Here is a 72,089-nt window from a genome sequence, read left to right as displayed (position 1 = left end):
TCATATTAAAAGCCAGCCTTGTCTTGCAGGCTGGTTTTAAAATAAATCAATGTCCAAAATGGACTTGGAATTAGAGGTACTTCCAAAGTCTTAACCTACCTTATTTTTACATATGCCACCCCTTATGTCTGCCCTATGTGGCCCAGGGGTAGGATGCCATGCTAAAATAAGCAGGGACATTATAAAATATGTTTTATATGCCGTAGTGAGGGAAAAACTGCTGTTTTAGTTTTCCCCATTGTAATACATTAGCTGCAAAGGCTATCATGGGAAGGTTTTATTAATCATCAATAAAGTATATCATTTGACAGGACTGACCTAAAAAAATAATTCAAAGTATTAAATTAATAGTTGCAACAAATCCGGAAAATTGCCATGGTTGGATTTATTATAGGTATTGCAGGAACAAGCTTATAGTACTGCATTCCTAAAATTGCCAAACTCTTCCCTGTCGTGCCCCTTTCTCATTGGCCAGCTGTTAACAGGCTGAGACAAGCTCCCTTTATGAGGTGTGAAGTGGCCTGGGTTAAGACAAAGGAAACATCTGGTTGGTTGGAGGAGATCTACTGCTGTAGAAGGCAGGACAGAAAGGGGGCTGAGTAGACAAACTGGTGTTCAAGGGAGAAAGGGAGTAGAACAGGAACCAGGCCCACACCCACTTCCTGCACCCCCAGCCAGATGGGAGCCCCTGTAATTGAATTAGGAGTGGGCCGGAAGGGGAGAGTAGTGGAAATTGAGCCACATCTATGGGTTGGGTTAGTCAAATCTGACGCTCCAGGAGAGATTTTCTCAATTTTGATTTTTGGTGAGAAGTGCTGCCTGGAACAAAAATATGTCCTACTTCTAAGAAAGTTGTCATCACAGAGGGTTGCACCCTGCACCCCATTTTTCAGGGGTGCCCTCCTCTTTACCAGCCCATAAACTGGAATAAATATGGAAAATCTGCCCAGAAACTCATATCCCTGCCTGGAAACATAAGTAAGAAGGACTGCCCTATGGAACCCTGGGTCCGCACTACAACAGGATTGCACTCATAAGGACTTCTAAGAAAGTTGTCATCACAGAGGGTTGCACCCTGCACCCCATTTTTTAGGGGTGCCCTACTCTTGCCAGCCAGAAATTGGAATAAATATGGGAAAGATGCCCAGAAACTCAGATCGCCGCCTGGAAACATAAGTAAGAAGGACTGCCCTATGGAACCCCGGGTCCGCACTACAAGAGGAGTGCACTCATAAGGTCTCCACCTGCTGCACACTTTGGCATTAAATAATAGAAGACTATGCCTGGCTTCTAACGGATTAGGGTGCAAAGGTCCTGAAAGCAACAGGTATAAAGGGAGCTTCAAGAAGTCACCTGCATCACCTCCATCAAGACAATCCCAGCTGACTAGCTTCACCTGGACTTTAAAGGATGTTAAAGGTGCATTGTGGGAATTGTAGTCCCAAACCTCAAGAAGGTAATTCAGAGCTTCTTGCCCCCTGGCTTGGGTTGTGAACCCTGAAAGACCCAAAAGAACATCTGGAGGAGAAGGCCTGCCCTGCTGGACCCTTGGACTGGAGAAGAGAGGACTGCACCCATAAGGACTGCACCTGCTGCACTCACAGGCCTTTACAACAAAAGGAATTTGCCTCTTTTAAAGGATAAGGAGTGGAATCCCTGATCAGCAAAAGGCAGAATAGTGCTGGACGGGCTACCTGCAACATCACCAACAAAGACAACTCTAGATGACAAGCTCACCTGGATTTTACTTGGATTGACCAGGTGCATTGTGGCAGTTGTAGTCCCAGACCCTAAGAGGCAAAACAGAGCTTCTGAACCCTTGGCTCTGGACTACTTTCCTTCATCAAGAAACACTTCTGGAAATAAATGTAAAAGTGTTACGCTGCATGCGGCCTGAACTATTGACTTTGTCCCAGTCCAGCGTGACCTTTTTTATTTCTTTGAGCGCTATTTGCTTCTAAGCGCTAGTATAACTTTTAATCTTTAAAAACTCATATTTCTGGTTCCCTACATTCTATTTTTGTCCTTTTGGTGTGTGCTGTGTCACACCTGTCTCCGAAGTCAAGCCTGTCTGCTCGCAGCCAAGCTACTAAGGGTAGAGCAAGAATTAATTCATTGAGAACTTGACTAGACCTTATTTATGAATGTGGTGTTATTACTAAGTGAGGTGCATACCTGTCCTTATTTATAAACCACCTTCCAACACCATTCATAACATATAGATATGTGCTGGTACCCACACCTGAGCAACAACCTTGTAAGTTTCTAATGAATCTTATTTAAATGACATCATCACCTTGCAACAACACATCAGACATCTAAATTAGGAGTTCTACACGGTTAGATACACATTTTTACTGGTTTTATCATAAATTTTGTTTGTGAATGAATACCACCATTCATAATGTAAAATACTGTGGAACTGATTCCACTAGGTCCCCAGATCTCGACAACTTCATATTTTGTACATTCTCTCCAATAGCCCATCCCTCTTTGCTACCCTGCCACAGATGGGACTCGATTAGCTCTCCAGTGGAGTGCACTGTTATGTTATGTTATGTTTGTTAAGGTAGGCTTCTAAAGCGCACTGTCACCGTGGGTTTCCTGGCGCTGATCTGATGCTGAGGGGGCAAAGGGATTTAGCTGGATTGTGGGAAAAGCCATGTTTTTAGAGATTTACGGAATTGAATGAGGGAATTAGAGGATTTGAGCAGGGGAGGGAGAGAGTTTCAGAGTTTACCTTTAGCTAAAATAGGACAATGGCTGTCATCAAACAGGTGCCTCAAGTGCCATCATTTATACCCAGTAGCACATTTTTCCCCCATAATGAGGGTTATATATGTCACTAATTCTAATGCTCTGTATATGATCTGTATATGCAAGTCCAATCCTGTATGATTTGGCATTCCCACACTACCTGAAAATATGTGCCTCCGGTGGTGTTACATCGTAAGCAGTTGAGATGTGAACTTATACCCTTCTTCAATTTTCTCTGGATTACACTATGCTATGTGAACATATCTGAACGGAATCAGGCGAAGTCTAGAGGAGATCCCTTGGTCTCTGGAAGCCATTTTGGTGTTCACCCATTAAGCCTCATCCAGTGTTCCTAGATCTCACTCCCACCAGGCTCTAAGCTTTCTAAAGTATTCACGCATAGCTACACAAGTGATCTGTATAGTTTTTAGATGCCTTTCTTCCTAACTTTCCCTATGTGTGTAGGTTCTAATGGGTTGAATGTGGGAATGGATCCCAGCGTTTCTCTGCAGGTTTCAAGCCTTGTAGGAGATGTAAATAACAGAAGAACTAGAATTCATGTAGTGAATACACCTGTGTGAGTTGTGAGGAATATTTAATATGACCCTCTTAACAGATGTCTCCCATCTGTGAAATTCTGTTCAAGTCCCATGGCCGGAAGCCATTGAGGCAGGAACACGACTTAGCCATGCACCATGCAGCGAGGAGTTGTGTCAATCAGGGACCTATCCACATGTCTGATACCAAAGATTTATCAGACGTCTGATGAATGGAAGCAATTTTTGCACACGATTTTTACTGTATAATTGATTAAGCAAACCATGCCTGTCGTGAGTATATTGCTCAACCTTCGTCATTGGGCCTGTCTATCTGTAAACAGCCAATTACTTAGAGGGAATTGAAGCTTTTTTATATTGCCAAACAGTGACACACGTTGTCCGATCTCTGGTACTCTTTTCGAATGCACCAGTACAGATAGAGAATGGGCAAGTCATCCACTGTGGCTAAAAGCATCAATGATTGCTCTGGATAAAATTGAGATAACCTTAAATGAAAATGTAGGATTGGTTAGAATCAAGACATCTTGAATAGGCTATAAATGTGGAGGAATTTGCATAAACATTGCCCTTAGTTTCACCAGTCTCTTAGCCTCAGGATTGAAGATTTGACTGATTCATCAAAAATGCCAGTAACTCTATTGGACTGCCTCTAATTCTCGGCAAATCGATGAGCGTTACTCCAAGTTCTCATGGATATATTCACTGCACCTGTAGAAAGTCTTCTATGGCACCCAACCACTGGCAATGGCATTTGTTAACAGGGTTGTTGGTGTTCGAGGGTTCAATTTGATCTTTTTTGGGGAAAAATATGTAGGTTGCACATCCTTCCACAATGACAATACAATGAATCTGAATTTTTACTGGCACAGACTGTGACATCCTCAAGTTTAATATAAAGCATTTTTGTTACTTTGTGACACTCATTTTCATGAAAACGCATTGTGAAATTTTGAGATCGAAGTGCAACACAGTGAGCTGATATTGTTTTTCACCTACAACAAATCACAGAAATAGTGGGGTCTACCGAAACATGGTGATAGCACTCTGATGGTCAACAGTCATTAAATATTTGGCTCTCTGTATTATTTAAGGAACAATCTGAAATGTTACCATCAAAAAATGCATGGGTGGGATCATTTTTTTGTCTCCCAGGTCCAGGACTTTTTGTGTAAAGTTCAAGAAGACGTCTAACTCGTGTAAATGATCAAATACATATGTGAGACATTCTGCGAAGAACTGGCACCATTACTCATGATTTCATCCACTCTAGAATTCCCTTGTCTTATGTTACTCTGCACCCAGGTTGGCCAGCCAGGAAGTACAACATTGTTGTTTCTTTTGGCTGCTTGTGCCTGCACTGGAAAATCAAGTTCATACAATCACTCCTCCCTCCTCCCCTACCAGCAAATGCATAACCTCAACCATGTGTGACATATGATTTTTTTCAAATGTGTGAAAAGACTTTCACAAGAATTTCATTTTTTTGGTTTCTTAGCATAGTCATTCCAGTTGCTGCAGGAAACCAGATGGGGGAGATGATGCTCGATAGCGGATTTTATTTGATTGTTTAACAGATTTGGCTGCATTAGAAGAGGAAACTGCGCCATGGAGCATCCAGACTTCTGTTTTATTAGGAAGAGAAATACCAGGAGTGCTCCTCCATTAGGGCGGAGGAGCTTCGCCCCACTGCTTTCTGGCAGTGCGAGAAGCATAAACATAAAATGGTAAAACTACCATTTTATGATTCTGCTTCTCAAACTGCCAGAAAGCAGAAGGGTTTGGTTGGGGGCTAATGGGTATCAGGTTTAAAATTACCATCCCTGCAACATACTCGTTTCATGCTATATTAGGTTAGCAGTGTACGGCTAAATAGATGCCTTTTGTATTCACATTATGCAACCCACTGAGTTATCCCCATAATGTTCAGGGTTCAGTTAGCGAGTGTGACTCCATTTTGCATTTCGTAATCCCTGATAGGCTGCTTAGACTGTGCCTGAACTAGGCTCTATTACTCTTATTGCTTGCCTCAGCAGAACACTGTATTTCGTTATTATTTTCTCTTCAGTTCAAGGCTGTTTCTTGACTTACTAATGAATGGGCCATTCTGCCCTTGCATACCTATCCTAGTGTGTAGTTTCTACTCCCACGTTAGGAGATGCTGAGCTCGGCACAGAAACCATGAGATGTCGATAACGTGCATCATCTGGCAAATGGTTGCTCATCCCTCTGTGCCCTCTTTGTTCATGTTCAGCCCAGGCCCGATACTTTCCATAGTGGGCGTGGTTGGAGGCTGTGGGAAAGATTCATTATGTGATGTAATCCATTGGGGGGCCAGTCCCTCGGCAGACATCTTAGGGTGCAGGTCAGGACAGACTCCTCTGCAGAGTATTGCTAATAAAATGTTTACTTGTATTCTCTACTGTCTGACCGACTCTTCATTACTTGGGAAGGCATAGCAGGTGGTTGTAAATAACCCAGGTGGCCCCTAAGGGCCACTTCCTTCAGTTGGTGCCCGAACAGAGACCCCACAAGGTGATTTGCAGGGTCGGGTGCATCTGGTTGGTCGGGCAGATCGGGGTACCCCACAAAATCGAGCTTGTTTCTCGCATCTGCCCCGCCCATCTGATCGGGCGACTCCTCGTCTAGTGGTCACCGGCTGGGGTCCTAAGAAGGCGAAACCTTGAAGTTGACTGTTTGGTCCGAAGAGATAGCAGTGGAGAATAATTTGACTCAACCTGAGTGCACCAGGTGAGTGATTTGATTCTTGGAAAAATGGTGTCTATACTAAACTCCTATATCTTACGAGGAGACACTGACTACGTTGTGTTATATTCAAAGAAATTTCCTCTTTACTCTCCTTACTTGGACTCTTTTCAAGTTGTCACATATATACTACCAGCACAAACCGCTAATCGCTCAGTATGTGCACAATCGCCACGATTACATGTGGGTGCACTCACTTGCCAATATAATGTTTGTTTCACTCCAGTGGAAGCTATGACATGTTCTCACACACCATGAGATGCTGTGATTAATATTACTGCACAACTACATCCAAGATGCTCCATTGCTACCTATTTGTTATTTCAGCCCTGAGGATTCGCATGGGCGATGAAACACATGTCTGCTGGCTGTCTAACATAATAAAGGATTCCATCGGACTACTCTCCCACAGGAGATCCCTACTACTTTGCTGCTTTGTTTATTTGTACACTGTTACATGACTGTTATATAATTTTTGACTGATATTTTGTGTGTGTGCATAGGGTACTCCTGTTGTTAAAAGGATTACATTTGACAATATTTTGTGCTCCCGATGGTGTACACATGACTACTGGACTACAGGTGGCCCGTGCAAAACAATGCTTTGCAAAAGATGCTCCTCTCTCTACAGAGTTCAAGAACGTGCCACGCACATTATGGGCTACATGGGACATGGATGTGGGGTTGCTCAAGATCCCACCAGTCTCCATCCAGATAAAGGACAATGCCATTGCCATGCATGCCGCAATACAAGATCTTGCTGGCAGGAGAAAAGGATTTATTACAAATAATTCAGGATTTGATTAAGTCTGGCGTGGTTGTGGAGACAGTGGTGAATGTGTGTAATATCACTATTCTTCCTATTCTTAAGAGGACACCCTTGGATTCTTCTGATGCGCACCCGGATGTTTACCATTTTGTGATCAACCTTAGCGAGGTAAATAAGACCGTGGTTCCCCAGTACCCTGTGGTCCCAGACATTACCACAATCCTGACAATGATTCCCCTATCTGCAAAATTATTTTCCGTAATTGACTTACCAGGATACCAATTCATACAGATAGCAGAGATCTGTTTAGATGTGCAATAGCTGGTCGGAGCATTCGATTCTGCCGTGCTCCACAGGATATACAGAGAGTACTAGTGTTTATAGCCAAGCTTTGAAAGCTCAATTGGATTCTTTGGAGCTTCCCCTTGGTAATGTGCTGTTGCAGTACATTGACGACCTCCTTGTGGCTTCGGACACTGAGGATGGTGGCAAGAAAGCAACAGTTAAATTATTGTTGCATTTGGCACCCGATTGAAACAAGGTGTCACTGTTGAAATTTCAATATTGTCGACAGAAGGTCACCTATTTAGGTCACCTACTGTCAAAGGAGGGTCACGGACTAACATCTGAACGTATAGCTGCTATCACTAATATGTCTGTTCCTAAGACCCAATGTGAGATACGCGTGTTTATTGGTATCACCTTGTATTGTCATCACTGGATCCCCAATTATCCTCTACTAATGAAACCCTTTCTTTACCTGACCACCAAAGATGTGCATGAACCCCTGCCTTGGACATCTGCATGCCAGCAAGCTTTAGAGCAATTAAAGGTTACCCTTTGCTTTGCTCCTGTGCTTGGTACTCCTGATTACCAGAAGCCTATTGTGCTCTACATACATGAGGCGGATGGTTGTGAGTTTTAAGTTCTAACCCAGGGTTTTGGTGGTAACCAGAGGCCCTGTGCTTATTTCTCTGCTATGCTTGTTAATGTCGCCAGACCTCTCCCGAGCTTTCTGAGAGCTGCCACTGGGGTTGCAGTTTCTATGAGACAATCGGCAGGGCTCGTCCTTGACACTGATCTCACAGTAATGGTACGTCATGCTGTGGATACGCTGTGGAATAAGACAAACTAGACCTAACTAGTGCGCATCTGACTGGACATGAATTAGCCTTGTTTGCTCCGCACATTACCATCAAACAATGTGCTACTCTAAACCCAGCCACGTTACTACTCCTCCCTTCAGAAGAAAAGGACAATGAAGTCCATGATTGTTTATTTCGGACTGAGGAAGAAACAAAAGGATCGGTAGACCTGACTGATGTTCCCCTATCCGACCCCCAAAGGGAACTATTTATTGGTGGCTCTTGTTTCAAACTACCAGATGGCGCCACCACTGCAGCCTTTGCAATTACAACATTACACACTGTAGTTGAGACATCCAGTATAACACACCAATCGGCCCGTGCTGCAGTTAGTTGCCCTCCTCAGTGCTTGTGAGTTGAGTGAGGGACTGGCTGTTAAAATCTACACCAACATACAGTACGCATTTGGCATGGCCCATACTTTTGGACGCATCTGGGCAGAGAGAGGGTTCTTGACTTTGCACAGACTGTGAATACAGAGCGGCCCATTGATACATAGATGCTGTGTGCATTGACACTTTCTGATAAGTTAGAAATATTGAAATGTAGCTCTCAAAAAGCCATTACAGATGATGTTGGGAGGGGAAATACGTTTACAGACCAGACAACTAAGGAGAGGGCTCGGTCAAAGATGAAAGATGTTTGTGGCAGGTCCCACTAGATGGGTCCAAGACAATGGAATGTTCGTGAACACATTGGAAAATGTCGGGGAAATTCAGGGTGAGGCAACTCTAGACGAATTGGCAATATGTGAGGAGACAACAGGTTGTTTGGACACGGATGGGTGTTGGACTGACTTGTCTGGGAAACAACGATGGTTGCTGCCCAATTTATATGTGCTCCCTTTTGTTACCATGGACCATGGCATATCAGGGCCAAAGGAATTTGCATGCTACTAGACCGAGTATAGCAGAATGATGATATCGCTAAAGTAGCAACACACCTGGTGAAGCATTGTATTATTTGTTTGAAGCATAACCCTTGTAAAGGTACTCCTACACCCGCTGGTAACTTTGCACTGCCTTCCTTTCCTTTCGAGGTTGTCCAGATGGATTCCATCGAAATGGAATGAGTTAACAATTTGAAGTATGTGCTAGTAGTGATTTGCACATTCAGTAAATGGATTGAGGCTTGCCCCACTAAAGAGAATACTGCTATGGCAACGGCAAAGGCACTTGACTTTTTAATAACAATCAGTGACATTTCTGTACAGTACGAAGAATTAGGCATGTATGCTGACAGAGAGAACAAACAGTGATCATCAATAAATACATCTACATAATGGAAGTCATGGGGTGGAGGCTGCATAACAATCAATTCCACGGGGTGGGCTACCGATATCCTCCCTATAGGTGTTCTAATGGTCCCAAATTTTGGACCATTTGCGGGGCAGCCGCGGGCGATATAGACTGATGTTTCTCTGAACATGCAACAATCGAGATATTTTTTCCAATCTTCTATCGTAGGTGTCTTTGCAGCTCCCCAGAGCTGTGCAATGTTCCTTTTGGCTATTGTAAGACCTAGGGTGGCGCACTGGGTTTGATAGCTATTCAAATCTGTAGGCTCCCAGATGTTAAGGAGGCAACGGCACACCTCCAGGTGGAGTGAAATTACCAGGACCTCACTAAGTACCTCGTGTAGTTTCCCCACTACAATTGGATCTTAGTGCAGTCCCAAATGATGTGGATGAATGCGCCTAATTGATTGCAACCACTTCTGCAATCTCCCCCTTCAGTGACTCCCATATGCAAGAGCTGGGGTCCCGTTACATAGACTCTATGTAGGATTTGTAGCTGTATTAGATGCAAGCGCGCTGGGAAAGCAACTATCTTAGGGGAGGATACCGCTTCCTGACAGTCTTCATCGTCCATTTCAATACCTTCCCTCACCCATTTTTTCCGCAGTGCTTGAAGGGAGCTGTCCATATTATTAATTAGCTTTTTGTAGATAAGGGATATGGTTTTATCCGGTAGATGTCCATCTGCTATTCTGTCCTCTAGGGGAGATGCGTCCGGAGGTGCATACACCTGTGTATATCAAAAGAGCTCCGATTCTACTAGCTCATGTTGACTCTGAAGTGCAGCGAACGACTTAACCTCCCCCTTTACCCAAAGGTCTCGAATCCGTGAGATCTCGATTAGGTCCCTACTGTCAAACCCCTTCGATTTCCAAAGGTCACCCAGTGCCTGGGAGTCCCACAACGGAGTTGCTAAAGTAAGTTTCTTTCCCCACCCCAAAGATCTATTGGCCGAGTGCCAAACCTTAGCTGAATGCTTTGTAGGGCCCATGGGAGGATGTCTACCTGGCTTTGAATAGAATATTCAGTTATAGTTCCCATCAGGGAGGAGCCATCTGTCCATGTTAGAGCCCGGGTCATCTGGTCTGCCATAGATACCATAATTGACCGCCTCCAGGTGCGATGCCCAATAATACTTTCAGATGTCTGGCAGGCTGATTCCTCCATCGTACCAATTGAGGGTTAATATTTTTAGCACAATTCGCGATTTTCGTGCCCATAAGAGATCTCACTGTAGCCCCTCAATTTCTTAAAAATAGGCATTAGGGACCGTGTCATGGGAGTTTTGCAACACATATCAAAACCGGGGTAACAACATCATTTTAAAAAGAGCTGCTTTACCTAATAGTTGTGCAAAAATAAAACGGTATGGAGGGATCAATCACTCATTTATTTTCAGTAAGGTACTATCAATTACCCTGACATTTTCAATATTTCAAAATTATGATTGTTAATGATTCAAATGAGAACATATATTATTCAGCAGGACATTGATACAAAAATCAATTACAGTTAGCAAAGACATCAGACATAATATACATGCAACATAAACACAAATATAAGACACAAATCATTATGACAACATTAATATAATACATATACACAATATAAACAGCCTATACAAGAACCTAACATATACAACTACTGATGCACACTCCTAAATCCGAGTGATACAGACTGAGGCAGTCCTCTTAGCACCAGCGGTATCACACCTCTCTTTTTAGGTCTCGCCTACGCAGCGTGCATTCGCTGCATTGGCAAAAAGACCTTTAGCAATGGCTAAGGCTTTTCAGCCAAAAATGTGCACGCGTTCCATTGTCTTCAATGGCAACGCGTGCACGTGTGGCGATTCACTTGCAGGAGCGAGCGCCGCCATATGGTAGCAATTATCGCTCCTGCAAGGGAATCGCGCTGGCCCCCCTCCTCCTCCCTGCTGCCGCACGAGGCGCGCCACCTCCCCCTGCTGCCGCGCAAGCTTGTTGCTGCGAAAGCATGGCCTGCTAGATAAACAACGCTACATCTGTTTCAATGGCAGTCAGCTCGTATGAGTATTTTGCCCGATGAGGTTTCCATTTGGCTGAGGCGGCAGGGTTTTCTCTGTACAGTGGGATAACGTGGGGGGATGGGCGCTTGGAATGAAACTGAGGGGGCAGGCATGGCTCGCAGGTGGCTCAGCTGTAAGATGACGGGTCAGGCGAGTCGAGGGAATGGAGGACACAAGGTGGTCCTGCTCCTCTGACCTGTGTGACCGGCATTTCAAGAGTTAACTAGGTCACTCGGTCTACACCAAGGGACAGTGTCCTCGTTCACCCGGCACGAGCACTTGGAGGAGACAGAGGTGGCCACAAATTCGGGGTCTTGGCGATGGGGTGAATTACCGGCTGAGATACTGTTTCGCACATCGAATACATGCTTTAAATCTCGGCTTCGCAATAGTTTACTAAACCTGTGATCCTGTGCAAATTACCTTAACTTTAAATACCCCTGCTACCTTACCAGTCAAAACATCAAGGGCACTTGAGCGTTCTTTCTCTTCTCAGTTGTATGTGGTTACAGAAAACTCTCTCAGCATGAGAACAATATTTCAGATGTATGGCGAGATTTGTATAGCGCTTTTTACCTGTAGGTGGGGTCTTTAGGGTTTGTCCACGTGGATAGCACAATGTGCTATGGGGTGTGTGATAGGAAGACTATTGTCCCCGCTTTGATACCATGCGGTAAATGTTATGGGCTGACGAGTTAGTGTGGGATTAAACGCAAATTGTTATTACCTTGAGGCTGGCAGCTCTGATTGGCCTAGAAGGACCCTTTTATTGTGCTGGTGGTGAACATTTGGTGTTGTCGGTGATGTTCTGTGTTTTCTGGAGCAGGGGGTCCACACACTGTAATCTCACCGGTCTGCCGAGGCCCCAGGAGTCATCAAAGAGTTCAGGGGTGTCAGACCTGTGCCAATATGGCATCATTCTTTTTGTCATTAGGGGAAATCAGTGCAGAGTATGTGATGTTTGGGACCTGCAGGGTGGACTATGTTAGAGTCTTCCGGTGACCTGCAGTTTGTGGCAGATATATGTGTTGTTAGCAGGCCTCCGGCTGAGACAGAGTTGGTATTTATCTCGGTTTGTGTGTAGCCTCTGTGTGTGTCATCAGTTGGCAGCAATGTTCCGAAGGTCCTTACATACCTCATTGCTCAAATGTCTGTCCATTTTTTTATGAGAGAGCAGGTAATAGGCAAGTTTGATGTCTAAAGGGCACCACTGTGTCTGAAGGGATGTTAGGTCTGGCTGTCAGTCAGTCAGATACCAGAGTTTCATGTCCTGATTAACTACACATCCCATCCCTACCGGCCATTCTGGGGCACAACCCTGTTTGACAGTCACCAGATGCCCTAGAGGATGTGGCTTAACGGCCAGAGTTGCCGACTGTGGAGCTGGTGAACCAGGTTTGGATCTCGGCGTCGGCTCTACATCCTGTGATTCTGGGCAAATCACAAAATCTCCCCGTGCCTCCCAAAACTGAATATGTCCTTGTGTAATGTAATTGTTGCTCGTGTACTGCGCTCCAGTACCCCCGGGTCAGGTTTGCGCTATATAAAATGGCAAAAAAAGAGGCACATCACATGGCGAGAAGTGGGTACCCCCTTAAAAGAGGGCCTCGTTAAAGCACATCCATATGGATTCTGAAATAATGCTGACGGCTTGCTTGCTAGTAGTGTCCATGGAACTTGAAAACAGACTTTCACATTTAGAAGACAGCGGGGCTTATTTACAAGCCCCTTGCGCCACTTTTCGTCACTGTTAACATGGGAAAAGGGATGCAAAAGTGTTGCAAGGGGCTTGTAAGTCTGCCCCATCGTGGGAAAACCGACCGCTGCTGTTTGATTGTAATTAGATGTACTTTTAGAAATTGGCCTTAAAATTGCTGCTCTCAAATGTAGTTACTGTAACCCCAGGGCCCACTTCAGAGCCTAAAAGAGGATTCATTTTAAAATAGCAGACTTATGAAGAATGTCTTTGAAAACTGCACCACTTGCCGCACAATCAGTTGTCTGGTAAAAGTTCAAATCAACTCCATTGTGTTTGGCTACGAGGCCTCAGGTACATTTTGTGTTTATCTGCACTCTGAAACTTGGGGCCCTAGGGCGGGCCCTCTCGTCTGCACTGGCCTTTGATGTGGCAGATTGACTCGTCATATTAAGAAATTAAAGCTGCTTTCATCAGAGCGCGTCCATCACTGTGAGAACTCCGGCGGGGATTACGATAATCGCCCTGAGTATGCGTGTAATTGGCTCCGAGAAACAAGCAGGAGAATGAAATGTTGCGCTCTCGCGTCTTCGCAATGCGGCAGTGTGGCCATTAATCAGCCAGGCAGGAAGGCAGCCGGGAAGGCAGGCAGTACCCCCGACGAATCCATGAATGAAGATGCGTGTAATTGGCTCGGACAAACAAACAGGAGAATGAAACTCTGCTCTCGTGTCTTCGCATCGCAGCAGCCCGACCAGTAATCAGCCAGGCAGGAAGGCAGGCAGTCCCCCCGATGAATCCATGAATGAAGAGGGGGGCACGATCTCCTACTCCCAACTGGTAGACTAATGCGCTCTTCATTTACTATACTTTGAAGCAAATTGCCCATGGAAGGGTTAAGTTAATTACGAGCTGAGGCAAACGGGTGAAAGGGAGAGCAGAATCCTGTCTGGTTAAAGTGTGCTGCAAAAATGACCCCCTCAAAAGACGCACGATACTGCAGGTCCCTGTCAGTGTGTGTTCAGCAAAATTAGCATTCCGATGTAAACATACAGGTTGCTGAAACCATCATGTCATCAGAGCTATCATCTGACTCCACGTCAGGTCGCAAACTTTCAGCCATTGGCATAAAAAATCTGACTTATACGTCTATATTAAGAAAGGTGAAACTGAAACTAAAAATATGAATTATGCTTGCAGTTGTTAGCTAAAAAAACAAGCATTGGCATGGCCAATAGGTCTCGGCTTTGGGACCTTATAAGTATTTAGTTATGCCGCACAATATCCTTGGTGCAACAACATCTACTGTTGCATTGCTAAACACTTATAAGGTGAGACCTATTGGATATGCCAATGCTTGTATTCACAAGTGTGCGCCTATTCTCTATATCCAAATTCATATTTTCTCAGACTCCTCTTATATCTGTTGACGTGGTCGCAGGCGAATTTCAGTCCACAATTTCTTTTGACCGCTTCAGGACAAGGGTATAACATATCTACAAAAGCAATTGGAATGTAAAGTACAAAATAGTGGTCGAAACCACCTACAGAACTTGATCCATCATTTGCCCATACAGTGTTCAGGAACCAAAAAGGTGAAACTACCAAAATGACGAAATCAAAAACTGTCAGAGGTAATGAGTAACCGTAGACCCTGTGACCGTAGATCACAGGGTCCCTCCGGATCCAAGCCACCAGAGGCTCCAGGGCCAAGGCAAATAATAAGGGGAAGGCATCCCTGACGGGTAACCTGACTAAGCTGAAAGGTAGCAGATTTTTGGTTATTGACTACAACCTGTGCCATGGTGCATTATACAGGAGACGTACCCATTGAATAAATTCTGGTCCAAACCCACACTTAACAAGCGTTGCAAAGAGATAAGGCCATTCTGTGGTATCAAACGCCATAGTGGCATCCAAGGAGACTATTGCAACCTGTTCTAGAATAGTGGACACTCTGTCTATGCCTATGACACCATGGACCCTTCTTAAAGTCAGTGATGTATTTCTGTGTGGCATAAAGCCGAATTGGTCTGGGTGTATTAGTTCACCTATAATTTTAACTAACCGATTAGCCAACAGTTTGGCTAGGATTTTGGGCTTAGCATTAAGGAGAGAAATTGGGTGATGTGAACTACACTCAGGTTTGGAGATGGTAATTATACAGGCTATTCTCTGATCTATTGGTAGCAGTTCCCGCTCTCGGCTCTCGTTGAACATCGCTTTTAGATAAGGAGCCAACTTGTCTGGTCTTAGTTTGCAGAGTTTGATAAGGATACTGTTAGGGCCTAACACCTTGCCTGAGTGCAATGAGCGTATTGCCAGAGATATTTCATCTACTGTCAGGGCACTGTCAAGGTATTGACGGTCCGCAACCGGGAGTATGGGGAGAGGATTATCTCTCAGGAGTGCAGCAGAATCGCTTTCATTGTATGAGGCTACTGAGGTGTAGACAGTGTGAAAGTAGTCAGCAAAATGATTACCAATGTCTTGTGGGTCAGTAATTTGGGACCCCTCGGAGTCACGAGGTTCAGGGACCAGTCTATTCGCTCACTCTTTCCTATCAAGCCACGCTATTAGCTTCCCTGCCTTGTCACCCAAATCATATAGTCTACCCTGCTTGTCCCTCCCTATGTTTTTAGCCTTTTCAGTCAACAATGCCCTATAGTCATCCTGTTTAAGACGGAGTGTGTGAATTGTCTCAGGAGTGGTGTTTGTTTCCATGTCTTGCGATAGGCGATAAATCTCTGCTTCGGAGTTTGAAATGTCTTTGCGTGCGTCTTTTTTATTCCCTGAGATAAGGGACAGGCCTTGGCCTCAGATTACTGTTTTAAAGGCCTCCTACAATATTTGAGGAGAGTCCACTGTGCCCTCATTTTCTTGGAAAAAGTTGTCAATGGATTTGACAAGTTCCTTACGGATTTTAGGGTCTCGGAGATACCATGGATTAAAAGGGACAATCCTCCCCACTTGCTTGTGGCTGAGGACTTAATGTACCCAAAGCGGGGAGTGATCCGAGATTCCCCTAGCTAAGTGTCATATTTCATGGATTTGGGCAATTTGTGGTCCAGGGACTATGATGTAGTTGATGCAGGAGAGACTAGCATGGGCGCCAGATTAGAATGTGCATTGAATTTTGTCCGGGTTATACGTTCTCATTCCATCAACCAGACCCATGGCATCGAGGAAATATGATAACTAATTGGATGACTGACCCTGCACCCAGGGGGGTGACGATCGAGGGTGGATGAGACTACAGAGTTGAAGTCCCCTCCGAGCAGTAGCAAACCCTCAGGTATGGCCAGCATTATAGCGAATAGGTATTCGAATGTAGTGGCCTGCAGTCCCAGTGGAACATAAATTGACATGAGTGTGATAGAGTAGCCCTCCCATGTCCTGGTGACTCTAATGTATCTGACCCAATCGTCAACCCAAGTAGAGGTTATGGTGAGAGAGAGCGACTTCTTGATTATGATCCCAACTTCTCGTGAACTGTAGGTGAAGCCAGCATGTAAATCCAGTACTTATATAGCGCACAAATGACCCCCGAAGGGGTATCCCAGCGCTGGGGGCCGCTGGGAAGATTAAGCAAGATATTGCCCAGAGTCGCATAGTGCTGGGCAGACCCATGCCGCCGGAGTCAGTGATCGAACCGTTATGCCCAGCGTCCAGCGTCAGTCGCACTGGCTGTGGCACCACACCACACCATGGTGTACCCATATCTATGCACTGCTTTGCATGAGTTCCCAACCAAGTGCGTTTCTTGAAGCATTACTACATCAGGAGCAAGTCGTTTAATGTGAAGAAGAACCACACTACGCTTTATCTTGTCTCCAAGCCCATTAACATTTCCACTTAATATTTTAACATCTTTGTCCCACTGTGCACACATTATAGCCTATAACAAGTTTTATATCTGCAACAGTAATTTCGGCCTGCATTGTCAATGAATAAAACCACTTCTTAAACACCCATAACCCCCAACCCCATGCAACCCTGTTACCCAACTACCTCCCACCCTGCCTCCCTGCACTTTGGACGCTGAACTGCCCATTTTAAACTTGCGGAGCGCCTGTCGCCCAACTGTTGAACTAAAAAAAGAAGAAGTTGGGGTGTGATACGCACCCTCATTACCCTCCCTCTCCCAAATACAGTTGTATAGAACCCAAATAAATCACTTCCTACTTGTATGATGATCAATTATTCGGAAAAGGTCCCCAACTCCAGAGATGAACCACCTAATATCATAAATATGCATTACACTGACAGTGTCCCAGTCCTCGCGAAGGCATGACAATCGGTATCCGAAGCCCATGTCAGTCTTCATGCCATACTCCCTAGTCTTGATCTATCTGGTTGTCGAGCCACTCTGACGCCGCCTCTGGTTGTTCAAAGAACCAAGTTTGACCCCCTGCCTCTACTCTTAATTTCGCTACGTATAGCATTGCATATTTGAATCCCCGATCTCTGAGCCGCATCTTCATCGTCACAAAAGACCTTCTCTGCCTTTGCACCCTCTGAGCAAAGTCGGAAAATGGTAATTTTAGCATTGCCATAGTGGAGAAGGGAGGTCATGCTGGCATTTTGTCGGATTACATCTCTGTCTCTAAAGTTTAAACCCTAGCAAGCATGGGACGTGGAGGAGCTCCTGGTTTCGGACGCCCTCCGGGCACCCTGTGTGCTCTTTCCACAAAGAAGAATTTGCTGAGTTCTTTTGGCTGAAGCTGTTGCAGTATGAGGTCTTCCACGAAGTGGTCAGGAGTTTGCCCCTCTGCTTTTTCAGGTACTCCCAGAGTTCGAATGTTGTTTCTCCTGAGGCGGCCTTCGTAATCATCCAGATTATTCTCTGTGAATTTACGAAAAGCCTGAATGTCACGCACATTCCCATGAAAGTGTGTTACATCCTCCACAAGGCTCGCCGTAGTGAGCTCGACCTGCTTGATCTTCTCAGTTGCCTTAGTAAGATCAGCCCGGATGAGATTTACTTCAATTGAAAGGGTGCCCTTCTTATGATTCCTGCAATGGCCTCCATGGCATCTTTAAGCGTAAGTTCCTGGCTCTCTTCTTCAGCGTCGCCCATCGTCCGACTCTTCAAGTGAGAGTCCTTCGGCAAGTCCGTGGGGACTGTGTAGCAGCAAAGTTTGTTTGATTGGACCATCTTGTGGCCCTTGGTGCCGTTAACCCTTGGCCTCTCTGAGGTCGCCATTTGGTAAGCCACGGGCCACTCTAAGCCTCCAAGGGGTGCGTCGTATGCCAACTGGACGGTGTCAGATTCCAGCCCACTCATCTGGTGGTCTAGGGATGCACGCAAGCATGACATCTCTGTGCCAGATACCACTGATTACAGGCAGACCTGCAGAAGTCCGGAGAGGGGGTACTACTAGGGCCCAACGAAGGGGGGTTCAGCTCTCGGCGAGAGGCTCAGAGCCTCAAGGCTTTCAGCCTCATAAGGGAGCTTTGCGCAATCGATCCAGGTTGTTCCCCTGCTGAAGAGGAGGTGTGAGGGAAGTGGAGGCCACTGCTCCTCCAGTTGTTAAGTTATGATATGCAGGGAGGGGGGAGATATGCCGGCGAGATCATAATCCAGGGCACTATTCCCCAACCCCAAGCCGGCTCCAGGAAGATCTCCTGCCCCGTGACAAAGTGAAAGAGTGGCCACGTGCCTTCTCCATAGTTTCCAGGCACCCCGAGGCTTGCTTGTTGGCCGTCCCCTAGGGCAGCTTCCTCCACCACCTGCATACACTCCAGTATGCGGGAGGGATCCACCGAGAGGCGTCACATTGCAGGGAGCCTTTACTGGGTGCACCTTTGGAGACCCCAGTCTGACGTCAGGACACGGCCGCCCCTCCTCACCTCCAACGCGGCGTCTTCCAGTACTCTAGGTCCTGACTTCGGCGGAAGCGTAGGCCTCTTCTTGACTGTAGTCTTATCTTTGGATCCCGGCCTCTGTTCAGCATGGGAATGATTGGAGTCTGGACTGTTCACCTCCGGTTTACGGAAATGTATTTGGATCCCGGATATGTGCGGCGGATAGATGCGGGGGAGAAAAATCAGGACAGAGCTCGCCGATCAAGCTGCCATTACGCTGTGCCGCCTGGCCACTCCCACAGTGAAGGCACTTTAAAAATAGGTCTTCCCACGCTATGGATTGTCATGCGTAATTTGGAGTTCATTTTAACCTGTATGTTTGTTTGTATATTGTGCTTTTATGACTCATCTGTCGAATAAAGCTATTTAAAATGTAAAAGGTAGTCACTTCAAGTCAAAAGTCATTGAATTGGTGTGCACAGGTTTGCATATTAAGCAGAAGTTTCATCCAGCAGATCACCCACAGTCAGCAGGCTTGGTTGAGAAGTACAATTATACTCTAAAATTGAACATTCAAGAAAGCACAGGACTGCGATGGCCAGATGTGTTACTCTTGGATTTACTTTTACCGGAGCAAGAGAGCATTCTAGGACAGGGTTGTCCCCATATGGGGTGGTCTTTGGATGCCCTGCTAATGTCATTGGTCCCTTGGCGATTGCAAGTTGATACCGTGTATTGTACCTATTTCCAAAACCTTGCTGGAAGAACTGTGTTTTAATCGTATGATTCATTACTGCTAGCAATGCTTGTTGGGTATAGTTGCAATACACTCATCTTGATTCTTGTTGGTACCAATGGTTGTTTGCAGAGGTTCTTGGGCATGTTACTCTTTGAAGGAACCTTCTCGTTCTCACTTTTAAACTGCCGATTTTCTGCACGTGAGTAAGAGAGCATACGCCCAGACCCAGGCTATAAATATCAGGGTTGCAATCTCAGAAACGCTTCGCTTTGTTGATTGCATCACCACAAGCGTTCCTGAGCCAAGCTGTCGTCAAGAGACTTCGCTTCATTCTGCCTTGATCCCGCTTGACTTGCCTGTTTTCCCGCAGCCCAGAAACCCTCCCGATTCCCTCTCCTTACCTGAGCCTTCTTGTGACTCCGTCTTGTTCCTCGTTCCCAGGTCAGCCTCGGCATCATCGACATTCCCTCAGCGGTTCCGGTGAAGTCCAGCAGTCAAGTTCTTCCCCGCGATTCCGGTGGTGTCCCCGAGCGTCGTTCCGACTTCCAGAAACAAACAAGTAAGAGATATCTGGTAACCAGGCAACAAAAGGACAATAAAAGCACTGGTAAATACAATTTGCAATCCTACTGTTTCCAAGAAAATACTAGAGAAAAGACAGTCGCGCGCTGTTACCTTTTAAACCTTCGCGGAAACAGAACCCAGGAGTAGTTAATTCATTGCTCAACAAAAGCATTGGCAAAGACAATTAATCGGACAGACTAAAAGGAGTTTGAGAACTGTACAATATAACTGTTTGTATTTATGTTACCAATAGTACTGATAGTTAATTGTTATTTCAAATACTGAATCCACGCCCTCTTCTCTGAGTGGGTTTTAGTCATCCAAAAGATGGCAAGAGAATCTTGGTGTTTTCTTTTCTATTTCATTGTTTTGCAGAATCCCTTTTAAGTGAACCAACAAGTATTTGCCAGGTAGGAAAAGTTTGATGCGTGACTTAACACCACTCACTAACCTCGTTAACTAATCTAATTGAGTGTTTGCCTTTACATTGTAATGTTCTAGCATGGATAATTTGAGTTCCAGAAAGATAATTCTATGTATTACATTTTAAGGTTTGAATCCAGATCAGGTCAAGCCAGGCAAAAAGGAGTGTAGGAAAGGACTTCTATTATATTGGCATGTACTAAAAGAAGGACACGATTCAAGAACTTCACAGAAGGTTGTTAATTTGATATCTAAAAGGTTATGGTTATTGTTCTTGGTAAAGGTGCTACGAAAGAAGTCCTGAACACTCCAAGAGAAGCAGACGTTGACACAGACATTGAAGGAAGATACCCAGTGTTTCTTTTTCTTGCCTTGTTTCTCAATCCACTTCTCCTTTCCCTTGTGGTTTAATCAGCCACGCAAGAGTTTCTTTCCTTGCTGACTGGTTAATTCATAGGGGAGTTGGGAGCGTGCATCGCCAGGAAGGAAGCATCAGGAGCATCGTGTGTGAACGCTGACAGAAAGCGAAGCCACACTCCCTTGTTTCCTTCTTGGTAGTGCACCAAGGGGTTCTTCCATTCATCATGGATGTCCAACAATAACAGAGGTAGTTCAAAAGTTAAGTGATGAGATGGAGGAGTTACGCCTAGAAAACCAGTCCTTTAGACAGGAATTAGACCAAACAAGGGCAGGAAACCAGTCCCTTAGACAGGAACTTGATCAAACTAGATCAGGCTTTACTATGTGGCGAGATTCTACTGGACTTAAGAAACCAGTTTTAATGCCACCTAAGTTCGGAGTAGGTGCTTATTCATCCCAAAGCCCACAGAGTGATGTTTTAGATCAACCAGTACAAGTTACAGTAGTGACACCTACTCCCATCCCGTTTGCTAACCCTGAAAGATTTACCGGTGGTATTAATAGATTTAATACATTTATGAGTCAATGCCAGTTGCATTTTTTATGTAAACCACAGATTTTTAAAACAGATACCTCAAAAGTTACTTTCATCATCTCCTATTTAGGAGGAGTAGCGGCTAATTGGGCCATGCCCTTGGTAGATAAAAACGACCCTTTATTACATAATTTAAACACTTTTAAAGCAGCCATGTCAAATCTTTTTGCCAAACACGTATTTCTTCAAGCATCAGATAATGAACTGCTCAGGTGGAACCTATGCAAATAGGAGGAATTAAAGGGCCTCTATCTCAAGATGAAAAAGATCGAAGACAAAAAAGTAATTTGTGTCTTTATTGTGAAAAATCAGGTCATTTCGCTAGAGACTCTCCAATCAAACCTGTAAAAAAGAAGGCTTTAGTGGGAGAGAAGGAGTCCCTACAGAGTTCGGAAAACTAAGTTCCTCGAGGAATGAAGAGATCGATTCCTCGGGTGAACAGTGTCAGAAGATCTCACGATACGCACCTAGTGTTTACAATCACATACCTACACACTTCACAGTAAGAGTAGTCCTGATCTTAACTAATCAACAAAGACACAGTATACCTGTGCTTATTGAATCTGGGGCCACTGGCAACTTCTTTGACCTAGAATTAGCTCGAAGGTTAAATCGGACCCAAGTACCTAAGAAAGAACCAGAACCAGTCCGTGATGTTGATGGTCGGCACTTTCTTCTGGTTTGATACGTTTTCATACAACACCTTTAGTTCCAGTCACTGACAATGGTCATACTGAATGTACAACTTCCGATCTCATTGATACACCAACTTTTGGGGTTATTCTAGGAATTCCTTGGCTGGAATTACATAACCCAAGGATTGACTGGGTTAAACGTACAGTCACCTTAGATTCGTCCTTTTGTAAACTTCATTGCTATCAGGAAACTAAGGATCAGTAATGCCCCTATTTTGTGCAGCATCACATGTAGATCATTCTGATATTCCCAGAGATTATCAGGACTTTGCTCATGTATTTGACCCAGTCAAAGCTACCAAGTTACCACCTCATCGTATCTACGATTGTAGAATTGATTTGATTCCACGAGCAGTATTGCCCTGCAGTCGTTTTTATGCTTTGACTGAGCCTGAAAATCAGTATTTACGATCTTATCTTGATGAATTATTAGACTTAGGATTCATACGTCATTCCACATCTCCAGTTTCATCTCCTCTTTTCTTCGTAGCAAAGAAGTCCGGAGATTTGAGGCCTTGCATCGACTATCGTGCGGTAAACAAGGCAACAATAAAAAAACAGTACCCGTTGCCGTTGATCCCTGTACTTTTGAATCAAGTCAAAGGATCCACCATCTATACCAAACTAGATCTATGTGGTGCTTATCACCTGATCCGCGTAAAAGAAGGAGATGAGTGGAAAACTGCATTCTGCACTAAATTTGGTCTTTTTGAGTATACAGTGATGCCATTTGGTCTTTGTAATGCTCCAGCAGCTTTTCAATACTTCACAAATGAAGTATTGCATGACCTATTAGACATTTGCGTCATTGTATATATTGATGACATTTTGATTTACTCGAAGACTCCTGAGGAACATGTAGTTCATGTGAGGCCAGTTCTCCAAAAACTTAGAGATAACTCTCTATTTGTGAAGCTGGAAAAATGCGTTTTTAATTCCTCCAAAGTAGAATTCCTAGGCTATTGGTTATCTCCAGAAGGAATTACTATGGACCCAAAAAAGGTAGATGCAATTTTAAATTGGCAGCTCCTACCTCTGTAAAAGAAATACAGCAAATTTTGGGATTCGCGAATTTCTACAGACGATTCATTTCAAAATTTTCGGAAATAATTGTACCTATTACACAACTTCTGAAAAAAGGAAAGAAATTTCATTGGAGCAGTGAGGCAGAAACAGCTTTTACTCAATTGAAAAAAGCCTTTACTTCAGCACCTATTTTGATACACCCTGATCCTGACAGACCGTTTTTTGTAGAAGCGGATGCTTCACAAAATGCGATTGGTGGTGTTTTAATGCAAAAAGAAATCAATACAGGTCATTTACATCCAATTGCCTTTTTCTCCCGAAAACTTTTACCAGCGGAACAGAATTACACAATAGCCGAGCGCGAGCTTTTAGCAATAAAAGCTGTATTTCAAGAGTGGAGACACCATCTTCTAGGGGCAAAGCACATGGTCACCATTTTTTCCGACCACAAAAATCTACAGTTTTATTCAACAGTAATGGCATTTACCCCAAGACAAGTGCGCTGGTTGCAGTTTTTTAGTGAATTTGATTTTTTAATTACCTATCGGCCAGGCGAAAAACAATTGTTGTCAGACACACTTTCACGCTTAGTTTGTGACAAAGATAAAGATCAAAAGACCGCTGTTACAAAGTATCATTCCTACTGAAAAAGTTTGTGCAGAAATTTCCACAGACACATTTTTGTCTTTGTTGAAGGAACAAACTGAGAAGTTAAATCAACAACAATGACTTTCATTAAAACACAAGTCAATTCAGGATGTTTTTTTCTTTCATAAGAATAAACTATATATTCCAGATCAAGAGCTTAACCCCTTCGATGCTCATGACGAGCTCAGCTCATCATGAGGCACGGTTGAGCTGTGCTCATGACGAGCTGAGCTCGTCATGAACAATGGAATAACTCGGGACCCAGCACAGGAGGGGAAAACCATAAGCAGCGATGGTGTTAAAGAGCAGATCATGAAATGGAATCATGATTTAGCAACAGCTGCTCATCCTGGAGTTAATAAAACGCTTGATTTATGTCAAAAACATTTCTGGTGGAAGAAAATGAGTGAAGACGTGCATGACTATGTTCGGTCTTGCCCCGTGTGTGCACAACAGAAATCTCTACACTCTCTTCCTATGGGCCTGTTGCAACCATTGGCGATTCCACCCTTCCCCTGGCATACAATTAGTTTAGACTTTGTTACTGATTTACCAGAGTCCCATGGTTTTACCACGATCTTAGTAGTAGTAGATTTGCTATCTAAAATTAGTCATTTTATTCCCTTGTCTAAATTACCATCCGCTATGGAGTTTAGCACCATTTTTCTGGCCAATGTGGTAAAACTTCATGGACTTCCGCACAAAATTGTTTCTGACATGGGTCCCCAATTCCTTTCAAAGTTTTGGAGACAACTTTGTAACCAATTAGACATTGAGATAGCCTTGTCATCTGCCTTTCACCCTCAAACTGATGGCCAAACTGAAAAAGTGAATCAATATTTAGAACAAAGCCTGCGTTGTTTATCAACCACTTTGTTTTCAAACTGGGATGACGCCTTGCCTCTAGCGGAATTCACCTATAATAACACAGTACATTCAGCTTTGGGATGTTCACCTTTTTATTTTCTCACCGGTCAACATCCCAGAATGCTTCCGATAGTTTTTCCCGGAAAAACTCAAAATATGCCAGCTGTCACTGAAAGGATTAAAAGTCTCTTAATTTATCAAAATCAAGTTAGAAAAAGTCTAGAGAAAAATAAAAGCAAAATGAAAGAAGCAGCAGATGCACACAGGATCCCATCCCCACAGTGCAAACCAGGAGACTTAATTTGGCTATCAACTAAAAACATCCAGATCACAGGACCTAAAAAACTAAAACCTAGATTAATTGTGCCATTTTCTATTGACAAAATTGTAAATCCTGTTTCTGTGAAAATTATTCTTCCCCAGGACTATGCTATTCACCCAGTTTTCCACGTCTCACTGTTGAAACCTTATGATCCTAAAACTCGGCCAGATAATCCCCCACCTCCAGTAGTAGTAGGAGAGCACATTGAATATGAGGTTAAAAAGATACTGGATGCCAAAAGAGTAAGAGGTCGTTTGTATTATCTGATCGATTGGAAGGGTTATGATTCATCAGAAAAGATCTTGGGAGCCTGAAGTTAATGTACATGCACCACGACTTGTCAAATCCTTTTATGCACTTAACCCAAACAAAACACGACCTGTAAGACAGCCTTTAGGGGGGGGAACTGTCATGGGTCCCTTGGCGATTGCAAGTTGATCCCCTCTATTGTACCTATTTCCAAAACCTTGCTGGAAGAACTGTGTTTTAATCATATGATTCATTACTGCTAGCAATGCTTGTTGATACCAATGGTTGTTTGCAGCAGTTCTTGGGCGTGTTTCTCTTTGAAGGAACCTTCTCGTTCTCACGTTTAAACTGCCGATTTTCTGCACGTGAGTAAGAGAGCATACACCCAGACCCAGGCTATAAATATCGGGGTTGCAATCTCAGAAACGCTTTGCTTCGTTGATTGCATCACCAGGAGCGTTCCTGAGCCAAGCTGTCGTTGAGAGACTTCGCTTCATTCTGCCTTGATCCCGCTTGACTTCCCTGTTTTCCCGCAGCCCAGAAACCCTCCCGATTCCCTCTCCTTACCTGAGCCTTCTTGTGACTCCGTCTTGTTCCTCGTTCCCCAGACAGCCTCGGCATCATCGGCATTCCCTCAGCGGTTCCGGTGAAGTTCAGCAGCCAAGTTCTTCCCCGCGCTTCCGGTGGTGTCCCCGAGCATCGTTCCTACTTCCTGAAACAAACAAGTAAGAGATATCTGGTAACCAGGCAACAAAAGGGCAATAAAAGCACTGGTAAATACAATTTGCAATCCTACTGTTTCCAAGAAAAGACTAGAGAAAAGACAATCGCGCGCTGTTACCTTTTAAATCTTCGAGGAAACAGAACCCAGGAGTAGTTAATTCATTGCTCAACAAAAGCATTGGCAAAGACAATTAATCGGACAGACTAAAAGGAGTTTGAGAACTGTATAATATAACCGTTTGTATTTATGTTACCAATAGTACTGATAGTTAATTGTTATTTCAAATACTGAATCCACGCCCTCTTCTCTGAGTGGATTTTAGTAATCCAAAAGATTGCAAGAGAATCTTGGTGTTTTCTTTTCTATTTCATTGTTTTGTAGAATCCCTTTTAAGGAAACCAACAAGTATTTGCCAGGTAGGAAAAGTTTGACGCATGACTTAACACCACTCACTAACCTCGTTAACTAATGTAATTGAGTGTTTGCCTTTACATTGTAAAGTTCTAGCATTGATAATTTGAGTTCCAGAAAGATAATTCTATGTATTACATTTTAAGGTTTGAATCCAGATCAGGTCAAGCCAGGCAAAAAGGAGTGTAGGAAAGGACTTCTATTATATTGGTATGTACTGAAAGAAGGACACGATTCAAGAACTTCACAGAAGGTTGTTAATTTGATATCTAAAAGGTTATGGTTATTGTTCTTGGTAAAGGTGCTACGAAAGAAGTCCTGAACACTCCAAGAGAAGCAGACGTTGACACAGACACTGAAGGAAGATACCCAGTGTTTCTTTTTCTTGTCTTGTTTCTCAATCCACTTCCCCTTTCCCTTGTGGTTTAATCAGCGACGCAAGAGTTTCTTTCCTTGCTGACTGGTTAATTCATAGGGGAGTTGGGAGCGTGCATCGCCAGGAAGGAAACATCAGGAGCCTCGTGTGTGAACGCTGACAGCTAATGTCTGGGCTGTCCCAAGACCCAATCGCTTTTCGAGATAGAGTACCCCCTGCTTGTAGACTATCTGTATGAGTTGTCTAAAGATCTTTGTTCTCTTCACCAACAGATACATGCCATGCTGCAACCAGTACCAAAGGGGCCCGGGCATTAAATACAGCCCAGAGACTTTGTGCTTATCAAAATTTTTCAATGGAAAAGCTGTTTGGAGCTCAGGTGGAAGGGGCCTCTCCTCGTCCTTCTCACCACCCGCATAGCAGTGAAAGTAGACTGCAAAAAATACTGAATCCATGATTCACATGTTAAGCGGGTGCCTCTCCCGCTCTCGTTTGACCACTGGGTCAATGAAGGCATCGCTGATAAGGAAGGAGAGAGGGTGCCACGCTTAGTTCCCTTCTAGGTTGCCCAATTGAGGTGGGCGCAGATGGATGAAGAAAGTGGCGCAGCCCTATTATGGGCGATCCCACCAGAGATAAGGACTACCCCGGATAACTCTGTTTCTAATACACCAGAATCTGAGTCTCGACGCCCACCTGACCCTGAATTTCTGGGTTTTTTGTTGATGAAATAGTGCTTGGAATACTAAAATGATAATTTATGGCCCAAAAGAAGGACGTTGCACCAGCGGAACAGTCTAGGAGTTAGGGAAGGACTTGAGCTTAGGGCGCAGGTGCTGTGCCTAAGTTGCCAGTATTAGACTAGAGTGATCTATACTGGTGCACTGCCCTAGACAATGGACAGGATAGTTGAGGGTACTTGCCCAGGAGGGAGGCTGTCCTATTCTGAAAGAAGAGGATGTGTTTTTCAGCAAGGGCTGCGATTGTGCAGCTCCCCTGTGGAAGTGCTTCATAGCATCATCGTTGATGGACAATAGGCCCCTGCCAGCATGGCTCTAAATAGATGCTGGGTGATTTGTACCCCTCTGGTTGGTTGTATTTTTGTGGCTCCAATTCCTAAGGTTTGTTTCCTATGTACCCATTTGGCCGTGCAGTCATGAGGGAGGAACAGCCCCTAGTGGCCCCTCCATTACAGCAGACTGGTCCTGTGTGGTCTAGTTGGTCTACTAGAAGTAGGGTAGTGCTGGTAGTAGTCATCCTCATAGTCACGCTAGCACTATTTGGGGTGGTGTGGTATTTAGAAGAACAGCATCCTGAGCACACTCTGGTAGGGACTACAACGATTTGCCCTGAGAACCTATTTGTTACATTGGCCCCGCATAAAGAGAGACATAGGCAAACTTACACCAAGAATGCATTTCTTCAGATGCTTCATTGGGTGCACAGTACCACTAATGCCACGACATCTTGGGTATGTGGGTTACTCCCCTCCGTTATGCACAAAGACGATTTGCTGGTGTCATTTCCCATGTCATATCTGGGTAGCTGTGAGGCATGGTTTCAATTACTTTCTATGGCTTACATGCACTATCATGCTGACGCTATGAAAATGGTGCAGTCTGACTACGAAGCAGTATTGGAGTATATAGTAGTACACCAGGGATATACACCTGGGGCAGATGGCAAGGAGGGTACCTTACATCCAGAAATGTCATGAATATCTTTGAGGCTAATGAAAATGTCAGTTGGTTACAAAATGAAATGCTAGACTTTCAAGGATGTAATGTTACCGAATATTTCAAATGCTTCCTGGAATGAAATGTCACCGAAGACAAAGCCATGCCCATCCCTGTGATCAATGCAACATCTAGTTTCTGTTTTAAAGGCTCAGGGAACATTCCTGTAGGACAGAGCAGGTGTAACTACATATACCAATTGAACACTACTGACAGCCCACCTTTGCTTACACCCCCCAAATGTAGGGAACAGGCTTATACATGGCTTACCAGGGCAAAAAAGAAAACATGGATTCCTCACACATCAGTTATGTAAGCACTCAGAGTCAGTTAGACACAGATTGTTCGCGATGATCTGAAGAATATGCCATGTCCTTATGTTCTTATTTCCTTAATTCTTTATTCTCTGCCTTTGCCTCAACTTTCAGTTGTTTTGTTATATATGGCTTTCCAGGGGATGGTCTGGACGGTTTTATGTCTCTTTTCTCTTACCTCCCATTTACATTGCACCGTCCAATTGTCACAAAGATCATAGACTACAGCGTAGGGATCTCCATTTACATCGACTTAAGAGAGTAGTCAATGCAGACTATATTGATCAGACAGATAATTCCTTACAGCAATTTACTGACATAATGAGGGGTCCTATGTTCAATAGCCGTAATATTCGTCCACTTGCCAAAGTAGTTGAGGGAGCTATTAATACTACTGGAGGTATACTGACCAATATTACAGATGAGCTTCAGGCTACAAGGTTTGTTGCTCTTCATGGTTCGAGATGTAATTCTGGCTGATAGGGGTAGAGCCTGTCGCGTCATTGGCAGCAGCTGCTGCGTATACATTCCTGACAGCGCCCCTACTTTATACTCTGCAATACAGAAATTACACAGACTTGCTTCAGACCTCCACCAGGATAATAATTCATGGTCCCTCAGAGGGTGGCTCTGGGGTCTATTGATATCATGGGGTTGGAAGATACTACTTGTCCTAATAGCTGTTGAAGGTGGTATCTTTACATGTTGCTTATGTATAATTCCCTTCCGGTATGTTGCACCTATTGTGTGAGCAAGCTCATCCCTTCCCCTAATTTCTCAGAACATGATAATAAAGTCTCTACTATGATGATGCAGGATGTCCAAGATATGATGCTCATAGTTGAGGGCATTTTTGAGTATCAGTTGGATTTTTATATTAAGTGTGTTGATTTCTACTCCATTGTCACATGATTGTCATATGAGTGCCCATGCATTTTCCCCTCTCCGCTTATAGAATTGTAAAGACCCTACTGGATAGCCAATAAAGCATAAGCCACTCCTGCTAAAAGGAGGTTCTGTTAGGTTTGAAATTCCCATCCCTGCAACACACTTGTTTCAAGCTATACTAGGTTAGCAGTGTGTGGCTAAATAGATACCATTTGTTTTCATGATATGGAACCCACTGAGTTATCCCCTTAATGTGCATGCTTCAGTTACCGAGTGTGACTCCATTTTGCATTTCGTAATCCCTAATAGGCTGCTTAGACTGTGCCTGAACTAGGCCCTATTACTCGTATTGCTTGCTTCAGCAGAACACTGTATTTCGTTATTATTTTCTCTTCTGTTCAAGGCTGTTTCTCGATTACTAATGAATAGGTCATTCTGCCCTTGCATACCTATCCGAGTGTGTAGTTTCTGCTCCCACGTTAGGAAACGCTGAAGCTCGGCACAGTAACCTTGAATTGTTGATAACGTGTACCCATCTGGCAGGTGGTAGCTCATCACTCTGTGCTCTCTTTGATCATGTTCAGCCCAGGCCGGTAACTTTTCATGGTGAGCGTGGTTGGAGGCTGTGGGGAAGATTCATTATGTGTTGTAATCCGTTGGGGGGGCCAGTCCCTCAACAGACATCTTAGGGTGCAGGTCAGGACAGACTCCTCTGCAGAGTATTTATAATAAAATGTATACTTGTATTCTCTACTGTGTGACCGACTCTTCATTACTTGGAAAGGCATAGCAGGTGGTTGTAAATAACCCGGGTGGCCCCTAAGGGCCACTTTCTTCACGGGTGGGTGGGTCTGCTCTAAGGCAGGGGAGGTGTGGCTTGCCAAATGCTGCGGGCCCTGACTGTTTGGTCGGCCCTCTGGGGCCGACCAAACCAGTCATGCACACTATCCCTTTCTCCATGAGACTGCATGCAGCCTACATGGAAAAATGGCCACCCCATAGGTGCCTGGCTGGGCACCATCCTGACCAATCACAGTGCTGCCTTTGTAGTATCGTGGTTGGCTTAGGGGAGGGGAGGGAGACTGCCTGCTTCCTGTTCCAGGAAAACACGGGACCCAGCCAGGAGCTGAGACGGCACGGAACCCAGGAAGGTACGTTTTTTTATGAACACCCCCGTGCACGAACCCCTGTGTGCACCCCCACCTGCCCCTCCACCCGAGAGTCATGCCGGCCACGACTGAGAAATAAATATTTCTTGGTATTAAATGTATTTTTTTCATGTATTCATATCAAGTGCCAAATAGCACATTTATTTTGAATGGTATTCAAAAGTGCTTTCTCCCCATGTTTTCCTCATGTTAGCCCATGATTCATACATTTCTTCTTGTTTACTTTAAATGCTGCAACCCTGATTGTAACAAATGCCACTCTTGAAGCCAGCTTATCCTGCTGTTTCAACTGTGATAGCAGAGCAGTACATGTAAATCCATTCAGCATCACACTGTGCAAGGACTGGAAGTCCTATCTCAAAGAATGCAGAGCAGAAGTTAGTTCCTAATGCCGCAGGTAAGCGACTGCACCGAGACCATTCAAATCCCAATCAACAGAGACATAACCCCTGCTTACCAAAAAGGTTATTCTGCAAAAATTACCCAATAATCGCTTGTCAATCTTGAGTTAGAGAATATAAACCATTCTCCAGCCAAATTTATTACACATCATAAACAAGTCATATCAATAAATAACAGATTTTACATTATTTTACAATATATGCAATTGTGTGCATATTGGTTCGGACACAACTAATACGTGACAATCTCCCACCATATTCTCAATTTTTTTTAAGTGATGTCAGAGTCATAGTTGACCATCCCTCAGGTCCCTTGTGGCATCATCTATTTAAATTGACTGGAGCCCAAGGAAAACCCTACAGGTCCCTCCATAAGTTGTCCTTTACAGGGAAAATCCACGTGCCCCCTCAAGATAGAGGAAGCTTGGGCCAGCATGAAAGATGGGCCCTCAAAACAACCATGCTAGAGCCAACTCAATAGAGGGATCCCCCTAGCCCACAATGGGAGTTGGGCCTGGGCAACTGGACCATAACTTGATCCACTGGTGCCGCCACCATCTCCCCAGGACCCCAGGGATGTGTACTGGAGTACCCTGTAAATCTATGGACAATCACTAAAGCGGAAATTACCAGCCTATCTCTAGAGTACGAAGTACCCATGCCCCTGGTTGACCCAACAGCTTAAAAACAATTCCAACTTGAATTTGCCTGCACTTATCTTGTTGATGCTAAGGTTGTCCATCTGTTTTCTTCTCAACAACTCCTCTGTTACAGGCCTGGGTAGTTCCCCCACCGACTATGACTCCCCTGTGCTCCATTGCTTAGAGAGCACGTTGATGGTCGTCAGGTGTAGCAAGGTTGCTATAAAGTGAGATTGCCCTTTTTTTAACCTGCCCAGCTACCCCTGCTACCATGCAGGCAACTTTTTTGTCCCCACAGGCAACAATGATTGCAAGCCCATGAAATTCAAACAAGAGAGCCACAGTTGGCCGCCTCCCTGGATCGATCCAATCTGGCCCAAGAACTTTTGCTGGAGCCCATCAGCTTTGAAACGGGCACCTAGAGCAGATACACCATTTTGTCCATCTTCCTTGGGTCATGCGCTCTTTGCTCACAGGATGTTTTTCTGAATCTCACTCAATCAATCAATCAATCAATCAATCATTACATTTGTATAGCGCGCTACTCACCATTAGGGGTCTCAAGGCGCTGAGGGGAGGGGGGGGGGTTGGTACTGCTCGAACAGCCAGGTCTTGAGTTGTTTTATGAAGGAGAGATGGTCCAGGGTCAGCCGTAGGTGAGTGGGGAGGGAGTTCCATGTCTTGGCTGCCAGGTAGGAGAAGGATCTTCCTCCGATGGTGGATTTCCAAATTCGTGGGACGGAGGCGAGGGCGAGGCTGGCGGAACAGAGCTGGTGGGTGGGTGTGTAGATTGTGAGGCGGCTGTGGAGGTACTTCTGACCTGTGTCGTGGAGAGCCTTGTGTGCGTGGGTGAGGAGCCACCAGGAGTCATCCCAGGCGGAGGGGGATGGTCCGAGGATGAGGACTTCCATCTTGTCTGAGTTCAGTTTCAGACTGCTGGTCTTCATCCATTCTGCGACGTCTTTCATTCCTTCCTGGAGGTTGGCTTTGGCGGTGGCGGTTATGTTATGTTATGTTATTATTGGCTTGTAAAGCGCTATATCACCCCGAGGTATCTAAGCGCTATCAGCGGACACACAACATTGGTGGGCATGACTGCCACATCACAGGGCCCCCACCGCTCCTCAAAAAGCACAGTCTTCAGTTTCTTCCTGAACACTAGCAGGTTAACTTCCTTCCTACGTTCTGCTGGGAGGTGGTTCCATGCCGAGGGGGACAGTGCTGGAGAAGGCTCTGCCACCCTTGGATGAAAGATAACACCGAGGGCATGGCCAAGGCGGTGGCGGTGGCGGGGTCGTTGGTGAGGGAGAGGATCAGCTGGGTGTCGTCAGCGTAGGAGATGATGTTGAGGTTGTGTTGGCGAGCGATGGCTGCGAGAGGGCTCATAGAAACGTTGAAGAGTGTGGGGCTGAGAGAGGATCCTTGCGGAACGCCGCTGGTGACTTCGGTGGCCGCGGATCAGAACGGTGGGAGGCAGACTCTCTGGGTCCTTCCGGCAAGGAATGAGATGATCCATTCCAGTGCTGCTCCTTGGATTCCGGTGTTGCTGAGGCGCTGTATTAGGGTGCGGTGGCATACGGTTTTGAAGGCTGCTGAGAGTTCCAGGAGGATGAGGGCAGCCGTTTCCCAGTTGTCGAGCAGGGACCTGATGCCATCGGTGGCTGCGATGAGGGCGGTCTCGGTGCTGTGGTTAGCTCGGAAGCCGGACTGTGAGGGGTCAAGGGATCCGTTGGTCTCGAGGAAGGCGGAGAGTTGTCTGTTGACGGTCTTCTCGATGACTTAGGCTGGAAAGGGGAGTAGCGAGATGGGGCGGAAGTTCTTGAGGTCCGTGGAGTCCGCAGTGGGTTTCTTCAGGAGGGCGCTCAGCTCGGCATGTTTCCAGCTCTCCGGGAAGGTGGTGGGTGCGAAGGAACTGTTGATGATGTTCCTGAGTTGGGGTGCGATGATCGAGTCAGCTTTGCTGAAGATGTGGTGTGGGCAGGGGAGCCGGAGTGGATGGTTTTCATCAGGCGGGTGGTGTCTTCGGTGCTAACGGGGGTCCAGAATGAGATGTGCTTGCTGGGGAAGATGGGGTCAAGCGTGTGGCCGGCGTAGTGGGTGGGGTTGTTCACCAGTTGCTTGAGTCCGAGGTTGGCGAGGTTGTCCAGCACGGCGGTGGTGTTGCAGTCCTTGTTGTTCTCCAGGTGGAAGTTGAGGTCCCCTAGGAGGATGTAGTCTGTGGATGTGGGGGCGTGACTGACGAAGTCTGCAATGGCTTCGCTGTACTGTGTTCGTGGTCCCGGGGGTCTGTAGAAGAGAGTGCCTCTGAGGGTGGTCTTGGGGTCGGTGTGAATCTGGAAGTAAAGGTGCTCGGCGGCGGTGAGGGTGTCGTCGGAGTTGGTTGTGATGCCGATGGTGTTTCTGTGGACGATGGCGATGCCTCCTCCGGTTTGGTTGACTCTGTCCTTCCGGGTGATCTTGTAGCCATCTGGGATGGCTATGGTGATGTTGGGGGCTGAGGAGGCGTTCATCCAGGTTTCTGTAAGGAAGGCGACGTCTGGTGATGCTGTGTCGAGGAGGTTTCAGAGTTCGACGGCGTGCCTGTGGACAGAGCGGGTGTTGAGCAGGATGCACTTGAGGTGGTTGTTGTTGGTGCTCTGCTTGGTGGGTGCGGTGCAGGCTCTGAGGCTGGTGAATTGGCAGGTTTGGCAGGAGAAGGGTCTCTGGGTGCGTTTCGGGGAGGTTCAGTAGCAGGCGGTGTTTCGGCCGGCGTTGAGTGCGTGGAAGCTGGCTGCGTCGTAAGTTCGTCGGGGGAGCTGGCATCGTCCAGGACCAGGGGTCCTGGCGCTGGGCACGGTCCAGGCGCGGAGGGGCGCAGACGAGCTTGCGTTTGGCGTGCCTTCGGCGCACAATCGGTGCTCTCGCTGCGCGTGAACGCTGCACGTAGGCGCAGGCTCCATATGAGGCGAAGTGGGAGGGAGGAGCAGCTGGGAGGTGGGAGTTGGCGGCCAATGGGTACAGAAAGAACAAGGGGGCGGTACCGCGAGGGAGCAGCGGCAGGAAGCAGGGGAGCTGGGAGGGGGCACAACCGGGGTACAATACAGACGAATAACAATATTTACTATAGCAGGTAAAAGAAAGTACAAATTACTAGGAAAACAGCACGAAAAATGAGGGCAACATCGGTCAAGACAGACGAGCAGCAGCGAGGGGGCACCGAGGCTAGGAGCGAACCTGTGGCCTCAGCTGGCGAGCCGTGCGGCGTGGGGAGTGTCCTGGGTCAGGTCACCACTTTCTGTCAATAAAATTTTCGATGGACCATCGAATAGACCCGGGGGCTGCATGCGGCCTTCCTGAACATTATATGAGGCAACTGGGCAGCAGCAGCACTGGACTGCTGTTTACTCAACTCAGAACTAACATGGAAAAAAATGTTAAATATACAGCAGTCACTTATTTAACCCCTTCACTACGGCGGCTATTCCGCCGCAGTGCTAAGGGGGAGGGCGGCAGAGCGGCGGGCGCATGCTGGTGACAGAACCGCTCCGTCACCAGCGTTGGTTGCGCTGTGCTCATGATGGAGCGGTTCCGTCACGGCCCCACCCGCTCAGTAGTACGCGCCGCGCAGGCGCGAAATCAGCGCCGGGCAGTCGCGGTGGCAGGGCCATGACGTCATCAGCACAGCGCCACTGCAGATGATGACGGAGCGGTTCTGTCATCAGCAGGGGAGGGGTTAAAGGTTAATTGCAGTTAGGAAGAGAAAGTAGCAAGGCCCTTAACTTTAGGAACACCTTTCATTTCTAAATACAGCCACTAGATATACATGCTTAGCTTCCGCTACACCAACTTTACACCCCCGCTGGCATCAGTGTGGCCCTCGGATACACCATAGAGCAAACTTTGCGGCCCCCGGGAACATGTTTGCGAGTACCTAAGGAATAGACCGTCCTCCTAACCCCGCTTGTAGTGGTCAGCCTCGCTGGGTGCGCTTGCTACTACATAGAATATAGGTTCTGGTATCACAAAATTTGGCAGGGCTGCTTAGTTTACCAGTCCGGTCCTGTTTACACATGCAAAAATCATAGAACAACAGTGTACGTGCGATTGAAATAGATCTTTGATGGCTTATTGGACAGTAGCTCGTTTGCACGGCAATATCTGTATCAGGGGCAGCTTTGGGTAACGTGAAACGCACTCAATGACACGTTTATAGTTTGTACAAACACGGACTGGGTGCTTCTGCATGTTCAATAACCTTGTCCCACTATCCATTGTTCAAGTACGTGAATTGTGTCCTTCAGAACGCGTTTGGAGACCCTCATTCGAGCTTCTCTGTGAATGTTCCCATGTCACTGGTCTTAACGAAAAGGTACCCGGTGTGCCCGCCCAGGTAGGAATTTCCTTTCTATAACTCCCCTGCGTTCCTCCTTCAAGTTACGTCATTCTATGGCATATCACGATGTCATGTTATGCTAAGGTAGGTTATGTGATGTCTTGTTATGTTATGCTATGTTATGCCATGCAATATTGCGTCATGTTGAGTTATCTTATGTCGTTGCATGCTCTGTTATGTTATCTCGATAAAGCGCAACGAATCACACCAGAAGATATATATCGGCGCTCAGCCAGCACATAACAAACAACCAGAGACTAAAACAACCAAATTTTCAACCGTTTCTTGAATGTGTGTTCTGTTACGTTACGTTATGTATGCTTTCTCATGCCATGCGTTGTCGTGTTATATATCCTCTGCTCTTCAAACATCCAGGCATTACTTCTTCAGGACACCTGGGTAACGACCCCGCGATGGCTATAAAGTAAAGGTGATCTCCTATTGCGAGTCAGTAGTAGAGTCACACGCCGTGTAGGAATCTAGAATTTCTTCTCTCAGTACTCAGGTATGTGGTCCCCAAAATTGCATCACTTTATTGCGATAACTATCTAAGTTAATTTGTCAAAGGTCGTTGGCAGGAACTACGTTCATTACACATGAATAATTTTGAAAGACTTAATCAGTGGGTTTGTAATTTTGATTGACGGCCACCTAATCATGTTTAACCAACCCCTGTGTTGCACGGGCTAGTGCTATCACATTATTCTAGCCTACCTAAATTGCTTCCTGCTGAAGTGACATTTTCCTTTTATTTATGCAAAGGACTGTTTTGTCTGAACTGCTCTGCGAGAAATAAATCCCTTCAACTGAAATGCAATGGAGGATTAAGAAATGTCACTCAAAGCGTCTCACAATGGATTTAAATTATCATGTACAATAGGTGTTAAAATTTGGGCTCCGAAAACCTTTCATAAATAATTAGTGCCAAATACATAGCATCCGTTCTGTACAAGCGAAATCACTCAATAAGATGCTCCCTATCATGTGTTCAATTAGAATATGCCGCGGCTACCTGAAATGATGAGCCTGTTTCTTATTCCTGAGTCCGCCTCCCGCCACTAGATGGCAGGCGTGATGAAGTCTTCTAGATTTGTTTACCAGTGATCACAGGTCCACATAAAAAATAGTTCATGGAAAAAAAGGTCATAAGTAAGCAGCCAAAATATAATGTATTATTGCTGCGATAAGATTGCACACAATGAAAAAGAACACGTCTTCAAATCTTAAAATCCGAGGCATTTTCGAAGACCCACCTTTATCTTGCAAGAAACGGGTAGGAGCCTTTGGAGGACTGCATTTGGCATTCTCTGCAGCACGTCTAGGGACATGATTTGCCCTGTTCAATTAAACTGATGAAATGCGGGAAATCTTCAAAATGTTCCACCTACATCATATTAAGTAGGAAGTTAAAACTGCATATAGTAGGCGAGAAAATCTGCACGTTGTTGCCCTCCCATGTCTCCCTGATGCCGATCACATCAGAATCAGGAGCAAAATATGTGGAACATGTCTTTAAACGTACTTGTTTCACCGCGTAGACCAACAGTCTCTTCATCTAAGCCCTATCGGTGTAAAAAATGCAAATTGAATTTCAAATCACATTCGTCTCTTTATTTTCCCCGGCTGGCCACCAGACGCCAGTAATCTCGGAGCACCTGCACCCTTCGCAACGACCCCTGCCAGCAGTGAATTACAACCGCGGGAGCCCAGTAGATTTCAGTAATAAGATTGTCGGAATAACACAATGTTGTGGTGTAAGATAGCTCGGGCACCCCTGACATTTGCTGTGGGTCATTTAATCTCACGGTCTTTAAAAGGTGCGCCCGTGCCACTGTGCTGATTAATGGCCCCCAGAGGAGAGCGCCGCAGTGTTGGCCTAACATGTTATGGTTTATTAAATGACCTGTTTTTCTTAATTTTAATTACTTTTGCTGGTGCATTTAATTGATGGCGTTCATTACCTCTATGTCAATGCAGTGCATAATGAGAATGAGGCTGCAAATGAGAACACAACATAGTTTTTGGCAAGGCCACATGAATCTATCCAGAAGAGGCAGGAGTGGCACCTCTGCCCGACAGCAAATTTCCGCATGAAACCACGCGGTGCCAGCTGCAAGTGACACAGGCTATGTTGTCGTGCCTTGTGATGTAGGATTTCAGGGCGCTAACCACCCCAAAGGGAAGACTGCAAATCACATAATAATTAGATGTACTGCACACAGTGATAGAGAAGAGACCGCGAAGGTAAACTAGAAGAATTGGCACTCTAAACAAGAGCCTCGGCCATGAAAAAGATGAACAGCAGTTGTCAGCTAATACCCAGTGTGACAGGCTAGGCTCTGCTGTTTTGTCAAATCACGGACAAAGCCGTTTCCGGGATTATGATTTCTCTATGTGGGTTCAAATGTCTGCGTGCCTGCATACGAGTAATCTTCCAGGAAGTCTAGGCTGTCCCATCGCTGGTAAATGTCCAATCAATCAATCAATCAATCACAGGCATTTATATAGCGCACTACTTACCCGGAGGGTCTCAAGGCGCTAGGGGGGGTGGGGGGTAGTGCTGCTACTGCTCGAATAGCCAGGTCTTGAGCTTCTTCCTGAAGGAGAGGTGGTCTTGGGTCAGGCGCAGGTCGGTCGGTAGGGAGTTCCAGGTCTTGGCGGCCAGGTAGGAGAAGGACCTTCCTCCCGTTGTCATTCTTCGGATGCGGGGTACGGCGGCGAGGGCGTGGCTGGCTGATCGGAGATGTCGTTTGGGAGCGTAGAAGTTGATGCGGTTGTTGAGGTAGCTGGGGCCTTGATCGTGTAGGGCTTTGTGTGCGTGGGTAAGGAGGCGGAAGGTGATTCTTTTGTTGACGGGGAGCCAATGCAGGTCTCTCAGATGTCCGGAGATGTGGCTGTGTCGTGGGATGTCGAGGATGAGTCTGGCTGAGGCGTTCTGGATCCGCTGGAGTCTCTTCTGGAGCTTGGCGGTGGTTCCGGCGTAGAGGGCGTTGCCGTAGTCCAGTCGGCTGGTGATGAGGGCCTGGGTGACCGTCTTCCTGGTCTCGGTGGGGATCCACCGGAAGATCTTCCGTAGCATGCGCAGGATGTTGAAGCATGACGAGGAGACGGCGTTGACTTGTCTGGTCATGGTGAGGGAGGAGTCCAAGATGAAGCCCAGGTTGTGTGCGTGGTCTGTCGGTTTGGGTGCGCTGCCCAGGGCGGGGGGCCACCAGGAGTCGTCCCAGGCGGAGAGTGAGGAGCCCAGGATGAGGACCTCCGTCTTGTCTGAGTTCAGTTTCAGGCGGCTGGTCGTCATCCACTCGGCTACGTCTTTCATCCCTTCGTGAAGGTTGGCTCTGGCGGCGGCGGGGTCGTTGGTCAGGGAGAGGATCAGCTGGGTGTCGTCTGCGTAGGAGATGATGTTGAGGTTGTGTTGGCGTGCGATGGCCGCGAGGGGGCTCATGTAGACGTTGAAGAGGGTGGGGCTCAGCGAGGATCCTTAAGGGACGCCGCAGATGACTTCGGTGGCCTCTGACTTGTACGGTGGTAGACGGACTCTCTGTGTTCTTCCGTTGAGGAATGAGATGATCCAATCCAGTGCCTTCTCCTGGATTCCGACGTTGCTGAGGCGCTGCACTAGGGTGCGGTGGCAGACAGTGTCGAATGCTGCAGAGAGGTCTAGGAGGATGAGGGCCGCTGTTTCTCCGTTGTCCATCAGGGCTCGGATGTCATCGGTGGCAGCGATGAGGGCGGTCTCGGTGCTGTGGTTGGCTCGGAAGCCCGACTGTGAGGGGTCGAGGGATCCATTCGTCTCGAGGAAGGCGGCCAGCTGCTTGTTGACGGTCTTCTCGATGACTTTGGCTGGGAACGGGAGGAGCGAGATGGGGCGGTAATTCTTGAGTTCGGTGGGGTCCGCTGTAGGTTTCTTGAGTAGGGCGCTGAGTTCGGCGTGCTTCCAGCTCTCCGGGAAGGTGGCGGTGTCGAAAGAGGTGTTGATGATGTCCCGCAGGTGGGGTGCGATGACCGCGTCGGCCCTGTTGAAGACGTGGTGAGGGCAGGGGTCGGTCGGAGATCCGGAATGGATGGAGTTCATCAAGCGGATGGTGTCTTCGGTGCTGATCGGAGTCCAGGCGCGGAGGGTGGTGGTGGGGGGCGGTGGTTCGGTTGTGGCGTGCGTCGGTTGAGTGCTGAAGCTGTTGTGTATGTCCGCGATCTTGTTGTGGAAGTAGGAGGCGAGGGAGTTGCAGAGGTCTTGCGATGGGGTGATGCCAATTGTATGCACCTTGGTGAACACTAGTTCTACTCTAGTGAAATCTTATTTTAAGGGCATATACTTGATTGTCTGTGTCCGTCTGCCCACCTCATCTATTGGCTTTTTCTGACCATTCTTCATGCCCCACCGTCCACCGCCCAGCCAGGGGGTCCCTATTGGTGTTCAGATACTTCAGGAAGTAAACACCCTCATATTTTCACGAAGGGAGGCAGTTGGTTAGTGTCTCCTAACCAACCGTCTAGACATTTCAGTTTTTTAACCTTAATTTCTCATAACTGTCTGAAGAGATTGATACCAAATCACAACAAGCATTCGCAATGCAATAGGTCTTGCATTTACGCGAGTTTAAGCTATTGCCATTTAAAAAAAAAAAACATAAATAAAAGGCTTTGGTATTTACAATGCTAATAGCTCAAACTCGCGTAAATGCGAGACCTATTGCATTGTAAATGCTTGTTTCGAGTTGGCTGAGCCGCGTGTCTTGTTGGGCGTGGCAGCCATAATTCAGCAAGTAAATAAAAAAAAAACAAGTTAGGTGAGTCACGCGGAGCGAGGCGCATGTCTGCCATTATTTAGCATTTAAATAATACGAAAAACCCCGAGGGCCTTATTTATGAAGGCCTTGCGCCGCCGGTGCGTCACTTTTAAAATGAGAAAAAGTGACGCACCGTCGGCGCAAGGCCTTCATAAATAAGGCCCCGAGTTTGGTGAGCTGCGCGCAGTGAGACACGCAACTGTCCTTATTTACCATATAAATAAAAAAAAACATTGGCATAGCCAATAGGTACTCACCACGGACAACAGGAGGGAGGGCAGGGGTCAGGTAGGCATCACGGACAACGGGAAGGGGGGAGGGGGTAAAGAAGGCAACATGAACAATGGGAGGGGTGCAGGGGTAAAGAAGGCACCACAGACAACAGGAGGGACTGCAGGCACTACAGACAACGGGAGGACGTGTGGGTGGGGGGGAGGGTAAAGTAGGCACAGACAACGGGAGGGAGGGTGAGGGAGATAAAGAAGGCACGGACAATGGGACAGGATGCAGGGTTGCAAAGAAGGCACCACGGACTGAATGTAAGCAAAGCACATAAGCAAAGCAGTAAGAGAAACTCGATAAAGAAAATAGTGCTTACAGACTAAATAACAGGTACTGTGTAACAACTAAAAGTAAAGGGCCAGTCACAATGGGAGGTTACAAATGAAGACAAGGCGGTACTAAGCAGTTTAATAATTTTATTAGGTAATGTATTGGGAATAGTAACATATTACACAAGGTAATATAAAGAATTGCATGCATGTAGTAATTCGGACAATATTACTTAAAAAAATAGTAATCAAAATACCCAACAGAATAAACATACTATTGGAAGTGTCAAAATCAGGGGATAAGGAGCCTAAAAATGATTAGAGTTAGGGAATGGTAAAGTGCAATTGAAGATTTGGAGCCATTAGACCAAAGTGAATTTCAAACTTTTTAAAAATATTGACTAACATATGTATTATATAACCCTCATCATTGGAGCACAACCAAAAAAGTTAAGAAGCAGAGTGATCAGATGTATTATTTTGAACAGCAGTGCATATTAGAAATAAAGTAATGAGATTGAGTAATCAGTGCTCTAAATCGAAATTTTAAATCATTTGAACCATAACTTATCCCAAAACTAAACTGAGCATGAGACTAGCAAATCTTCGTAATAGTTCTTTTGGGTTTGATCAAAACACGAGAGAACAGAGTCCTGTAAATATAAGCAGATAGGAAGAGAACCATCTCAAACGGCCTCCACAGCCACATTTGGCAGTGGTAAATAGAATCAAAAGGTGTACAAAACTTAGAAATACACAGCTGAATACATTTGTATGCTAATTTATATTCATTTAAAATGAGGGAGGTAATTCATCATCCTGTAAAAATCAAAAGTGGCAATTATATTTCATTCAACAGGTGATAAATATGTAAAATACCTATTTTTTTCAATTCTTTAAATCAGAAGAAATATTATGTATCTTAATAAACACATTATACCAAATTAATGAATTCATAATTCATTGTTCAGGTGCAAATTGATCAAATAGCACTCTATTTAACAACATAATGAGTTTGTTTTTTCAAAAATAGGATATTTTAAAATAAAACTACAGGTCGACATAAGAATAATATATTTGAAAGAAAAATCATGAAGTAGAGAATGCTTCAATAGAAACAAGTAGGGAATGGGGTAATCATGAAAATGATATCATAATGATATATTTTAAAAAAATGAGGGATGATGTCACCACCTTCAACCCTTGGTCTTAATTTAGGAATAGCAATGCAGGCAGTTTCTTTTTCCATAGAAAATAAAAAAAAAGAATCTCAAGTTGTTTAGCATTCCAAGTTTGGAATCTTAAAAGGAAGTATGGAGATAACATAAAATATGGAGTGTAATCATCATCTCAGTAGTATCCAAGATAACATATAAAATATGGGGTTCGATCATCAACTCAATAGTATCCAGCCTTCCTCACTTAGATATAAAGAGGGGAGATCAAGCTCAAAGTAGATTTTGTATTTTAGATTTAAATGCCAAAATGTGATTAATGGTTTCTTTCATATTAATTTAGTTTTTATTATTATTTAATTTAACAAAACTACCAAAGTTTTGGCATAGTTTATTTTTTAATATCAAACATTGGAATATAACTGAATTTCTTTGAACCCTTTAAGAAAGGGTTCTAAATATAATGAAAAAGTAATGGGGAAAGCGAGCTACCCTGTGAGAACCTCTTTTAAGATCAAAATAAGGGGAACAGCATCCATTAATAAATATACTAGCTGGGGTTAGAATATAATAATTTATCAAAAGAAATAAATTTAAAGTCAAATTCAAACTGTTAGAACTGGGGGTCTCTAGTTGGCAATGGCTTGCACCTTTATCCAAATAGGGAACCTTGCTCCTAGTCAGAGTAAGGGGGCTACACTCCAAAATTAACCCAGCTCAACCCTGTGGTAGCTTGGCACGAGCAGAAACATATCTCAGAGGCAGTGTGTAAAGCATTTGTGAACACATACAGTAATACAGAGAAAACACTACAGATGGACACAACACTGGTTTTCAATCAATCAAAGCTTTATTTCGATATACACAATATCATAAAAGCACATAAAAGTATAAAACCACAATTCATTAACATTACATTTTTAAAAATGGATTACGATATAAAACCATTTGTACTTCAATAAATATTGTTTAAAAAACATATTAAACATTAGCAGCTATGTGGATATTTTAAAATAATTAAGCTAAAAATATAGTCATCTAATAGCCTTCAATCTAATCAGCCAGGCCCAGTTAAGAAATTTGGCCACCCCACAGACTAAGGTTGTACTAGTGTCAGCTTTAAGGATTCTGAGTGCAGCGGAGTGGTCCCTGGTTCCTAACAGCAGACACACAGGTTTGAGCCATTTCTGTCTGGGTTTTCCATAGGCTGGGCATGCAAAGAAGACATGAGGGATGTTTTCAGTGACTCCTTCACGGAATGGGCAGTCAGAAGGGGTTTGGTGCAGGGGCTTCCACTTACAGGTGTAATCGCGGAGAGGCAGTGTGCCCAGCCTAAACTGTATAAAGAGGGATCTGTCTCTTGGTTTTGTAATAAAATCCAAATAAGTCTCCAAGCGAGGCTTTGATTTGTGCTGTCTGAATTCCTCAGTCAGCCTACCTTGGTTTGGGTCCCTTTGTTCTTGATCATCAACCCATGCCCAGTAGGCTCGCTTAGTTTCAACCTTGGATAAAGAGACCCCAGGCTCCCAATCAGTTGGCAAACCAGATTCGAGCAGGAGCCTCTTTATATTACGGATCCAGCTAATTTTGTGGGCACCAAGAAGATTCATAACTTCTATCAGACCATCCAAATACCTTGAAAGCTCCGGGGTCCGCCATAGCCGAGCCCAATACAAAAGAGGATGTAACCTGGCTAGGTCCTTAATAGAGCGGCGACACAGATCGCTCAATAATGGTTTGATAGGAGTGCCCCTCGGGAGTGATACCACCTACCTAAAAAACGTATTCTCAGAGGTGACCAGGGCATCAACACACTCAAAGCCCCACAACTCTGCGCCATAAAGGGCGCAGCCTACAGCTTTTGCAGCGTAAATATCCAGAGCAGGGGCTATTGGCTTAGAAATAGATTTACGATGCTCACGCCCTAGTGCTCCGGCTACCCTTTTGTGATTTAATGCCATTTTGTCAAATGTGAGGCTGCCACTTTAATTTATCCGAGATTCTGATTCCTAGATAATCAAATTCTTTTACACGTTCCAGTGGCACTCCATCCAGGGAAAGGGTGGATCTGGATGACTTGCTTGGGTTAAGATAAAGGAGCTTAGTTTTCGAGGTGTTTATGACGAGGCCCCTAAGCCTACAAAACAGACAAAAGCGATCCAGCAATTTCTGCAGTCCTGCAGGTGTTTTTGATACCAATAATGTATCATCCACGAAAAGAAGAGCGGGGACTTTGTCACCCGCCAGGGTCGGGGCATCAGCATTTATTTCGAGCAAAAAAGAGACTACACCATTGACAAATAATGAGAAGAGTGTCGGGGCTAACACGCAACCCTGGCGTACCCCTCGATTCACAGGGATTCTATCAGTTTTTTGCTCTTGTGATCCCCATCTGATGCGGGCATAGGTACCATCGTGCATACGTACCAGGAGGTTCAAGATCGGTGGAGGAAACCCCATCTCCTCCAAGATCAGCCAGAGGCGGTCTCGAGGAACCAGGTCAAAGGCAGTCTTTAAGTCAATGAATGCCAAATAAAGACCGCCTTTGCCAATAGTAACCACCTTCCAGTATAGGAGTGCAAGCCTAAAAGCCTGGTCTACCGTGCCTGTGCAAGCCCTAAAGCCTGCCTGGAAGGGTGAGATGATACTATTCTCCTCAGCCCAAGAAAGAATCCTCTCCAGAAGTACCCTGCCAACCAATTTCTGTCCCGCGTCTCTAAGACTAATTGGGCGATAATTGGCAGGGTCCTCCCTGGGGCCCTTCTGTAAATAGGAATCACCTCAGCTGCCTTCCATGAATTCGGGACAGGTGAGCCCTCTAGCAGTGCATTTGTTAAGTTTACAAAGTAAATTGCCCAGCCCTCAGTGTTGGCTTTAAAAAGGTCGCCTGGCACGCCGTCCAGCCCTGGGGCTTTAGCGGGTACAATTTTAGCTATTGCAGAAAGGACCTCTTTTTTGTCGACTCTATTGATAGAATCCTGTCCAGAACCAACATCCAGGGCACCGCTCAAATGTCCTGGGGCTCCAGGCAGTGCATTCCCACCATAGAGTTTGCTAAAGTGCTCAAACCATTCATTGTCTGTAATGTGGTGTCATATGGATACTTCGTTACATATATTGCGTTAAGTTAGCATGAGTGTATTACATGTTTGAACAGCCTTTTTCCTTCGGCTTCAGTTTTGCACACGACACCTACTTGTTGTTGTCGCTTTCACCCTAGAAGTGGTGAGGTGATTTATTTGAGAATAATATGTTATTACTATGCTATCAGCTTTGCCTGGTACACTTGGTACAACTGTCTGCACACTGAGAGCTGCACACTCTAAGAATAAACTAACACAAGGTTGCTGGGAGGCCTGATCCTCGCACCACATTAGACATAACACAAATAATGTTGATGCCAACAATTTGGGCTCTACGCGGGTTTAAGATAGAGTTACACGGAATGAACGTAGACACTTGGTGCTGCGCATGAAGAGAGCTGGTAGCTGTTGATGTGATCTACTCCTACTGACATTTAGAGGTATGGGTCCGCCCTGCTAAAGCCCGAATGAGACCTTCTTAGATATAAAATAATATGCTAAATAGGGTGCGCGAAATATAGGTGATATAGATTTCTATAGATTTTGCATTGTAACATGCTATCACCATTTGCTTACTATGGATTAGTGACTATGCTGCTGACTCTGATTTTTATAATCTGCATTTTGGTATTATACAAGATACTGCGTTTGAGAACCTTGCATTGAATAATAAATATTTCAAACTTGCACGTGTGTTCTTTGACTCTCAGTTTTGGTTTGAAATGATTATATAACGAAAGAGTGTTCATGTGTTCCACGATTCCTGAGGTATTCTAAAGATCATGTTCTGGTTTGTCTAAGACATGGATCATTTCATAATGTTCCATGAGACACTGTAGCTAGCTAGGTAAGGGGATTTCTGACACTGAGATGAGTTTTGGATCATCCTAACTCACTGAGGTTCTAGATCTCTATGCACAGTTCTGTGGGAGAACGGAAACCCTGCTACAGTGGTTGGGGATCTGATCTGAGTCACAACCATTCGATCTTCTTACTAAGGCCCAGAATAGGTCACCATTCTTGTTTTTGCTTGCGTCGCTGAGGCTTTCCCAGTGGGATTCTTCCCACTCCCTTTTAGCTGTTGTTATAGCTTGTCTATAGTGCAGTCTGGCCAGCCGAACAACTGATGGGTTGCTTGATTTAATAGCAAGTATTAATTTATTTTTCATCTTTCTACAGTTGCTATCAAACCATTTCTGGGCTGGTTTGATAGTTGTCAAGCTCTTTTTACCTGGAACTGTGAAAAGTTTGCCAATCTGATCCATAGTAACAGTGTAAATGGCTTCTGCCTCTACAAGCCCAGCTTCACCATTACATACTGCAGAAAGCCTTAAGGATTGCTCATTAAGGATTCCATCCAGCGCACTTAGTCTAGTTTTGTCCATGCTAAACTTGGGCCACTTGAGAAATCTATTGCAGTTGGATGATATAATTTGCTTAGTTATTAGCCTCTCACTATTTGTTAAAGTATGTTCCCTTCTCTGCCACGGATCCACCAGTGTGAGGGACAGAGGGTTATGGTCACTCTCCACTGATGGTGTAATGACCATATCTACCACTGACTTCCAAGCTCTCCTGTCTACCAATATATAATCGATCCTACTCTCACATGATATTCTGTTATATGTGTTTGCCCCCTGAGCGTCGGAGATGGTACGGCCATTCACAGCTCTTATACCTGTTTCAATCATTAGAGCATTCAGTTGAATAACTACTGGAGACCATATCCTCACAGGTGTGAGGGAAAGGGGCGGAACGCCCCATTGGGCGTCATCATCATGCAACCCGAGAATGTCATCCACTGCCAAAGGTTCAAACGAGCAGTTAAGGTCCCCAGCAACCAAAGTTAAAGAGTCAGGAGAACACAATTTAAGCAGATCAGTTAAGATCTCAATAGTAGTGGATTTTGCCCCCCCCTTGGGTTCCTCTAGCATACACATTAAAGAGTTCCCAGGTGGGGACACCATTCGTACCCCCAATAGAAAGTCTCATAATATCCAGAGATGAGCAAGTGTGCTGAATAATCTTAAGATTAAGATCAACCCGTACCCATACCATGAGCCCTCCAGAGGGACGACCACGCCCGCCCGTAGTAGCAGGCACATGGAAACAAGAAAATCCCTGCTTATATAGAGGTTCAAGGCTCCATGTTTCCTGAAACATACATATGTCATGCCCATCAATGAAATTATTCCCATCAGGTAATGAGAGCTTGTTTCGCAGACCTGCCACATTCCATGAAACAAGTTTCAGATTGTTGATATAAACCTTGTTGTGGATTGGGACACATGAAGTTTCACCCGAGTCCTGGCTGGTGGCTATATTAGAGGCACTCAAGGAGTCCAGAACTTGATTTGGGTGCTCGAACCCCACGGGCTGTCGTAATGTAGGTGAGTCTGGAGAACAACCAACTGGGGGGGGAGGGAGATTATTCAGTTCTCCTGCTCCAACATCGGGTCAATCGACAGCCTCCAGGCAATCAAAGCGGTTGTGGTTAAAGAAAGTGTCCATGTGGAGGGAGGGCATAGGCCATCCTCCCTGGTGTGGTCCCCTCCCGCTCCTTTGTACCAATGTCCAACCATCTAACTGTGGGGTAAAATAACCTGGAGGATAAAAGTAGGTCAATGGTAGAAAGCGAATGGTCGTACCTTTGTTAGGGTATCTACAGTTGCAAATATAATCAACAATTCTAGAGTTAATAAAATTGATCGAGATGCAATCGCCCCTTATATTTATAGCCAAATGACCAACCCACGGTACCCTCCGAAGCATGAGTATTTTGCCAACAAGGTGCGGGGGCAGGGGTCTGTTCAGATTTAGCCAGTGTACAACCCTATTTCCAAAGTTTTGTGGGGCCTTCTACCTCAACTTTGCCCAGCCTTGGAACCCCAGCAAGGACTACCATGAGTGGACAAACCTCCGGGGGTAGATTTAGAGTTTTTTTCCCCCATATTAGGTTGAGTAGTAGGGACCTCCCCACTTGTCACATCCTGTGGTAAGTTATGTTTTTGCTTACTTGAACTATTTATATTGGCTGGAGATAAATCCTTAATAAGGGGGGTAAGTGTAGGTGCAGGTGGTGGGGCCAAGTGGACTGTGTTTGGTGCTATTGTTTCTTTATGAGTGGCTGGTACAGCAGCCTTTTCCTTGTGGGTTTTAACCAGTGATTTAGTAGCGGTGGTGGGATTATCCCTTATGGTGGATTCCACAATTCCCTTGAGGTCACGCTCAATTCTTGTCAAGTGGACCTCTATCTTGCTCAACCTTTCCTCTAATGGAAGTAAAAAGAGCCCGAGGGTCTCATAGATGGTGTTAGACTCAACCCCCTGGACCCCCTCCCGTTCCCCTTGGCTGGCAAGCCACCTGTTGCCTGGCTCGCCCTGCAAGGCGCGGAAGAATCAACTGAGGCTGGGACTGGATTTGCTACAGGTTGCTCCAGGATAAGTGGATTTTCTTTTGTGGCTTTTCGGGGTTTCCTTTTCCTCCCGCCAGTGTTATTGACTAACCCTTGCTTGTTTTTTGGGATTGCCCCGGGTCTCTCCCACACTGTTGCCTAGTGTTATGCACCTTAACTATATTAGGCACAGAGGGAAACCTTTGGGGGGATAGCAGTAATGATTCTGAAGCTGTAGACTGACCACTAAGTGAAGCCTGTGACAAATCACAAGCTGGAAGCTGAGGGGTGGAAAGTTCTAAGATTGGGGAAGCACTTATAACACTATTAACATTTAAGTTATCAGGAGTCCGCACAATAGCAATGTGTTCCATTGAAGACCTTCTTGCGATGGCCAGCTCCTGGGAGACACGTCGCTCCATTATAGGGATTCCCTCATCAACAACACTGTTCATTCTCGTTATAAAGTTGTCCATTGCACCCGTGAAGTTAGCAGCATCCGTTCTCCCCCTGACCTCCTTAGGAGGCATAGTAGGAATGCCGATGGACTACAACAATATACAGAAACAAAGTACTCACAGGGGTAAGCTGGGCGGTAGATGGAAAGGGGGTGGCCCGACCCGGCCTTCTCCGGTCTTTAACGGGCTTAAACGGGCCCGCCCTTGGCCCGGGCTTAGCCCGGGCGCTCCCGCGCGCGACTCGCGGGGCAAGAGGCATTCCACACTTTTATCGCGCCTCCGGGCGCTCTGCTGGCGTCACAGACGCCCGGGCACCTGGGATTGGTAGTTCCCTGCCCTCGGCGGCGATGCTTCCTGCACGGCTGCGCCGCTGTGCGGGTGTTTCCTTTAGCCGTTTCCCTCACGGCGGAGTGAGGGCGGTGTGTGCAGCCCCAAAGAAGCAAGATTCCGGTAAGCCGTTCCCCTCACGGCACTGCTGTTACTGATTTACAAGCTCCCAATGAGCGCTCGGCGCTCCACACTTTTATCGTGCCTCCGGGCGCTCTGCTGGTATCACAGCCGCCAGGGCACCTGGGATTGGTAGTTCCCTGCCCTCGGCGGCGATGCTTCCTGCACGGCTGCGCGGCTGTGCGGGTGTTTCCTCTAGCCGTTTCCCTCACGGCAGAGTGATGGCGGTGTGTGCAGCCCCAAAGAAGCAAGATTCCGGTAAGCCGTTCCCCTCACGGCACTGCTGTTACTGATTTACACGCTCCCCTCTGTGAGAACCTCTTTGAAGATCAAAATAAGGGGAAAAGCATCCATTAATAAATATACTAGCTGGGGTTAGAATATAATAATTTATCAAAAGAAATAAATTTAAAGTCAAATTCAAACTGTTAGAACTGGGGGTCTCTAGTTGGCAATGGCTTGCACCTTTGTCCAAATAGGGAACCTTGCGTCTAGTCAGAGTAAGGGGGCTACACTCCAAAAATAACCCAGCTCAACCCTGTGGTAGCTAGGCACGAGCAGAAACATATCTCAGAGGCAGTGTGTAAAGCATTTGTAAAACACATACAGTAATACAGAGAAAACACTACAGATGGACACAACACAGGTTTTATAAAAATAAGTATTCGTTATATAGACATTATACAAGACCCAAACGACAATAATCCACAATACAGTAGTAAGAAAATGACTTTAAGATGGTAGAAATAAGTTAACTCAGTTCACTTTAGATGGTAAATGCGACACGTTTCTTACAAAGTACCTTGGATGCGTCACTCAAGATAAACAAAAGGTTCGCAGGGAGAACGATGCCTCAGTTCCTTGCTTCGGGGGAGGCGATGCGTCTGTCCCTCAGTGCTTGCGCAAAGTAGGCAATGCATCTGTTTCTTACTGGAGAGGAGGTGATGCGACGATCTCGTGGTGCGTCCCGGTTGTGATGCAACAAGAAGGCACCTTGATGCGATGAGAGGATCCGGTACGATGTGAGAAGATGGCGCCCTTGATGCGATGCGAAGTCGTGAAGACGATGCATGCATGCCCGACGGCTGTGCCGCGACTCTTAAACTTTGGAGGCATGACAGGTCCTGCAACACGCTTCTCCTGGGATGCAATGGAGACCCTTTCGGTAGCGACATGCTTCTCCGGTGATGCGAAGGCACACAGCTGTGACGGAGACATGCTCCTCCCTTGATGCGACGGCGAACCTTGAGGTGGCGACGCGCTTCTCCGATGATGCGAGGTGACAGCTGCGGATGCGACACGCTTCTTCTCGTTGAGTCGCGCTTCCAGCTCCCAACAACACACAGGCTTCTGCAGACAGAATTCCCAGCAAGGAAATTCAGGGGGGAGCTGGTGGTGAAGTCTTGTATCCCTGAGACTTCAGCAGGAGGCAAGCACAGTTCAAGCCCTTGGAGATTCTTCTTCAAGATAATGAAAGTTGCAAATAAAAGTCTTTCTCCTTTCCTTGACAATAAAGAAACCACTGCAGGCCAACCCCAGCAATCACAACTGGCATAGGGGAAGTAAAAAACTTCAGCAGATTCTCTGGTTCTTCTCCTTGGCAAAAGGTCCGTCTTGATGTCCAGAAGTGATCTAAAGTCTTGGGGTCTGGGCCCCAATATTTATACTGCAAAATCATTTGTCTTCTGAAGGCAGAGGGTGCCTGTGTCCAGCCAAAACCAGTTCTGGGTGCACTCTGCCAGTGCACAACTTCTTCCTTTGTCAGTGTGGGCCAGGGTCATCAGACGCACCACAGGAGGTAGAGCCAGCATTGTGGAAGGCAGGCACAGCCCTATTCAGGCCCAAGTGCTACTCCTCCCACCACTCCTAATGCAGATAGGTCTATTTAGCCTTGTGCTGACTCACCCTGTCTCCTGGAGCCAACCCAGCCCCTGTCACTCACAAACCAGACATGGAATACACAACCTAGCCGAGGCAGGCTTGGATGGTTAGGCAAGAAAATACCTACTTTCTAATAGTGGTATTTTCAAACACAGAATGTTAAAACCAACGTCACTAAAAGATGCATTTTATCAATCCGAGTTCAGGCATACTAAATTTGTTTTTCTACCATGTTCCCTGGGTCAGTTAGGTTAATAAGAAGTTATAATCAAAGTGCCCATTATTATTCATGGGGACAGGTAGCCTTGCAATAGTGAAAAATTAAATTAGGTGTAATTCACTATCAGGACATGCTACACACATCAGGGCATGTCCTACCTTTCACATACAATGCACCCTGCCCTAGGGCCTACCTTAGGGGTGGCTAACATGTAGAAAAGGGAAGGTTTAGAGTCTGCTAAATGGGTGCACTTACCAAGTTGACATGGCAGTACTAGACTGCACACAGGCTCTGCAATGGCAGGCCTGAGACATACTTTACAAGCTGCTTTTGCGGGTGGCCCAATCAGTGCTGCAAACCCACTAATAGCATTTATTCTACAGGCCCTAGGCACACGTGGGAGCAGATTTACAAGCCCCTTGCACCTCTTTTACACCGCCGTTGCGTCACTTTTGTGATGCAGCGGCGACGCAAAAGATTCGCCATGGTGCGGGGTATTTACAATGTGACGCATCTGGGAGATGCGTCACGTTGTAAAGCCATTCGCTATAAGTAGGCGTTCCTATGCAGGGGGGGGCGTTCCTGCGCAGGAACGCCTCCTAAAAGTGGCTGAGTGAAATCTACAAGATTTCACTCAGTCACTTTTAGGCCAATGCTGCGTCAAAACCCTGCACCTGCTTGAAGCAGGCGTAAGGCTTGACACAGCATTGGACAGATAGGGCCCCCAAGAGCATTGCTGGAGCTGCGTCACAATTGCGACGCAACTCCAGCAATGCGCCGCCTTTACGGCGCAGATGCGTGATGCATCTGTGCCGTTTTTGCCCAGTGGTGCGCCGCATTGTAAATGCGGCGCACCATGGGTGGCAGAGCTGCGGCGCACAATAACTGGCGCATCCCTGGGGATGCGCCAGTTATTGTAAATCTGCCATATGGTGCACTGTACCAGGATCTGACAAGTAAATCAAATAAGCCAATAATGGAGTCACTAATACAATAATTTACAATAGAGAGCATATCCACTTCAGTAGGCCTGGGCGTAGTTTGCATAGCAGCAATACACGTAGATTCACCACTTAGTCTGCGTAGCTTATGACACTGTGTACGCTGATGACACTGTGTACTTGCCTGCACTGTGAAAAAATGGCAAAATAATTGCAAATGGCATCCTGCACAGTGCCAGTTACGATAAAATAAATATCTCTATCTTTATATGCTAAAGTGCATATAGTACTTTTACGAAAGTGAAACTGAAAAGTTAGCAAGCAGTGAGAGAGGTGATGATTTTGGGATCCTCCCTAACCTAGGGGGAACCCCAAACAGATGCCTTGAAAACAAAAAAGCACATCCTATTGAACTATTTGGTGGTGGTCCCATCCTCTTAGGACTACCCCAAGCACAGTTATTGGCAAAAAATCATTCCCAACCAAAGGACCTGCAAAGCATTATGTCATACTTCCTTTCACCCCTGAGGCGGAAGCCGGGGGCCCTTCAGCGCTCTTGCTCTTAATAGAATTCTGCTCTGTTAACTGGCGGTTATTTGATTACTAATACCTGCTTTTAAACATTGTAAATATTTTAACGGGATAAGATTTTATGTATCCAGTTGGCCCTACCTGGTGTAAGAACGACGTTGCCCAGGGCGGCCTCCTCCCCCCTCATCAGCTGACTAAGCGCCGCTAGTTTCGGGCGCTGGCATCTGAACTGACTTTGGGCGCCATCTTGGGTAGGGGAAGGATCGCGGTCTAGATGATCGACGATCCCGCCCTCCCAGGGTACTAAAGGAGTCCAATTCCATTCACTCGAGGTATTTGTCATACTTCCTTTCACCCCTGAGGCGGAAGCCGGGGGCCCTTCTGCGCTCTTGCTCTTAATAGAATTCTGCTCTGTTAACTGGCGGTTATTTGATTACTAATACCTGCTTTTAAACATTGTAAATATTTTAACGGGATAAGATTTTATTCATCCAGTTGGCCCTACCTGGTGTAAGAACGACGTTGCCCAGGGCGGCCTCCTCCCCCCTCATCAGCTGACTAAGCGCCGCTAGTTTCGGGCGCTGGGCGCTGAACTGACTTTGGGCGCCATCTTGGGTAGGGGAAGGATCGCGGTCTAGATGATCGACGATCCCACCCTCCTCCCGCCCCCTACAGTGGATATAAACACCAGACATGGCCGTCCGCGCAGCGGGCGGGCGCAGCGGGCGCGCCAGCGGCGCGCCAAAAGCGCGCCAAAGGCAAGCCCGTCTGCGCCCGTCCGCGACGGGACGGGACCAGGGGCCACCCCCCTGTGCAAGGCGGAACAGAATGTAGCAGACCGATACGGTATGACTCAACCACATTAAAAAACTTAATGCAGCCAATTAATGATACCTGTCGGCATTCTATTCATCCTAACTCTTCTACTGGGATCTGCTCTCACTGTAAATACCTACTTTCCAGGCATCAAGGTAAACCGTACTCTGTCAAAACTTACAAAATGTTTCTTTTAAACTGCCGTTCACTAACCAAACATGCTGTACAAATGTCTCTCCTGCTAGAGGAGAATGACCCCGATGCAATATTTTTGACAGAGACGTGGTTAAAAGACGCATCTGACTCTGATATTACGTCCATCTTGCAAATGGGGTACACTCTGCAGAGGCTAGATAGACCAGAAGGTAGAGGAGGCGGCTTAGGCATCCTTCTTAAAAACCATTACCTATGTAGGACCTCATCGGCCGCTATTTCTAACTGTGAGAGTATGTTCTTCACACTGGATTTCTCACCTACAGTTTCATTTTCTGGTGCTCTTATCTATCGTCCCCCTAACCAAGTGGGAGAATTTATTGACTCACTCCAATCTAAAATAGCCGACTTAGTGGTCAGTAGACCCTACTTCTCGATATTAGGAGATATAAATTTCCACTTAGACGACCCCAATAACTCTACGGCTAGTGCTTTTTTGGACAGTATGGCAGCGCTCCAGATCATACAGAAAGGCTTCGAGCCCACACATGAAAAGGGCCATCTCCTTGACGGGGTACTTAGTAATGATCATAGACTGGAAGTAGGGACCCCACTGCCCCTTACCTGGACAGACCACTATCTAATACCCATACAGTGGACTCCAGCTATGTCACCACAGCCCCCTATCCGCACTACCCTACAAGGGAGGGACTGGTCCAAAATCTCCCCAGATCAATGGGCCAACTTGCTCTCCTTGGCCCCCCCTCGAAATGAGACAGACCCGGCATTGCAGTACGAGAACTATAGCAATTGGCTGTGCACAGCCTTGGACTCTATTGCACCTATCAAAGCCCTCAAAGAAAAGACCAAATCTAAGGACTCGCCTTGGTATTCTCCCCAACTTAAAGAACTAAAAAGGGTGTGTAGAAGACTTGAAAGAAATTGGAGGATTTCCCGCAGTAATATGGACAAAACTATTCATCTTGAAGCCATCAAAAAATATAAAACTGAAATTAGATGCACTAAAACCTCATACTTCGAGGAAAAAATTATAAATGCCTCCAACTCCTCCAGAGAAATCTTTCGGATAGCCAAATTCCTGATTGATACCCCCCCTACTCCCACAGATCCCAGTAAAGCTCAGGCTCGCTGTGATAGTCAAGCTGAATACTTTCATAGTAAAATACAGAAAATCGCCTCTGCTTTTAAACCACCTAATTTACCCCAGGACACGGGAACCACCTCAATCAACACCATGACTCCAGAATTAGATGAGTTCCCACTGCTGGATGAGAACTCACTTGGGGCTATCATGTTGAAAATTAAATCTGGTTCTCCTACGGACCCTGCCCCTCCATGCCAGCTAGTAAAAATTGAGAACACCATCAAACCTGTTATTCTTAACATTTTGAATACTTCTATTATGACAGGCTCAGTACCCACTGCGTGGAAATGTGCACAAGTTAAGGCTTTATTGAAAAAACCTACCCTGGACCCGGAGAATATGGCCAACTACCGACCTATCTCCCTCCTTCCGTGGGTCAGTAAACTCTTAGAAAAGCACATTAACACGTCCATCACTCAATTCTTAGAGAATCATCACCTTCTCCATGACTCCCAAGCTGGTTTTCGTCCCAAACTGGGAACTGAGGCGGCTCTCTTGGCGGTAACTGAGTTGGCCAGGAAACAAATGGATCAAGGCGGCACTACAGCAATTATGCTGCTCGATCTCAGTGCCGCCTTTGACACTGTTAACACCAGCATTCTCCTTCACCGCCTCAGTCAAATGGGAATTTCTGGGAAGGCCATGCACTGGCTCCAGTCTTTTCTGGAGAACCGCTCCTTTAAGGTTGTTGAGGGCACTACCCACTCTAAAATCTGGCCCTTGGATCAAGGCGTGCCCCAGGGCTCTGCTTTAAGCCCTACTCTTTTTAATATTTATATGCAGCCTTTAGCTGATATAGTGCAATCATTTGGCCTGGATATAGTGACCTACGCCGATGATACGCAATTATTCGTATCTATGAACCAGTCGGACTCTTCCTCTCCGAATCTAAGCAACTGTCTGGTAGCAGTGGCTCAGTGGATGGCTACCTCGCACTTAAAATTAAATGGCGAGAAAACAGAGCTTATGCTGCTAGGCAATTAAGCCATTCCCAGTCCTTTGTTGGACTGGCCCCCGTGTATGGGCCCAACGCCCCAACCAAAGTCCCATATTAAGAGTCTAGGCATCTGGCTGGACACCAACCTTAGCTTTCTGCAGCAAGCTACTACTCTGTCCGCTATATGCTTTGGGCTCATGCGTATGCTGAGAAAGGTGTTACCACTTCTCCCCTTCGAAGCTCGCAGAATAATGGTGCAAGCCATCATTTTGTCCCGTTTGGACTATGGGAACTCCCTATATTTAGGGGCTCCCACCTCCACAATAAGAAAGTTGCAGGTGACACAAAACGCCGCAGCCCGCCTCCTGTTAGGCCTCAACAAACGGCAATCAGCAACCCTGGCCCTGAGGAAACTGCACTGGCTTCCTATTAAAGCCAGAGTGTTGTTTAAATCTCTGTGTATCATGCACAAAGCCATGTGGAAGACTGCCCCTACTATGATCTGCTCCCTGGCAAAACCCTACCTTCCTCACAGATCACTGCGATCTAGCACTGCTTTCCTGGCTACTGTCAATAAGATCAGACGCACCAGATGGGGTGGGCGTTCCTTCTCTTGGAATGCCGCGAAGGAATGGAACTCTCTGCCCACTCTCCTTCGCAGTGAACCCAGCCTTCTAAAATTTCGGAAGGATTTGAAAACTTATCTGTTCATTTAATTTTCTTCCTTTTTAATAGTATGACTGTACTCAGCGCTACGAGGCCTCCGGGTTGTTTGCGCTTTATAAAACCCAATTAATAATAATAATAATAATAATAAAGATGAGATTAGCAGTGGGCAGTAAATATTATATAGTATCCAATATAAAAATTATTCTACAAAGAGTTGCAGTTCAACTGGTGGTTACTAGATGTCCTTCACATGTCAAATGCAAAAGCTTGATGAAAGGGTTTCAATGGTTTTGCATTTGACTCGTGAGGGACATCTAGTAACGACTAGTGGAACTGCAGCTTGATGTAGGAATAATTTCAATGTTTTGCATTTGACTCGTGAGGGACATCTAGTAACGACTAGGTAAACTGCAGCTCTTTGTAGAAGTGTTTTGATATTGGATACTATAATATTCACTGAGCACTGCTAATCTCGTCCCATAATGCTTTGCAGGGCCTTTGGTTGGGATTGTTTTTTTGCCCATAACTGTGCTTGGGGTGGTCCTAAGAGGATGGCACCACCACTGAAGTTCAACAAAATGTGCTTTTTATGTATGCTCTTTGTGTTCAAGGCATCTGCTTGGTCCCCCCCTAGGTTAGGGGGGACCCCAAAATCATCAGCTCTCTCATTGCCTATTGTTTTCATTGTAAAAGTTCTCTTTTGTGAATTGGTTATATGCTTTTAAGCATGTAAAATTGCTTTTTTCAAAGCATATGAGGAATGTATTCATTTAGCTGCTACGCTACGTGATTAAGCACAGTTTTGATACTGTACAATGTGCAATTTGTGAAGTGCGAACTACTTTGCATGCCTCGTTATTGTAGCGGTAGTATTATGCCCAGGGTTACACTTTAGCACTCATCAGCAGTGAAATAGTGCCCAGAGTCATAAAACAGCCAACGACAGGTAACAAAAAAGCAGGAGGAAGGCAAAAAGTTAAGGGATAACCCTGCAAAAAGGGTCAAGTCCAACACACACCACAGGATAGTTTTAAATATATACTGGCTATTATTTGGATCAAAAGCTTTCTAAGGATCATGCAACAATGCTACTTAACCCCTTCGCTGCTCATGACTAGCTCAGCTCGTCATGCAGTACACTGGTCGTGTGCTCATGACGAGCTGAGCTCGTCATGAACCATGGGATATAACAATTTCCAGCACAGGAGAGGAATCAGCTTAGTAGTCATGTGGTTAAAGAGCTTTTAGTATGCTGACTTCACAAATATTGCTAAAAACATTCTTGCATTATCAATAGCAAGTCTACCTTTAATGATGTCGGATTGGTCAGATTTGATAAGAAAGAGGATTATAGACCCTAAACGATAAGCAAAAATCTTTGCACAAATTTTGCAATCATATTTGATAAGTGAAATAGGCCTATATTTTTTGCAAAGTCTAGGAAATTTATTATATTTGAAAATTATAGTATTTTAAGCTTTTAGAAAAGTACGACTGTCTCTGGAGCTGGCAATGAAGGTCTTAAAAAGTGACAATAATTTAGAAGCAAAAAAGAGGGATAATGAGGAAATAAGTTCAACGAAAAAGCCATCAGGAGCAGAGCCTTTGATTTTTTTAGGGAATTAATGGCTGCTATTATTTTTGCAGATTTATGTTTGCATCAAGATCTTCAAATTTACCATTGGGAGGTGGAATTCTAGGAATATGATCAAATAATAAAAAAACAGGATAATAATAGCATTTGCAACAGTATCAAGTTAATTGACAATGAAACCAATGGCTTGAGGTTGAAATCCAATTGACATTACACCTAGTCAGATTTCTAACATACTGTAAGAAATAATTTGAAGGAGTCATGTGTTTTTTTGATTAATGATGCATGTTTTTTCGCCTTTTTATCGCCTATCACTGCACCTCTTCACTTAAGTGTGAGCACTTGATCTTTCTTAAACAATAAATAAAATGTGTAGCAAAGATACAAGTATGCAATGATTGAATAAATTGCTATACAGTATTGATTACCTGCCTGTTTCTCCCTTGCCTTGGGCAATTGTTGTTGTTATATCTCTAATGATTGAAGACACATACATTTTTTATTGAAATTGATGCCCTGTGAACCTTTGGTTGGCTTTATATACAACATTACCTCAGATTCATTAACGTTTTGGAGTTGCCTTGTTCCTAATACTAATACGCCTGCAGCACTGATTATGCCAGCCACTTAAGTAGCACTTTAAATGTGTTTCTGGCCTGCCTTGGCAGCCTGTGTGTACAATTTGAAATTGCCATTTCGACCTAGTAAAGTAAACCTTTTTGCCAGGTCCAAATCTTAATTTTTAATAAATATAAGTCCTATCTAGGGAAGACCCTTGACAGCTCAGAAGGCAGAGTCAATGTATTTAAAAAGTAGAACTTGTACTTTTAAGTTTTACATGACCTGGTAGTGAAAAACTCCAACATTTGTTTTTCACTACTGAAAGGCCTACCTCTCCCATAGGATAACATTAGAGTTACCTTTTTATATTTAATAAGAGCGATTTCCAAATGGAAACAGGTAACCAGTTTGTGTTTGCTTTTTGGCGTCTCTGGAAGTGGAATTTAAAATCTTAATTTATGTTGAAGTCTGATTTTGAATTACAATTTTGAAAATTACGCTTTTTGAAAGTTTGCATTTTCTTGCCTTAGCCATTTGATGCCTGAAGCCTGTACCTGGGTTACATGATTGACTGTAACTGACAGTTGAGTTTTGTGTATTCCTCCTTGTTAGACCTGGTATCCTTAAGGGTGGTCTTCCCCTGGACATTTTGACATTTCGTTGTGCCGAATCTTTTTGCTGGTAGTAGGACTCTGAGCACTATGAACACTTTACCACTGCTACCAATGCTAAAGTGCATGTGCTTTCCCCTAAACATGATGACATTGTTGAATACCTGATTGACATATTTGATGTACCAGTAAGTTTCTGTAAAGTGATATACCATATACCCAGTGTCTGTACTTCAGATGCTACTAGTAGACTGCAGCACTTATTGTGCTACCCATAGAAGTAGTCTTTCAAATCTGTCTCAGGCCTGCCACCATTTGACTTGGTATGTAAAACTAATTGCCAAGCCTTACACTCCTCTTTTATTTACTATAAGGAAATGTGGTTCAGCGGCGCCGTCAAAAGCGCCTTGAGGAAGTCTCGTTTGAGACGAAACACGTGTCGGCAAGTGGCAAGCTGTGCTGGAAAATCTTTTAAAGAAATTAATAAAGACATTGCAGCGGACACCCATCTTTTGGAGGGTGGATTGGTCACTCGTTCTGCAGCATTCGTCTGGGGCCCTGATGCTGTCGGTCTTCCCTGCCGCCACCGCAAACTCCATCGCGGGGCCGCAGCGGGGGAAGACTACAGCTCCCAGACTCCTCTGCGGACACGCCCACTTCCGGGAATCACCGTGCACGGAGGCGCACAAAGCGGAGCAGCTCCCTGCGCGTCGCGGACGGGCGCGGACGATGCCGGGCCCTCTGTGGCCTTCAGAGGCCGGAGGAGGACGGGACGGGCCACCCCCCTTGACTCTTCTACATCACTGAGGAAATGAGCTTTTGACCCCTTCCCACACACTGGCAAGGGATTTCCCTACTGGACACTAGTCGAAAATTCTCAAATATCCCCAGATTATCTTGTTGCCCTGCTATACTCTAACATTAGCACACCCCATCATGACTCGCAAGGGGGCTACCAAGAAACCTATCACCCAGAGAGGCTCATGTCCTGGGTCACAAGATCATGTTAGGTCATCTCCGCCCACCACTAACACGAATGAATCTTCCAAGATTACAGATAGCATATCCACCAACCAATCTTCCGAACTAACGAATGGTACAGCGCAAAACCTCTCGCTGTTGGACGAGTTAAATTCTCTTTGCAAAACTAGGTATGCCACTGTGGAAGATAGAAATGAAATCAAAAGTCCCCTACCTTGCCCCGCCAAAAGAACCAGTATATCAACTCCAATCGTCAGCCAACTGGAACACCCTCCATTACCCAAAAACGCAAATACGCAAAACATAGTACTTCCCCAGCTCTCATCCAGTAAAAGGAAGTGGGATGGGGTCAACCCCACAGGGAACCAACCCAAACGACAAAAACTGTGCTCCAGCCCCCCCTCGACCGTAACTAATCCCCCCTAAATTTGGAAGAAAAATTAGACCAACTAGTAACTTCTTTCAACTTGAATTTTTTTGTCTCAGATCAAACAATGTGCTAGATCAATCATTTCTCCACTGATTGAAAAAATTACCACCCTAGAGGATAGGCTGCTGGGAATAGAGAAAAATATCAAGGCCAACTTACCTCCCATTGAAAAATCGGTAACACCTAACTGTTCCAACCCACCTGGTACAACCGAAGTGCCAATGCCACCTGCAAAAAACAATAATGATCAAACTCATCCTCTAGTCTCTAACTCACCACCCCCTACTGCCCCTAATGTCCACTCCAAAGCTGGTCTATCACAATACACTGCTACAAGAGTAGAGCCTTATAAAACAACTCATATACAGCTACCTCCGGAGGCTGCACCTTTTGTGTGTGTCCTTGCGGGAGTCCCAGCACACAAGCATGAAAAAACCGAATGGGAACAAGACCTACTAAATAAAGTCACGTATTGGCTAACTAAAAATAGGCCCTTGCCTCTAGATCTTGATGGTACAATCATGACTGTTAGAAGGGTGGGCTGCTTAGGTCCCCTACAAAAAGACATTGACGGCGACCTGGTTCTAATAAGATTTAGAGGTAGACTAATCGTTCCCTACCTGCAAACTTTGCATCCCGAGAAGGTGACGGCCCTATATCCATCTGGGACCTACACGATTTTTATCCAAGCATGGCATACATCCCTCGACTAAGACCAAAGGCAGAGACAATTTACTCGAGGGGTAGAAGCATCTGCGCGTCGAGTGGCAGTGGCCTTTCCGCCTTCAATCACCCCGAAACAATGCACATTGGCCACAAGTATGGAAAGCTATGAATTGTCATATGGAACTAAGGAACTTACTTCCGCAGCTTGGACCAATGTTTTTATCTTTTTGACATCTTGTGTTTTTGTATGTAAGTTTTTATGATTGTTTTTAACTGTATGCTTTCATGATTTTAAACTAAAATCGAATAAAGCTAAGAATTGAATTGAAGATACTATAAGTCAATCCTAAGGTAGGTGCTAAGTACCCCTAAGGGCTGGGTGTCATATATGTACAGAGATCTTGGCCGAAATCCATCGTGTTTTGCTCCCCATGCCATTCCAGTTTGAACCCAGCCATATGCAAATCAGTCTTGACCATGTGCCTAATTGGAACAGCCCAGCTTGAACTCCCAGGCCAGGTCCTACCTGGACTGGAAACATGCATCCTAAGACCGGTTTCGGGGTATCACCCCTCATCAGCCAGGCTAGGTAGTTCAGGCTGGCCTGTTCCCATCAGGCACAGGGTCAAGACTGATTTGCATATGGCCAGGTCCAAACTGGGGTGTCATGGTGAGCAAAAGAATGATCTATTTAACCCAGATCTCTTTACTTGGGGTGAATGTTTTGATTTGTTCTGCATTCGGTCCATCAATTGTGTGTCTTTTGCTTTCTCACCCTAAGTGCGCTGGATTGCCCAGACAACGGTCCCGGGCTCACTATGCCACTGGATTCAAGCTATCCTGGCTGATGAGGGGTGAAACCCCAAAACCGGTCCTAGGATGCTTGTTTCCAGTCCAGAGAGGACCTGGCTTGACAGTTCCGTCTGGACTGTTCCCAGGAGGCAGAGGGTCAAGACTGATTTGCATATGGCCAGGTCCAAACTGGGGTGTCATGGTGAGCAAAAGAATGATCTATTTAACCCAGATCTCTTTAATGGGGGTGAATGTTTTGATTTGCTCTGCATTCGGTGCATCAATTGTATGTCTTTTGCTTTCTCACCCTAAGTGTGCTGGATTGTCCAGACAATGGTCCCGGGCTCACTATGCCACTGGATTCAAGCTATCCTGGCTGATGAGGGGTGAAACCCCAAAACCGGTCCTAGGATGCTTGTTTCCAGTCCAGGGAGGACCTGGCTTGACAGTTCCGTCTGGACTGTTCCCAGGAGGCACAGGGTCAAGACTGATTTACATATGGCCAGAGCCAAACTAGGGTGGCATTTGAGAAAGCTCAGGAAACACCGTATTTTCTAGCCTAAGCTTTCTTGTCGGCTTTGCTAGTATGTGCATTGGCCGTCTGGTTTTAAAGCAGAAGGAGCAACTGAGTCAGACTTGGCTGGGGAGAGAGATCGGCATTGAGCGCATGGGAAGGGGTGACTCTTTGATCTGAGCACGGCCATGCCTGGCAAAGTGAATGATGGCTCCACCTCCCACGGGGCGTCTGATAGCAGACCCCCTCATTCTGAAAGGGTAGGATGTCGCCTCGTAAACCAAGTGCTCCCCGACCCCACCGAACTGGTTCTGGCTGGATTGAGTGATTTGTGACTTTAGAGAACAAAGACTTTTTAGGTATAATACGCTGTGCTGGAACCTTGTTCAAGTGTGTTCCTTCTGGATGTCAAGATGAAGCTCTGTCCAAGTGAACAGAGGAAAGGACTTTGAAACTTCAAAAAGCTTGCTAAAAAAACTACCCTAGGGCCTGAATTGCGAGCGCTTCCTGCTGAAGTCTCAGGCACATTAGACTTCACCCCGTCAGCCGTCGGAATTCCTGTGCGAGGAATTCTACTTTCAGGTTAGGTCTCTGTTGACTAATCCGGAGACTCCAGTTCTACTGTGAGGAATGCAGACTGGTAACCCTTCGCTGAATCTGTGTGGGCTGCTGCAGCTAAGAGAGAGCTGCCGCCGCTGAGAACCCGCCTTACTTTGTACCCTCAGAACCTTCGCTGAATCTGTGAGGGCCGCTGCAGGTAAGAGAGAGCTGCTGCCGCTGATAGCCCACCTTACTTTGAACCCTCAGAACCTTCTCTGAATCTGTGTGGGCCACTGCAGCTAAGAGAGAGCTGCCACTGCTGATAACCCGCCTTACTTTGAACCCTCAGAACCATCGCTGAATCTGTGAGGGCCGCTGCAGGTAAGAGAGAGCTGCTGCCGCTGAGAGCCCACCTTACTTTGAACCCTCAGAACCTTTGCTGAATCTGTGTGGGCTTCCGCAGCTAAGAGAGAGCTGTAGCCATTGGGCGCCCACCGTTGTGCTAGCCTGGTCGAGACCATCCCTTGTCCCATGGGCCGCCGCAGCTAAGAGAGAGCTGTTGCCACTAAGTGCCCGCACCTTTGCCAGGTTTGCAGCATCATGATTTGTCCATGGGCCTCCACAGCTAAGTTACAGCTGCTGCCACTGAGTGCCCGCACCTTTGCCAGGTTTGTAGCATTGTGATTTGTCCTGTGGGCCGCCGCAGCTAAGAGAGAGCTGCTGCCGTTAAGTTCCCGCATCTTTGCCGACGTTGCATCACCGTGATTTGTCCCCTGGGCCTCTGCAGCTAAGAGAGAGCTTCTGCCGCTTAGTGCCCGCACCTTTGTCAACTTTGCCTCATCGTGATTTGTCCTGTAGGCCGTCGCAGCTGAGGGAGAGCTGCTGCCACTGTGTGCCTACATCTTGTTCTCCATTGCCAAAGATTGTCGCTATTGTCTCGTGGGCCACCGCAGCTAAGAGAGAGCTGTTGATGCTGTGAGCCCACCACAGAGCTGCACCACAAGAGTCATCTCCACCACCAGCCTAGGCCTCCTCAGCCGCGTGCTTCTGCCACTGAGAGCCCGCCTGCCCCGAGTGCCCAACTCATTGTGGGTGCATGCTGCGTACCACTGCAGCCAAGACTTGTGGTCGCTGGGAGTCCGCCTGTCACCGTCTCTTCTTCTTCGAGAAACTGTGTGCTGTGTCCCCTTCCCACAGCAGGTACCTGGTGCGAAACGGGCTGCGTAGGCCCCGGCCTTTAACTCAGTCAGTGCCACCTTCTGGTGAATATATTAGTGCACTTAAGTCCCTACTGATTTATGTGCATTGTAGCTTGTTGAAAGGCTTTGAGATTCTTGAGTTAAACTTTAGATAAAGATACTATTTTTACATACCTACTTGAGTTGTGACCTTTTGTGGTGTCGCTACTGCCTTATTCTGCATGGTCATAAATGCTTCACACACTGCCTCTGAGATAGGCCTAACTGCTCGTGCTATGTTAACACAGGGTTGAGCAGGGGTTACCAAAGGGGATAGCCCTCTTACCCTGACTTAGGAAGAAGGGTCCCTATTTGGACATTGGCGCCAGCCATTACCAAACAGGGATCCCCATTACTAACATGTGTCTTTTACTTTCTTGTCCTAAGTGCACCGGGTATGCCCAGACATGAGTTCTGAGCTCAGTGTGCCACTGGATTCAAGCTATCCTGACTGATGAGGGATGAAACCCCCAAACCGGTCTTAGGATGCTTGTTTCTGGTCCAGGGAGGACCTGACTAGGCAGTTTGGGCTGGACTGTTCCCATGAGACACAGGGTCAAGACTGCTTTGCATAAGGCCAGATCCAAACTGGGGTGGCATGGTGAGCAAAGGAATGATGGATTTAACTCAGATCTCTTGACTGGGGGTGAATTTTTTTATTTGTTCTGCATTCCGTCCATCAATTGTGTGTCTTTTTCTTTCTTGCCCTAAGTGCACCGGGTATGCCCAGATGTGGGTCCCGGGTTCACTGTGCCACTGGATTCAAGCTATCCTGAACCATGAAACTGGTCCTAGGATGCTTGTTTCAGGTCCAGAGAGGACCTGGTTTGACAGTACGGGCTGGACTGTTCACATGAGGCACAGGGTCAGGACTGAGTTGCATATGGCCAGGTCCAAACTCGGGTGGCATGGTGAGCAAAATAATGATGGATTTAACTTGGGGTGAATGTTTTGATTTGTTCTTAATTCCGTACATCAATTGTGTGTATTTTGCTTTCTCGCCCTAAGTGCGCTGGGTATCCCAAGACGTGGGACCGGGCTTACTTTGCCACTGCACTCAAGCTAACCTGGCTGATGAGGGATAAAACCCCGAAACCGGTCCTAAGATGCTTGTGTTGGGTCCAAGGAGGTCCTGGCTTGGCAGTTAGGGCTGGACTGTTCCCATGAGGCACAGGGTCAAGACTGATTTGCATATGGCCAGGTCCCAACTGGGATGCGTGGTGAGCAAAAGAATGATGAATTTAACCCAGATCTCTTGACTGGGGCTGAATGATTTGATTTGTTCTGCATTCCGTCCATCAATTATGCGTCTTTTACTTTTAGAAAGTAGACATTTCTCTGTACATACTGATCTTTATGCCTGACAGCCTGTCTCCAATGCATGTCTGGGATGTGTGACAGCTAAATTTTGTGCATTCCCTCTAGACAGCCACAAACACAAAAAGGTGAGGCTCATCTGCATGCTGAGCACTCATTTGCATTCATCTGCATTCTGATGGGCCTTCCTGGGCAGAGAGGAATAGGAGGGGCTGACACATTTCCATAGGTAGTTTCCTGTCCACAAAGAAAGCACAGATTTACCTCCTCAGATAGCCTGGCACACAGGACCAGGTTGAAAGGGATCTTTGTGCTTTTTAGAGAGCTGATTTTAATTCACCCCCTGCATCAAAGGCACTTTTGGAAATACGTACTGGGTCTCTGACCCCCTAAAATTAGATACTTATGGACCTTGAACTGAGCCTCTGTTGGAAGGTCTGCTGTGCTGCTTAAAGGACTCAACTGCACTGATTTTTGAAAGAATTGCTTTTCTGCTTAATGCCCTGTTGCTTTACTACTGTTTTCTGAAGTCTCATGGATGCAAATGACTTCTTGCAATTCTGCTGGTGCTGCTGGACTCTGCCTTCTGTGAATCCTAACCTTGCCTGAGGTACTCTCTCCAAGTTCTGGACCTCAGAAGTGGATTCTGCAGCTGTTTTCTATAAAAGAAACGCATTGTCACCATTGGTCCAATTGGAACCGACGCATCACCCTTCGACGCCGATGTAGAGGCTGTATGACAACAGCGGTTCTACAGCCTGCAGGTCTGATGATGATGCATTGCCTTAACTTCAGCAAAGCTCAACGACAATGCAGTGATTTGACTGTGTAGAAAAGATTGATGCATCGTACCCTCAGCGTCAACACTTTGCTCCATCCAAGTTACTTTCTCAGTGGGTTCTGCACTGGTCCTGTAGCTGGCCTGCCCTCCATCGTGGTTGGCCTTAACTTTGGATTTGCGCTGGTCAATCGCAACTCCAAGTAACCTTTTGACCTCTAGTGTCTACTAAACACTATTTTTGCATGTAATCTTTAAAAATTCACATCCCAACTTCTACTGATTGAATTTTTGCTGTGTTGCTCTCATTTTGCTCAGATAAATATTCTCTATTTTTCTAAACGTTTTGAGTTTTTTTGTGGTGCATTCATTGTGTTACTGTGTATTTTGCCCAAACACTTCACACATTCCGCTTCAGATAATCCTGACTGCTCTGTGCCAAACTAGAAGTGGGTGATCCTTTAGTTTGTATCTAGCTTACCCTGACTAGAATGGTGGTTCCTGCCTGGACTTAGTGCATACCTCAGCCAACCAGAAATCAGAGTTCTAAAACTGGTGACCAGTGATGAGAATAGGACTTGTGTTTGCACAATACTTTATGGTAACTCGTTGTTTACTTCTACTCTATACTTAGACCAAATTGAGCCCTTTTCAATTCTCCCTGTTCTTACATCTTTTGATTTTTCCAAAGTCCTTTTGCCCAAGTCCCATTTTCCCTGCAGTGTCTGTGGTTCTACCTGTCAATGTGAATTTGAGCTGGCCAACCTGGAGGCAGGCACAGTGGCCCAGCCAAAAGGGTTCTGCCAGGAGAGGTTGCTCCACATAGGAAGTGCCAAGAAGCCACAGCTTTCAGAAAGCCTTGAGAGCATAGGTAGAGGCCCATCCAGAAAGAGAAGTGGATGGGGCGGATAGATCTGTGTCTGAGGAAAGTCAGAGCGGAACCTGTCAGAGGATCTTGTCATGCAGCCTACAACCTGGCATAGGATCTTGTCATGCAGCCTACAAAAGGGGGGCAATTTTCTACCAGGACTAGCAGCCTATTCTAGACCTGGCAACAGTGTATCTTCAAAAAGCTTGTCCCCTGAGGAGCTAGCAGAATAGAAGGAGGCGAGGAAACTCAAACTAGTGCTTGCCAAGTTTGACAGGGAGCAAGCCATTGCTAAGCTTGAAAAGAAGCAAGCTCAAAAGTAGGACCAGGCAGAGTTTGCAGAGTTCTGATATGTGGAACACCACAAAGTGACACAAAACCTCTGCTGTGATCTGTGGAACTCCACAAGTGGCAGAATGAGGGAAGTTGCACTACTCGTGGTGATTTTTAGTGCCAGATGATTGTCCCAGGCTGTAAAATCAGCATGACCAGCACCACACACAGTGAAAGAGGGCACAGCTTCTTTCTTCCACTCAAGTCGATGTACAGCTCGAGTGACAGCTTCCTCCTCAATGCCAGCGGCAGGTTACTCAACATGAGTGATAACCACCTGCAGTGAGAAATATCTCCTGGAGGTGATCAAAGCGTTGGATTTTCCCTGATCGCTCTCACCAACGTAAAATTGGCAAGCCACAAGAGAGGAAAACCTCCACTCCACCCCGCTGCATGGAGTTTTGGGGCAAAACTCTGCAAACTCCATTAGCGGTGCAGAATTGTACACCCAGGCCTTCTCTAGAGGAGAAGAGGCTAGCCTTGGAGCAAAGGAAGATGAACAATAAGCTGAGTCTCAGAGACCCAGATGTAGGAGCCCTCAAAGTGTAGTACCGCAACAACAATATTGTTGGCAGCATACCTACAGTGTCTGCACGAGTCCAGTTTTCAAATCCCAAAATATATGGTGCAAAACTATGTAGTTGGGGATGACATAGATAATTGGTTGGCAGCCTATGAAGCGGCTTTGAAAGTGCACAGGGTCCCAGAGGAGTTCTGGGGGGTAGTCTTTGGCACTACATACCCACAGTGGGGAGGGACACATTCCTCACACTAGAGGTGGGAGACCAGACCAACTAGACTACCATGAAGACCATTTTAGTAAGTACGTTTGGGTAGACAGCTGAGACGTACGAGCAACGGTCAGGGCCAGTCACAAACTCTCTACACAAACATAGGTATATTACTTATGCTATGCTAGTAAGGCACTGAAGGGCTAGATGAGGGGCAGAAAAGTTAATGATTATGAAGGGACATACAACTAATTTTTGAAGGAGCAAATTCTTGATACTTGTTTTCCAGAGCTGTGCCAAAACCCAGTTGATAACAACAAGCTTGCTGACTCCAGAAAGCTTGCTGAAGAGCTGGATCTCTGGGTCAGCATCAGAGTGCCCAAAACGGTATCTGAGAGAACTCCCAAATGGGTGATCAGGTTCCCACCAGAAGATAGAGGATGGAGATAAAAAGGCTGAGTTCTTTAAAGTCCCCTAAACTAAAGAGTCTGGTATGCATTCACAAACTAGCAACCAGAAGAAAACTTACCATGACAAAGGTTAGCAGTCCAAGCCCATCAGGTGCTATGAGTGCTAAGAGTATGGACACTACAAGGGGGATCCCCAGTGTCCAAAAAAGAGTACCACCTCTCACTGGAGGAAAGATTCCATGGGTGGCTAGGGTAGTGTTGCGGAAAGGGTTTTTTCTCAATGAAAGTGGGGAGTTTATAGGGGTTACTCTAGTGTCTTTGGGTGACAGTGACATGGTTACTAAGATCAATGTGCCCTTAATGCTACAAAGTATAGTTAATGTGTCACCCCAAATGATCAAGTTGTGGATGCTTCTAGTAGTCACCACATTTATTGGAAGGACAACCTCCTGTACAGTGAGCCTATGAATCCTGGGCATGGGTCATAAGGAGCCCTAGTGATCTCCTAATGCTACAGGGCCTTCCTACTGGAGCTGGATCACAACATTCCGCTGGCATGGGACCTAGACAAAGACAGGATCTTTGCAAGGCTTGTCCCCCACTTCTATTGGCCTAGGATCAAGAATTCCTCAGATGCGTTCTGTAGGACTTGCATTACCTGCCAAGCCAGTGGGAAGACAGGGCAGAGGCTTAAGCCTCCTCTTAATCCTTTGGCTTTTGTTAGCAACCCCCTTTAAGACTTTGGATATCAACATTGTAGGGCCTATGGATCCCCAGACTGCATCAGGCAACAGGCTCCTCCGGGTTCTGGTGGAACATGCTACTAGGTACTCAGAGGCAATCCCTCTGAGGACTACTACTGCACCCGCAGGGACAAAGGCCCTGATGTAGATTTTTACCCAAATTGTTTCCCCAAAAAAGTTGTGGCTGACAGTGGTACAAACTTCATGCAGTCAATGTGAAATAAGTGTGAAGTAACATGTGGGGTGCTAGAGAGCCCGATGCAAGATGACCCCACCTTAGTGCTGCTCTGCCGGTCAAGGTATCAATCCGGCAAATATCCTGCTTAAATTGCCACCATCCAGTGTAATAAAGATAATATCTGGGCTGCACTAAAAAAGAGGAACACTTTGCTGGGTCATGCGTCGCTCTAGGAGCCTGTTGTGAGTTATTATCTGTGGACACATTTATTCCACAAGATGGTGGCTCCCACGGGACAGACGTGGACGAATGATGTTGTGAAGGTACGAGCTCGGCTGGGAGCTTGATGGAGCTGTTCCCCTGTGATCTGCTGTCGGACAAGAGGTGACACCTCAGCGCATCTCCTATCTCCTTGCAGAGATGCGGTAAGAGGTTGCTGCTGGGCTGAGCACGTTCCACCAACCTGAGCTGTTGGCGGGGAATGCCGTGTGGTGCAGGGTCGCCTTCTGCCTAACACATCCGTGTGTGCTGGCAGCACAGCTCGACTACAACAAAGCTTCGGCTGCAAGCATGGCATAGCGGAGCAGTGAAAAGGCTCTCATTGTGTATGCCATAGCCCTCTGATACGCGGCATCACGAGCCCCGGTGTTGTAGTACTGGTATATAGCGGCCTGAGGCAAAAACAGCCACCAACGGTCATACTGCCTCGTGGTATTACAGCATTAATACTAGGGGTGGACGGAATTTGCGTAGTCGAGCTACGCAAAGTTATGCGAAACGGCAAAAAAACTCCGCGAGCACGTGGAATTCCGCGAGCTCGTAGAATACATTTATGTGACAGGAGCATCATGCCAGAATGAATCCTGCCCAGCATATATTTATCCAAGAAGATGCCACCGTTTTGTGCAATACCTCTACTCAACTGGAGTACTACTGGCTCATCAGTAAGTGCTACCTCGTAGGGTAAATATATAGTGCCTTTCCTATACTACAGCCGCGTGCCAGAAGAGTTGTCTCCAGTGACCATGTGTGTCTGTAACTTTACCACCGCGTCAAAAGGCGCCAGGGTTCCTTAAGTGAGCTGTCAATCATAGTGAGTACAGTGCGGGAAGACATTGCATACTGCTAGCGTATGTGGGGTGGAGCCAAATGGGCGGGGCTTCGATGCGAGTTCACATGCCTCTTGTTTATAAAAGGTCAGAGACAGATCAGAGCAGCAGATTAAGAGAAAGAA

This window comes from Lissotriton vulgaris, chromosome 7 (genome assembly GCF_964263255.1).
Source record: "Lissotriton vulgaris chromosome 7, aLisVul1.2, whole genome shotgun sequence".
Classification (NCBI taxonomy): domain Eukaryota; kingdom Metazoa; phylum Chordata; class Amphibia; order Caudata; family Salamandridae; genus Lissotriton; species Lissotriton vulgaris.
The sequence above is the reverse complement of the archived record's forward strand: the minus strand, read 5'-3'. Positions refer to the sequence as shown.